General features: G+C 47.6%; 1 protein-coding gene across 2 annotated transcripts; it reads right to left on the minus strand.

Moving 5' to 3' along the window:
- Positions 1-13,033: 13,033 nt before the first annotated feature.
- Positions 13,034-51,939, minus strand: LOC144799438 (cold-inducible RNA-binding protein-like). Of its 2 annotated transcripts, none has more exons than XM_078670739.1 (7): positions 51,869-51,939; positions 49,212-49,322; positions 48,827-48,933; positions 48,096-48,219; positions 47,253-47,340; positions 21,083-21,142; positions 13,034-13,547 (listed from the first exon to the last, which is right to left on the minus strand). In XM_078670739.1, the coding sequence occupies exons 2-6, from the start codon at positions 49,312-49,314 to the stop codon at positions 21,085-21,087; spliced, it is 480 nt and encodes a 159-aa protein (XP_078526865.1). In that variant the 5' UTR covers positions 49,315-49,322; positions 51,869-51,939; the 3' UTR covers positions 13,034-13,547; positions 21,083-21,084. The 2 variants fall into 2 exon arrangements, with proteins under 2 accessions (XP_078526865.1, XP_078526866.1); XM_078670740.1 differs by lacking the exon at positions 51,869-51,939 and adding an exon at positions 51,394-51,514.
- Positions 51,940-72,089: the final 20,150 nt, after the last annotated feature.

Genomic DNA, 72,089 nt, shown 5'->3' on the forward strand with positions numbered 1-72,089 from the left:
CTTTTCTCATAAATACACTTTAATGATCACCAATAAGAACATTAGAAGAATGACGTGAATTGTGTGTTACAATACTATAATAAAGCCCTGAAAAAGTCCCGGGTGGGATGAAACGCGTTGGTGACAAGCACTCCTGTCATGTTTTAATGAAGGGGAGAGGAGTTGGCCTAACGGCGAGGGCGCTCGACCTCAGACCTGGCGATCTGGGTTCGAGTCTCGGTAACGATGCCAAAACCTCCTGTGATTCTGGGCAAATCATGGGTGTCCTCATGTAACGTAACTGGTAATATGTAAAGCGCTCTGATACCTGATTCGGTTCGGTCTAGTTCGCGCTATATAAAACTCTGCCAAAAAAAAAAAAAATGAATTAATCCACAATCAAGTCTTTGAAATTGCTTATCCTTAAGAAGCCATTTTTTCAATAATGTGCTGGGCTCTGAAATTTATGATACAAAAATACTTCTATTTACTTCTGATATAAGTACTCTGGTGCTGGATCATCTTGTGTGTTATAGTTATTAGTGGTCTTTTGATCACTAAATTGGGGGTGTTTAAGGGTCAAATCCCAGATGCCGTGCACAGAGAATAGCGACAAACATACATGCCAAATATAGGAGTAGTTAAGAGTGCTGGTCATGTATAGCTCTGACCCTTGTATTAGTTTGCTTGTCAAAGCTCCATGCCTCCCTGCTCTGTTCATTCTCCTTCAGGGTTGCGTATTCCACATAAATCTGTCTATGGGGCTGTAGATCCTAACGGACATATTTTGTAGCTCCTCTGCAGTCTGTTCCTCAGCACAGCCCCCATCCCGCAAATCCAGGAAATTGAGCACAGTTCCCACCGGCTACTCTTAATGTAACACAGTAAACAGAGTGGCTTCTGTTGAGTTAATTTCTCAGGGGCAATGGACTGCAGTCTTCCACAGTTTGTAATTTAAGGTTTGGTACCAAGGGCTACAGGAAGAAATCCTTATCTGTTCCACCCTCACACCATATGGTGTGAGAGGGTAAGAGGTAATTACTTTTTCCATTCAATGAGGCTTACTGGAGGACTAGCCGAGATGCCTTCAGGTGAGGTTCTGTACATTCCTGAAGATCATGAACCATAAATACAGAATTGGTCATGAGTCCACAGAAAGGGTTCTCTTCTGTACAGTACTTTTACCTGAAGATTCCTTGGCACCTGCTCTTCTGCATCTTTCTTACACTATGGATACTTGTTTCTGACATGGCTTTTGAGCAAAGCAAGGCATTTCTAGGAATAAAACTTAACGAATATGCTACTTACCAGTATGCATCTGTTCTTGGCATGTAGGGCTGCTGAAATTCATATCTATTGTATAGATTGCCGCCTAGTGTTGGGTCCGGATGATTGCACATTTTTGTCCTGGAAGAGTCTTCGAAGTATCACGAGATAGGTGGCTCCTCCCCTGGACTACAGTGCGCATGGGCATCGACTCCATCCCCAGATTGTTTTTAGCCATTGTGGCAAAGATGGAGTGTAACACCGTGAGTGATGACCATGCTAAGAGTAATTGTAAGTGCTGCAGCCGCCACAGGCGCCGGGGAGGAGGGCGGGCGATATGAATGTCAGCAGCCCTACATGCCAAGAACAGATGCATACTGGTATGTAGCATATTCGGTTCGAGGCATGTGGGCTGCTGAATTCATATCTATTGCATAGAATACATAGCAGTCCCTCCATTAGCGGCGGCCGCCTGTGCCAGCTGAAGCAGTTTGAAAAAGTGTTTTTAGAACAGCCTGCCCTACAGCTGCTTGCTGTTTGGAGTGCACATCTACACAGTAGTGTTTTGTAAATGTGTGTGTTGTAGACCATGTGGCTGCTCTACAAATGTCTTCTAAAGGAATATTTCAAAGGAAAGCCATGGAGGCCCCCAACTTGCGGGTGGAGTGTGCCCTTGGGGGGATTGTTAAAGTGCGCTTTGCTTTTTGATAGCAAATTTGAATACACTTAACAATCCACCTGGCAATACCTGCTTTGGAAATGGGGTTGCCTTTGTGTTGTGCTGAAAAGGCAACAAAGAGTTGTTTCGTCTTCCTAAAATCTTTGGTCCTATCAATGTAATACATTAAAGCTCTTTTGAGTCAAGAGTGTGGAGCATTCTCTCCGCCACCGACTCAGGATTTTGGAAGAACACAGGCAGTTCAATAGTCTGATTGATATGGAACTGTGAAACCACCTTTGGAAGAAATTTAGGGTTAGTGCGCAGCACCACCCGGTTGGAGTGAAATTGTATGAATGGCGCTTGGATAGTTAGTGCCTGGAGTTCACTAACACGTCGCAGTGATGTAATCGCTATCAGGAAAGCCACTTTCCATGTTAAGAACTGAATCTCGCATGAATGTAGAGGCTCAAAAGGTGGACCCATCCGTCGGGTGAGGACCACATTATGGTTCCATTCAGGAGCTGGTGGGGTCCTGGGAGGAATGACTCGTTCGAGTCCTTCCAGAAAGGCTTTAATGGCAGGCACTCTGAAAAGTGAGAGATGCTGCCTGTTTTGGAGATAAGCCGCTATGGCGGATAAATGTATCCGAATGGAAGCATATGCCAGATTGCATTTGTAAAGATGTAACAGATAACAAATGATGTTGTGCGTAGACGCGTCAAGCGGGTTTATGTTGTGGTCCACGCAATAAATGACAAACCGCTTCCATTTTGCCGCATAGCATGCTCTGGTGGTGGGCTTTCTTGCCTCCCGTATGATATCCATGCAGTCGGGAGGCTAGTTGAGGTAGCCAAACTCTAAGACCTCAGGAGCCAGATCGCCAGGTTGAGCTGTTGCGGATCTGGGTGCTGAATGTCGCCATGGCTCTGCGTCAAAAGCCTGGGTGTGAGGGGCAGCCTTTGATGCGGTACCACAGAATGTTCTAGAAACGTGGTGTACCATGGTTGGCGTGCCCACGTTGGAGCAACCAGGATGAGCGTCATTGAGTGTTGCTTCAGCTTGCGTGCAACCAGCGGTATTAGAGGTGCTGGGGGAAAAGCGTACGCAAATTTGCCTGACCAGTTCATCCATATCGCATTGCCCTGCGACTATGGGTGCGGGAACCTGGCGGCAAAGCTTTGGCATTTGGCGTTTTCCCTTGTGGCGAACAGGTCTATCTCTGGATGACCCCACTGCTGGAAGTACGGGTGGAGTACTGATGGATGTATCTCCCACTCGTGCATTTGGCGGCTGTACCTGCTGAGCAGATCCGCCATCTGATTGTCCTTGCTTGGGAGGTGTTTCGCCATGAGGAAGATGTTCCTTTGAATCGCCCACTTCCACATGCTCTGAGCCAGATGAGACAACTGTGGAGAGTGTGTACCTCCTTGCTTCTGAATGTAGTACATTGCCGTCATGTTGTCCGTCCGGATCAACACGACCTTGTTGCACAGATGTACCTTGAATGCCTTCATTGCCATGATGATTGCCATCAGCTCTAGGTTGATGTGCATCTTCTTTTGCTGCGTTGTCCATAGTCCCTGCACCGTGTAGTGGAGTACATGAGCTCCCCATCCCTGGAGAGATGCGTCCGTTGTTAGGATGATTTGTGGCACAGGATCCTGGAACGGTCGTCCCTGGAAAAGGTTGTGTGGATTCCACCAATGCAGAGAGTTGTATACACGACCGGTTACCAACACTAGGTCTCTCAACTGTCCGTGAGCCCGAGTCCACTGATGTGCTAAGCACTCCTGAAGCGGACGCATATGTAGTCTCGCATGCGGGACTATGAAGATGCAGGAGGCCATCATGCCTATCAACTGCATGAACACTCGTGCTGGAAGCGAGTGTTGTGGTCTGAATTTTTGTATCAGCAATTGAATGCTGTTGATCCTCACTGAATTTGGCTGTGCTTTGGCTGCCAGAGTGTTTATTGCCGCGCCCAGATACTGCCCTACATGGGCGGGCTGAAGGTGTGATTTTGGGTAATTTAGTGAGAATCCCAGATCGTGAAGAAGGTGAATGGTGTGGGACATGTTGGCGGCGCACTGCTGGGCCGACTTTGCTTGGACAAGCCAGTCGTCCAGATAAGGGTAGACGTGAACATTTTGTCTCCTGAGGTGTGCAGCCACTGTCGCCAGGCACTTTGTGAACACCCTGGGCGCTGTAGTCACTCCGAAAGGGAGGACTTTGAATTGGTAATGCTGATTCTGAATGGTGAATCTGAGGTATTTTCTGTGTGACGGATGTATCGGAATGTGAAAATATGCATCCTTTAGATCTAATGTGGCGAGGAAATCCCCCTGATTGAGCAACGGAAGAACCTGCTGCAGTGTTAGCATGTGAAAGTGTTCTGATAGAATGTACTGGTTTAGGGGTCTGAGGTCCAGTATGGGTCTGAGGGACCCGTCCTTTTTCGGGATTAAGAAGTACAGGGAGTACACTCCTGTGCCTCTTTCTTCCACCGGTACGAGCTCGATTGCCCCTTTTTGCAGCATGACGAGTACCTCCTGCTGCAATAAGTGCAAATGCTCTGTGGACATAGGACGGTGTTTTGAGGGTATGTTGGGTGGAGTGGATGTTAACTCCAGACAATAACCGTACTGGATAAGCTTTCTGACCCACCTGTCTGTGGTGATGGATTTCCAGACCGGCAGGAACTGTTTGGAGTCTCCCCCCGACCAGTGTCGTATGGTCGGGGGGCAGTGACAAGGCGTCACTGTTTGTTGGCGGCGGAGGATCGGGAGCTGTTGTTTCCACGACCTCTGCCTTTGGCGCTGTTTCCGCGATAGCCACCTCTACTTTGTTTGTTGTACGTGGTTTGCGCGCCACCCTTATTGTACTGTGTTTGCTGGGACAGCTGGCCTCTGGAAACACCTCTATTGCCTGAGCGACGAAAAGAACCACCCCTGAACTGCTGCGACTGGAGAGCCCCCATAGACTTTGCAGTCTCAGTGTCCTTTTTAATTTTTTCCAGGGTGGTGTCCACCTCAGGTCCAAATAAGTGATCAGGGTTTACAGGCTGATTTAGGATGGTGGTTTGTATCTCCGGCTTGAACCCGGAGATTCTGAGCCAGGCCTGTCGCCGTAACATCACACTGGTGTTAATGGCCCTGGCAGCGGTGTCTGCTGCGTCCAGTGCACACTTAATAGAAGCATTTGAGATGAGTTTCCCTTCCTGTATGAGCATCTCTGCTGCCTCTTTATATTCATCTGGCAAGTGTTGTAACAGGGTCTCAAGTGTATCGTAATGTGCCCTGTCATATCTGGCTAAGAGTGCCCGAGTGTTTGAAATACGCCAGATATTGGCCGCTTGAGCCGCCACCCTTTTCCCTGATGCTTCTAGCACTTTAGATTCCTTGTCAGGGGGAGGAGCATCACCAGTAGTTTGTGAGTTTGCCCTCTTCCGGGCATTGGAAACAACTAGAGAGTCCAACGGCAACTGGCCCTTGATGTAGGTAGGGTCCCCAGGCGCCGGCTTGTACTTCTCAATTCTGGGGTTTATAACCCTGGCCCTTGTGGGTTCTTTAAAAATGTCTCCAGCATGTTTTAAGACATCCTTTAGCATTGGCAGAGTCTTTACGGTCCTCTCAGAGGTGGAAAAGGTGTCAAACAAAAAATCCACCTCAATAGGGTCAGCATGGAGCTGGACATCATGATTTTTGGCTGCCCTTTCAATAAGCGCATTAAATGCCGCTGAGTCCTCAGTAGGCGATGTTTTCACGTTATACACTTGAGTGTCTGGGGCAGTTTGTGGATCCCCTGGGTCAGCAGCATCTGCCCATGTGTCATGTTGATCCTCAGGATCAGTGTCGGCAGGGTAGTTGTACTCATCATAGTCACCTTCCCCAGCCTCCACTTCTGAGTAAGTGGGCGAGATAGGAGCAGTGTCCTGTCCATGTGGAGCCATCAGTTCGACAAGAACGGGTGAAGCCGTGGAATCCTTCTTCTTCTGTAATGGAATTGTGTAGGACTCCATAGGCTGTGCCGGGGCAATCTTTCGTTTGTAAATAGAAAGTTTACCCTTGTGGGCGTCGATGAATTGTTTTGACTGCTCTTCAAGCAGGGGTTGTCGATGCTTTGTGCGCACAACCTCAAGTGTAGGCTTCGGCCCGTGGACACCTTCATGGACGCCTCGACGACCGTTTTAGGTGCGAAGGCCTTCGGCACCACTTTTGGTGGCAGCGTAAACTGAATGGGCGCCGGCGACTTTTGAGGTTTGGTGGCAGTCTTCGGCGTGGAAGTATCCTTCGGTCCGACAGCGGAAGCTTTCTCATTAATGCGTTTCAATGATTCCGACACCTGCTTCGAGAAGGTGGCGGACGACTGCGTCGACTCGACAGGTTCCTTTGAGCCACCACCAGGTGCGGACTCGAGGGTTGTATTGCTTTTGGCCTTGTCCGGCCGACGCACAGGATCGATAACTTTTGTAGATACGAGTCCATTGTCTGTGTCGACGGCCCTCGGCGCCGATTTCTTCGGGTCGACGACCTTGACAAGTGCTTTCGGTGTCCCAGTCTTCGGCTCGACACCCTTGAGCGATCTCACCGGGTCGATAACCTTTTTAGGCTTTGTCGGCGCCGATAAGTCAGAAGACTTCGAGCCGACCAAGGCAACACGCACTTTCGGTTTCGATGGCGCCTCTAGTGCTTTCGGTTGTGTAGATACCGAAGCTTTCTCTTTCGGTTTCGATTTCACCATTTGTGGCTCGTTAGAAGTGTCCGAAGCCGGGCCCGGAGGCGAGGCTGTAGAACTTAGTGTAAGATCTTGGGTAAGGCCATGTGGCGATCCCTTGACCTGAGCCGTATGAATCGTTTCAACGGGGCATAGCTCCTCGCTTGAGCTATCTTCCATGACCCCACAGACCCATCGTCGTCTCCTACCTCGTCGACGACTTCTTCAGCATCGAGCATTTCTACATCAGCGTCGTAGTTGGAGTCGATCTCCGCTGCTGGATTGGACATCGGCTCTTGATCTTCCTGCTAGTCTGCCTCTTCTTCCTCGGTATCGAAAATGTTCACCGGGTCAGGTGCTGTCTGCTGGGCCTCCTGGCGCGCTGCGTGCCGAAGTCGAATCGTCTTCTTGGAGCGGAAACGAGAACAAACCATACAGTTGGCTTCATCGTGATCCGGCGACAGGCACTTGTTGCACACCGGGTGGACGTCGATGTGAGGATACTTAGAGTTGCACACGGGGAACCTTTTGAACGGGCTCCGTTCCATGATGTTTCGTCGAATAAGGCCTCTAGCGTCGACCGGGCCTTGAGTGCCGAAGAGCCACGCGACTCCTCCGGATGTCCGACTCGGGAAATGAGCTGGAACAGAACTGGGCACCGATCGCAAGACAATACCCACCATATAGTAAAGGCCTTTGGGCCAAAAAGAAAAGTTTCTATTGATTCCGAACTTGAGTGATCAAATATGCATCCGAACCCAATGGCGGAAAAAAACAATCTGGGGATGGAGTCGATGCCCATGCGCACTGTAGTCCAGGGGAGGAGCCACCCATCTCGTGATACTTCGAAGACTCTTCCAGGACAACAATGTGCAATCATCCGGACCCAACACTAGGCGGCAATCTATGCAATAGATATGAATTCAGCAGCCCACATGCCTCGAACAACATTAAAGGAGTAAGCATGTGCATTATATCCAGCACTTGAGCACGACTCTTGAGGTCGCCTGAATGGAGCAATGACATTCTCCTTTTCAAGAAGGGACGGAACGGTGGAAGAACATTCACTTGCGGTTTTGAAGGTTGAGATGGTGCTTTTGTTTGTGCTGCAGAGATAACTCCTCTTCCAGAAAGAGACCTGAACTCTGGCAAGTTTTCATGTGTTCGTATTGTGGGGCTCCTCTTCCTACCAGCACAGCACAGCACATCTCCCCTGCATGGACCCAAACAACGGCTCTGTCTCTTTATGCCAAAAGCATGGACCTGACCACTCCCCTACTGCTCACCTAGTGCACTGCTGATGTGTCTTGTTTTTGTGCACATTTGTATACGGTGATCAGTACTAACCTGCAAACTCAAAGTTCCACAAGAACGCAGCAATGCCTTTTCTTCCATTTCAGCTGTTTAATGACCAGGCGACCCGTGTGGGCACACATTCCAAGAAATCGGTCAGTTGCGACAATGGCCTGAGACTAATCCAACTGAAAGAGTCCTAATACAAGACTGATAGGCTATTCCCAATGTACCACGTTGCCGATCACAGGAACCCTAATGACATTCTGTCTACGTTCTCCCCATCTCCTTCCCTAAAAATAAAAACTCTTCTTTCACACATAACATCTGAGTCTCCAGATGATCCTTGTCCTCCCAGAGTGTTGCAACCTGCACCAGATCTTATTGTAGCATTCTTGGAGGTTTATAATCAGGCTCTCGAGTCTGGAGTCTTCCCTCAGTGCTCGAAAGAGGCAATTGTTATCCCCCTTAAAAAGAAACTGAACGGGGATCCTGGAGAATTAGGAACCCGTCGCCCGATTTGTTCCCTGGCCATGCTGGCAAAAATTCTTACGAAGTGCATCATTCAAGTATGAGCTCAGTTCCTTATGGCTCACGACCTTCTGGACTCTTCTCAGAATGGGTACCGGATCTGTAACTGCACAAAATCGGCACTGATCACTACGGCAGATTCTTTTTGCTGCTAGGTGGATCAGGGAGGCTCGTCTATCGTGCCTATGCTTGATCTGTCCGTAGCCTTGGATAAGATATCTCCATCCCGTTTGGTACACCGATCGTAACAGGCTGGGCTGAGGGGCTCTGCGTTAAATCTTTTGGGATCCTTTTTGGAGAAAAGGACCCAAACTGTCAGCTGGAGGGGCTACGGGGCTAAACCCTTGCAGCTCCCTTGTGGAGTCCTGAAGGTGTTCTCCCTCAGTCCCACTTGGTTTAATCTTTATGCTGCTCCATTGGCAAAATTGGTGAGATCCTTCGGGTTCCAGGTGTTGTCCTATACAGACGACACCCAAATCATTGTCTCTATGTCTGGCAACTGGGCAGTGTTGACAGACCAGTTTAAATCTTCTATAACAGAAATTAGTACCTGAATCAAGGAGAACTCGCTAAAATGAACGCTGAGAAGACTGAGATTGTGGTCTTTGGGGCGGATAACTCAGTGTGGTCTGAGCTCTGGTGGCCAGAGACATGCAGTCCTCTACCACCCCTGTTGCCGCCACTAAAAATCTTGGAGGGATTTTTGATAACTCCCTCACCTCCGACTCTCAGGTCAACAGGACGGTGAGCTCCTACTTCTTTATTATTAAGATCCTGAAAAAGATTTTTCCCTTCTTACCTGGGAAATAAAGAATATCGGTGGCCCTTGCTCCTATGATACCTCGCCTTGACTACTGTAACGCTGTATATTTAAACGCCAACCAGTACCCTCTTAAAAAACTTCAGGTCATCCAAAACGCAGCTGCACGGGTGGTCCTCGATGTTCCCAAACATCTTTTGGTTAGGGAGGGATTGTGTTCACTTTACTGGTTACCAGAGAGGAAAGGCGTGATCTTCAAAGCGCTTTGCATGGTCGATAAGGCTCTGCTCCAGCAGGGCCCATGGTTCCTGAGAACCAGTTTCAACCGGTGTTCTCCAAATAGCTTAGATCTGCAGCACTGAGGAAGGTGATCATTCCTCGGTTTTTTGAAGGCTAGATGGGCGGCTGGCATTCTCGGTTACAGCGGCCAGGTTATGGAACACGCTGCCTATACATATTGCGATTCTGAATTCTTACTCTTGTGTTTCACAGGCATCTTAAAACCCGATTATTCTTCCAACCTTAATGATGTCTTGCTGTCTCACCACGGCTGTTTACGACTGGAAATAGCTCTTTGATGCTTCAAGCTACTAACCCAAGCCTACAAATCCCTGCACAACATCGGACCCAAATACCTCAATGAAAGAGTCTCCTTCCTCGTACCCAAAATGAACCTCCGCTCCGCTGAACTTGCCCTAGCAGAAACCCCACGCATTTGTAGAACCAGAGCGGGCGGGTAGAGCCTTCTCCTATGTCGCAGCAAGGGCCTGCAACGAGCGAGCTCCCGGTCGACATCAGACGCGCCCCCATTCTCAACACCTTCAAGAAGAAACTCAAGACCTGGCTCTTCGACTGACTCGGAGCTGCACCCCCCGCGCCTTGAGACCCTCACGGGTTAGTAGCGCGCTTTATAAACCCCCTGATTGATGTCTTCTGGCTTAATGAACTCATAATATAAAATATAAGAAGAGTAGATATCATGTTCTGTAACGGAGCCCTGAAATGTTTATTTTGGAGTCCAAGAATCACTGAAGAGGTACCATTATCAGCCTTGCCTGTGGTACCAGAAGAACGCAAAATACAACTGGGCTCAGAAGAAGCTGGCCCTTGGTTGCATTCAAGCTTGCGTTCGGTTTAAAATAATTAGCACTCTTCTCTTGGGAGGAAAGGCTTACCCTCCTCTTAAGCCTCCAAGATAATGCCAATATAATATTGCCAGGCAATCACAGAGCTTTTCAGCAAGAAGCAGAGACTATAAAGATGGCCGCATGTTGTTTGCAGTTAGTTCAAAGCATTGGCAGGAAAAATTGGCCTTCATTACTGAGGTAAGAAAAATATAGGTCCCTTGTCCCCTAACATGGGATCAAGCCAGTTTGATCGGGAGAGATGTTAATTGTTGCCCCTTCCAACTACGAACCTAAAAGTACCTCCTCGGAGAGCAAGCATGGATCCTTGAAGTTTACAAAAACCCATCAGGTCTAAAGTTTCCCAGCTGAAGAATTTAGGCCAGCATCAACATTTGAAACATTTCCTACCTGCAGCTCTTGTTGAGAAAACAGGGTCCAAGATTGGATAAAAACTTCCTCCATGCATGAGGACCAAAAATGTTAGAGCACCAATCTACATCCCGCTGGTTGTGAAGTCCAAAACGCTTAGAACTTTCCCCGATATCTGGATGAATATAGACACCCACTATCCTAGCCCCCCCTAACATCCCTGCCCCACCCCATCACTCATACCTTCAAAAGCCACAAACCCCTCTCACTCTGAAAAGCTGAAAAAATAAGGCAGTAGCAGTGATGCAGAGGAGGGAGATGTTAAGGCTGCTGGCATATGGCAGCTCCTGAATTTCATGTACTGATAGTGATGTACCTCTGAGAGGCGACTGCCAAGCAAGCAGTGTCTCTGTTCCATGTAATCTGTGCAAGGAGGTCATAAAATGTCTCCTACAACATCCTCTTGGCATGCGTCCAGAAATGATGCTTGAGGATAACACCTATTATCGGTGGCCCACACTAAAGCATACAACTACGCTGGAAAGCCACCAAACTTGCCATCTTCCATGCTGGTTAGTAATATGAGGCCAGCAGGCATTATCTATTAATAGACCATTAATAATAAATTGCCTGATGCAAACATATTACAAGGCTGTCCAGCTTCTGCTCAGGTCAGGGTCCTCAATAAGCTGTAACCCAACAGGACTGGATGGTCAAGTTCTCTGGGATGGACACTTGAGAGCTTCAACACAAGGGGACCAGTGCGAGCTATCTAAGCACCAAAAGGCAAAGCGGCTTCTGCTGAGCTTTTAAAAAAGTGATCAAACCAGGACACCTTGAAAGGGAGTAATGCCTATGCCAAATGCCAGGAAGGAAAAAATATCTCTAGGTGCACATATTTTTAATTCCCTGTGGAAGGCAGAGAGGTTCAAAGTTTTCAAAGCTTAAAAAAACATAAAGGCCCCCAACCACCAAAGGTGTTCTTTGAATGCCCCTCCGGGGAAAGTAACTCCGCTGGCATTTATCAAATCATCAAAATTCACAGCACCCATCGGCCTGCAGAGTCACTGAACGGTAATCTGAGAAGTAAACATCTACAACTATAAAAACGGTGACAGCTATGTAAAGCATGCACTCATAACCATAGAATGTTAGTGTGGTGCCAGCAATTTACAGCAGTCTGCACCACTTTGAGGTTGGGTTCAGGCTTAAATAGGCAAAATAAACATCAATCGGGTTCAAGGGAAGATGTGGCGGGCACCAATCTGATATTATCATCAGCACAGAAGCCAAGACCACATTCATTCATCAAGGAGAGCAGAGCAAGTGACCACCCTAAAGCTTCCAGTGTTCAGAGCATGCCTCACAGGCTCCTGTCCCCTTCACAGAAGAGCCCAGGTAAAGCAGCCAAACACAGAAGTAAGACATCATGAGGAGTGAAGATGCCAAGAAGCAAAACTCAGAGTGTTAAAAAACACAAAACACACCACAAAGCAGAACGAGCCCATCCATTTAGAGTGTGTAATGCGTTCAGTCACAACATCACCTTTGTGGCAGGGTCCTTTGCTGCTCGTAGTTGCCTGCATGTTGTGTATTTGGATCTGTGGCTTTGACACTAAATCACTGCTGTAGAGGTCACTGGGCTCTAAAGGCAGCATAACACATTGTGCTATACGCAATCCTAGAGCCACCCACCCCAAACCTCTCACTCCAAACAGGCGCGGTACGGATTGCTCACAAGCCCTTACTAGCTGGGTAGAGAAGCTAGTGCTAGCAGTTTCAGCTAGTGCACCAAGTTCGATGAACCCCAGTTGGGATCAAGGTTTCGAGGAGAATTTAAGCGTATGGAAAATGAAGGGTAAAGCAAACTTCCAGGATTGGCCTCTAAGAAGGGCGAATGCTAAACCTGGTGTTGTAAGCAGCTTGACTGAGTCAAAGACATTAAGGCATCTGCCAAAACTTCCCAGTCAAGTACTTACTAAGTGCTTCCAGGCATGTTACTAGTAATCAGTTCCCCGCCAGAGGCAGGGCTGGTTAAGAATCCCCATGAAGAGGGGCACATTAAACAAACAGCACAGTTTCAAAGTTAAGAAAAAAAAGAAGGCATACAAGACTGCACACTGTGTCACCACCCGCAAACAAATCACATACTGAAGTCCAAAAAGCTGGTGAGGCAGAGCAACAAATGATACCAATGTTGCTGCCCTTAAGCCTACCAGCCAGCGTCTTCTTGAAATATATCACCGTACGGTGGTAACAAGGTGCGCTCCTGAGCTCCCCTCATCTTCATCCAAATACCTTGTAGGTGATATGCAACAAAGGCGTCAAACAGAGTTCATTTGAAACTTATTTTAATGAGGCTTCAGAAAATTAAGCAGTTTCTTTTTGTAAAAAACAAAAAGGGGAGAAAAAGTACAGGTTCCTTTCATCACTTCCAGTACAATTTGGTAATATACACCGATTTAAAAGGAAATGAGCATTGAAAAATAAAAATCTGTTTAGATATACCAAGGAGGTTGTCCTTTCTTATGTACAAGCACCCAGGACTACCTCCTGCCTTGTTACACTAAAGGAAGGTTATAAAATGCTTTAAAAATATTTTCCACTGAAAAGTAATGAGGCACAATGATTCTGGGAAACGATTAAGTGTTCAGCAATAAACAAAGTTGAACGCTACCTACTGCGAACAGGTCACATTGACACTAGAGGCCAGCCTGTTCTACAAGGCTTCACACAACCATGTTAAAAGTATTCGGTGGACTACTCGGCGCTGCTCCAAGAATCTTTCTAAATTCGGCCAGTGGAAGGATGATCTTGAGTCGAGAAGGACTGTAACACGTGAGGTGAGCTGAGGACAAGAAGCAGGCAACATATTGTAAAGGCACTTGAGAAAACAGATCGGTCAAGCATTCAGTCCTAATATGTCGTCGGGTAGAATACCCCTGTTGGAAAGCTTTGCAGCGCAGCACTATTTAACAGCATTCACTCTTAGTAAGGTGTAAAACAGAGGGCTGTACGGTGCATCATTGTCCAATGGCATTCACTCCTATTAGGGTGTTGGGCAGAAGGCCCACAGGACATTAGGTGTTGGCTGCACCAATAGCATTCACTCCTAGTAAGGCAAGAGTAGAAGGCCCTCAGTGTACTGGCAGAGAGGTGCACCAGTATCATTCACTCCTAGTAAGGGGAGGGGCAATAGGCCACCAGTGCTCTGGTTGTACAGCACACCATTCTCCGATATCATTCGCTTCAAGTAAGGCGTAGGTCAGAAAGCTCACAATGCGCTGGCTGTACGGTGCACCAATATCCAATGGCATTCACCCCTAGTAAGGTGTACGGCAGAAGGCTCATAGTGCCCTCATTTACAGTGCATGAGTATCAACGGCTTCACGTAAAGCATAGGACAAAAGGACCACAGTGCACCGTCTGTTCACCAGCATTCACTCTTGGTAATGCGCAAGGCCCTCTATGAGCCAGGCTAAGCGAACCACTATCTATTAGCATTCAATCGTGGTAAAGTGTAAAGCAAAAGGCCTACTGTACACTGCACAGTGCACCAGTACATAGCACTCACTTCCAGTAAGGTGTAGGGCAATAACTACCGCATGCAGGTTGTACCCTGAAGCAATACCCCATTAGCGTTTAATGCTTGTAAACTGTAGGGCAGAAAGCCAAGAGTTTGCAGGTTTTCGTGCCCACCAATAGCATTTATCTATGGTATGGCTTTAGCATGCATATTTTAGGGTGCACTAAGGGTTGGAAGGTTTCACTTCTGGTTAGAGGAAGGTGGAAAGCACACAGTATGTGGGTTGTGCATAGCACCAAAACGATTCACACAGAGTACGGTGCAGGCAAGACCAACAGTACTCCGGTTGTGAAGAGCCCCAAAACCAAATCGTTTTTGGCTCAAGTGAGGGGCAAGGTTGGAGCTGGAGGCCTACTGTACCAGTTTGTGTGCAGCACTAAGGAAAATGCTACTTACCAGTATGCATCTGTTCTTGGCATGTAGAGCTGCAGAGTTGTACACTTAGTAATAGATCGCCACCTGGTGTTGGGCTCGGATGATTGCAGGTTGTTGTGGTCTTGGAAGAAGTCTTTGTAGTCACGAGATAGGGGACTCCTCCCTTGGCCAATACTGCGCATGGGCATCGGCTCCATCCTTAGATTGTTTTTCGCCATGATGGGAAATGATGGAGTTAGTATAAGTAAAGAAAAAAGGATGTGCATGCGTGTGCATCTAAGTAAGATGAAAACTGGAACGGATACAAGTCCCGGGGAGGCGGGAGGGCGTGTACAACTCTGCAGCTCGACATGCCAAGAACAGATGCATACTGGTAAGTAGCATTTTCCGTTCGAGGCATATGAGCTGCAGATTGTACACTTAGCATTGATTGTATAGCAGTGTCTCCCCTAGCGGTGGTCGCTGGTATCCGTTGCAGTGGTTTTAAAGAGAGTTTTAAGGACAGCTTGGCCTACTGGAGCTTGCTGCTTGGCTTGCACGTCAACACAATAGTGTTTAGTGAAGGTGTGTGGTGTAGACCATATTGCTGCCTTGCATATGTCCTCTAGAGGTATGTTTCCTAAGAAAGCCATAGAGGCTCCTAGCTTCCGAGTGGAGTGCGCTCTAGGAGGAACTGTTAATGTACGTTTAGCCTTTAGGTAGCATATTTGTATACACTTTACAATCCACCTTGCGATCCCACCTTTAGAGATGGGATTGCCTTTGTGTGGAGGAGAGAAAGATACACACAGTTGTTTTGTTTTTCTAAAAGATTTAGTTCTATCTATATAGTATAGAAGAGCTCTTTTAACATCCAGAGTGTGTAAAGCCCTTTCCGCTACAAAGTCTGGGTTTTGGAAAAACACAGGTAACTCTACGGATTGATTTAAGTGAAAAGGAGTGATGACCTTTGGAAGAAATTTTGGATTAGATCTAAGAACCACTTTGTGAGGATGTATTTGGAAAAATGGTTCTTGTATAGTGAAAGCTTGTATCTCACTTACTCTTCTAAGACAGGTAATAGCAACAAGGAAAGCTGTTTTCCATGTTAGGAATTGCAGTTCACATTTATGTAGAGGCTCGAAAGGGGGTCCCATGAGTCTCGTAAGGACAAGATTCAGGATCCACAGAGGAGAAGGTGGCAACCTGGGGGGGATTATTCTTTTAAATCCTTCCATGAATGCTTTGATTGCAGGCACTCTGAAGAGACAGATGTTGTCTGTTTTGTAAATACGCTGCAAGGTGCAGGCGTATGGAAGAATATGCTAAATTAGACCTTTGTAGATGTAAAAGGTAACAAATGATATTCTGGATGGAAGCATCCAGGGGAATCAATTTGATTGTTTCTGCAATATATTGCGAAGCTTTTCGATTTAGCGGCATAACATGCTCTGGTAGTGGGTTTCCTAGCCTCTTTAATGATGTTCATACAGTCTGGAGGTAGGTTTAGATAACCAAACTCTAAGACTTAAGGAGCCAGATCGCTAAATTCAGTTCTTTTGGGTCTGGGTGTCTGATTTCACCATGGTTCTGTGTTAACAGGGAGGGTGTGAGCTGTAACTTTTGATGTGGAACCAGAAAGAGATCCAGCAGTGTGCTGAACCACGGTTGGCGTGCCCATGTGGGAGCTACCAGGATCAGTTTGAGAGACTGTTGTCTGAGCTTGCTCACTACTAATGGTATCAGTGGGAGAGGCTGAAAAGCGTATGCAAATCTGCCTGACCAGTTTATCCATATCGCATTGCCCTTGGACAATGGGTGTGGAAACCTGGCGGCGAAGGTTGGGCATTTTGCATTTTCGTGGGTGGCAATCAGATCTATGTGTGGGTGACCCCACCTTTTGAAGAATGGCAGAAGAACTTGTGGATGTAGTTCCCATTCGTGAATCTGTTGCGACTGCCGACTTAACAGATCTGCTATCTGATTGTGAACTCCTGGAAGGTGTTCTGCCAGCAGATGTATATTTTGAGGAATGGCCCATCTCCAAATGTTCTGTGCGAGCTGGGACAGTTGCAGAGAGTGTGTCCCCCCTGTTTTTGTATATAGGACATGGCTGTCATATTGTCAGTCCGGTTTAAGACAGCTTTGTTTTGTACTTGTAGTTGAAAAGTCTTGAGTGCTAAGAATATGGCTAGCAGCTCTAGATGGTTGATATGGAACAGTTTTTGTTGATTGTTCCATTGCCCTTGAGTTGTATGATGTAGGAGATGGGCTCCCCATCCTGTGAGAGATGAGTCTGTTGTGAGCACTAACTGTGGAACAGGTTCGAGGAACGGCCGCCCCTTTGTCAAGTTTTTGATGTTCTACCACTGCAGAGAGCGACGCGTGCGGCTGTCCACCAACACCAGGTCTGTTATTTGACCTTGAGCCTGGTTCCACTGTTGTGCTAGGCACTCTTGTAACGGGTGCATTTGCAATCTTGCATGTAGTACTATGAAGATGCAAGATGCCATCATGCCCATTAGTCTCATGAACACTCTGGCTTGCAGAGATTGTTGTTGTTGGAAAGCTGTGACTAAGGCTTGAATGCTCTGTATCCTCGCTGGACTGGGATACGCTAGAGCTGTAGATGTGTCTATTGTAGCCTCTAGATACTGGTGTACATGAGAAGGCTGCAGGTACGACTTGGTGTAGTTGATGGTGAACCCCAAGTTGTGCAACGTTTGAATTGTTTGATGTGTGTGTTAGACACATTGATTGAATGACTTGGCTTTTATGAGTTAATCGTCCAGATAAGGGAAGACATGTATTTGCTGCCTTCTGAGATGTGCTGCTACTACTGCTAAGCACTTTGTGAACACGCGTGGTGCTGTTGTTACCTCAAATGGAAGAACTTTGAATTGATAGTGTTGTCCTTGTATTACAAACCTTAGGTACTTCCTGTGAGCAGGGTGAATAGGAATGTGTCTAGTGTTGAAAGGAAATCGCCTTGTTGAAGTAGTGGGAGCACTTGTTGCAGAGTGATCATATGAAAATGATCTGATTGTATGTACTGACTGAGGGGCCTGAGGTCGAGAATTGGCCTTAGTGTCCCGTCCTTTTTGGGAATTAGAAAATACAGCGAGTAAACCCCTGTTCCCTGTTCTTCTAAAGGAACTAATTGAATGGCATCCTTTTGTACAAATGACAGAACTTCTTGTTGGAGCAGAGTCAGGTGGTCTGTAGACATTGGACGCTGCTTGGGAGGTGTGTAGGGAGGGGTTGCTGTAAGTTATAGGCAGTAGCCATGTTGGATAATCTGTCTCACCCACTTGTCTGTTGTAATGGAGTTCCAGACAGGCAGGAACTGTGTTAATCTGCCCCTTACAGGAGTGGAATGCTGTTGGGGGAGCAGAGGGAACTCACGGTCTTCTGGCGGAAGAGGATCGATTGCTGTTGTTACTGCGACCTCTTCCTTTGTTATTATTGCCTCTGTATCCTCCTCTAAAATATCCCTGGTTAGAAGATGTTTGTGTGTGAGATTTGAAAGATGTTGTAGGGTCTGCTCCAGTTTGTTTGGAGCCTCCTCTGTAGAAGGAGCGACGAAAGGAACCTCTAGCTGGTGTGGACTATAAAGCCCCCATAGACGGGGCGGTGTCCGTATCTTTCTTCATCTTTTCGAGTGCAGTGTCCACTTCTGGGCCAAATAATTGGTTCTGATTAAATGGTTGGTTTAAAATGGTAGTTTGCACTTCCTGTTTAAACCCGGAAATGCGTAGCCACGCACGTCTCCTAAGTATGACACTGGTATTCACAGCTCTAGATGCGGTGTCTGCAGCATCTAGTGCACGTTTTATTGAGGCATTTGAAATTAACTTGCCTTCCTGTATGAGGTCAGTTGCCTGAGCTTTATACTGATCTGGTAGGTGCTCAAGTCGTTTTTCGAATTGATCATAATGAGCCCTATCGTAACGAGAGAGGAGGGCTTGTGTATTAGCTATACGGCATGTTAGTGGCTTGTGCAGCTATTCTTTTACCTGACGCATCAATTCATTTGGATTCTTCGTCAGGTGGGGGTGCTTCGCCAGAAGATTGAGAATTTGCCCTTTTCCTAGCATTGGACACAACTAAAGAATCTAATGGTAGTTGTCCTTTAATGTAGACTGGGTCTGTGGGTGCAGGCCTATATTTTTTCTTAATTCTGGGGTTCAAAATTCTAGTGCGTACAGGGTCTTTAAATACCTCTGGATAACCCCTTTAATCATGGAAAGAATTTGAACAGACCGTTGATACTGTTCAAAGCTATCTAAGAGAAAATCCTCCTCAGCCTCATCAGAATGCATAGTGACTTTGTGGTAAGCAGCAGCTCTGTTTAATAAATGACCAAAAACAATTTTATCCTCTGGAGGGGAAGGTTTTGAAGGGTATAACTGCGGGTCAGGAATATCAGGTGCATTTTGTGGGTTTGGCAAGTCCCATATAAAGTCATCCATGTGGTATGGGAAAAGGCTCATCTATATCATCCCCTCCACCCAGACTATTTTCATCATCATCATGTTGAGGTGAATGTGATGATAAAAATGGAGAATGTGCAGGAGAGATCTTTAGGTGATATGTGAAGAGGAACAGGAGGAGGAGGAGGAGGTATAGGAAAGGAAAATTGCATAGGGGATGTTGCACAGGCTTTTTTCTTGGCAGGAACCACAGGTGTGGGCGGTGCATCTGCTGATCTCTTTTTGTGAGGTGTAGCTTCTACGTGGCCTGTTTTTAGGTCGATGTAGATCTTCTTTTGTCGAGGATCTGGAAAGAAAAGTTCCTCCTCATGTACAACCTTCTTGGGCGCCGATTTTTTCGGTTCCAGCCGAGGTTGTTTTGTGTCTTTAGCCTTGGGAGGTGTTGAAACGTCCTTTGGCATAGTTTTTGGTGCCGAAGGTGTTGTTTTCAGCTTGGTAGGCAGGTTCGAGGGCTCGGGCATCGGGCATCGGAATCAGGCCTTGTAGGCTTCGGCACTGAAGAAGGTATTTTCAGTGTGGGAGCTGGTGTTGTCGGCTTCGAGGCGTCGGACGATGGCTTCACACTTTTAGGTTTAGAAGTGGACGGCTTCGGAGCCGGTACTTCTTTCGGTTTCGGTGCCGATATTTCTTTAGGCTTCGGTGCAGAAAGGTCTTTCTGTTTCGGTGTCAAGCCATCGTGTTCTGGCGATAGTGATTACCACGAGGTCTGCAACCTCCGTCTATGTGGAAACTTTGCTCGACATACCGGGCATCTTTTGAACGGAGCTCTGTCCATGAGGTGTAGGCCGCACGGCGTCGATAGGCCCAACGGCCCGCGTCGATGACCGGAATGGAACTGATGGCGTCTAAACTATTGTAGTCGATGTTGAAGGTAGTTTTTAGCAGTTTGAGGAAGTTTTGCGCTTTGAGATGCTTGAAAAAGTGTTTTTCTAGCCGAAGCGGAGAAACTTTCATCCGAACCCAGTGGCGGAAAAAAACAATCCAAGGATGGAGCCGATGCCCATGCGCAGTATTGTCCAAGGGAGGAGTCACCTATCTCGTGACTACAAAGACTTCTTCCAAGACAACAACAACCTGCAATCATCCGAGCCCAACACCAGGTGGCGATCTAATGCTAAGTGTACAATCTGCAGCTCATATGCCTCGAACCATCCATTTACTTCATTTATTTTATTTATAAAGTTTTAGTGTTCACTGTACAGAGAATCAGTACCCTTCTAATAAGGTATACAGCAAAGGCCGCGATGTGTACAGCGCATGAATAGCATTAATTCCTGGTGAGGTTTAGAGCAGAATACCCACAATATGCACTTGGTATCATGCACTAACTTCCAATGGAACAGGTCAGTGGGACAACACATTTTGCTGGTGGAAGGGCCTTTGCTTTACTCTAATAGTCACCAAGACAGGTCCACCCCCCTCCCGTTCGTGGTCCAAGCGTTATTACTTAAGTGGCTTTAGAAAAAAGAAGAAAAACAACCTTTTGATTAAGGGAGTCATCCAGTTACTTGAAGGATGATCAGAATTTCAGATTAAAAAAGCTTCAATACGCTTTTAGAGCTACAACTAGGAAACAAAGGGATGAATGGGGTTTATTGAACACCAGAACAGGAGTGACAACAGTGTCGGAAGAAAATACAAGACACCACTGGAAGGCATTGCATCCACAAATAGGGCCCCCTCAGTCCCCCCCAGAAGGGCCCTGCCTACACTGATCAGGTCTATGTCCAGCACGGGGGCTCTCTCAGTTCGCTCCAGGGAGGACAAACATACTGTGAAGGAGATCACTTAATCTCCATGAGGAGCGCCCTACATACACGGACCTGGGTCTCTTGGACAACAAAGATGGCGCTCCCTGCACACACATTTGGAAGAATGTATGGACTTCATGTTAATAGGTCTGATCTCATCTTACATTCGCAATAAGCAGACAATAAAGATTTAATTTACCATTAGTTGTAACTGTCTCTGTAGGATCCTCCTGACTGCCCGTAGCCCCCACTCCGGCCACTGAAAAAAAGAAATACATAAGTCTTGTGATGTAGACAAGCAGAGCAATATCAGCCAGACCCCCTCCCAACCCCACCACCACCAACACGCAAGACCAGCTTCAACAAGGACGCTCTACCATGTGCATCGACACTTAGGGTCCCAGACAATGTTCCCTCTAATTGTTTCCTCTGTGTGCAGCAATGAAGGGCCTCTGTGCACTGCAGCCAAGGCTTTGTGTCCAGCTCACCATGCAAGCGAGTCCTTTCCTCAAATGCATGATATTCAAAAGGAGCAAGGAGCCCCCAGAGAGTACAACTGTAGGGAGTAAGGCACCTTGTTTCAGTGTGCTGTCAACTGAGGGGCGAATCCATTAAGATTTATATTAAACAGACCCTCCAGGATTACGCGGTTTGCCGCGAAATCGGCACTTTTGTAAAAATGCCTCGATTTTTACAAAAGTGCCCGCAAAATCGGCAGTTTTGTAAAAATGCCGTCATTTTTACAAAAGTGCTAGCGAAATCCAGATGTCCATTGCTGCATCTGTGCTGCCTGTGACTTTGGACCCTTTCCATGAACATGGTGGTTTCTTTTTCATTAAATAATACATCTGGGTCCCCCGAGATTTAATCTACATGGGATATATATGGGTAAATGCTTATTTTTTAACATTCAATAGGTCATTGCGGGAAACACAGAATCTCTGCATTTTTCTACACATTGATTCTCATGTCTTCTTGTAAAAATACAACTGCTTCTTTTTGTTGTGTCTAATTTCACCCTACAGATTCTACATGTATTCGCCAAGTATGCAAATATACTCTGTCTTTCACATGAAAGAGTAAGCACCAAGATTTCAAGAGGTTTGTGGGAAGGGTGATGGCATAATACCCAATGCAATAGTATAAAAGGATATTGAAAGTCACTTAGGAGTTCCAAAACTTTATAAAGGAGCTCAGCCTTCTGCGTTGTTCGTCTGTATGATAATAGAACTCCTTGGCGACTTGCCTTATAATGTATGTATGTATGAGGATAACTTATTGCATGTATTGCTTACCAAGTAGTCATAAATCAATTGTTCCACACTAATTTCATTTTGAATGTACACAAAACAAATATGTATTTTGTTGAAACACACGAGCACAGCTAATATAGCAAACACTTTGCAAATATGGCGATTGTTTTTTAATCAGTGAACAGTAAAATATGGGCAATATTAATCAAATGTCAAACTCTGAGACAGAAGCACGGGTTTCTCAGCTGGAATGCTTTATGCCTATTCACGATGAAGGCACATAGAAGACGATCTAAACACCTGTGACACCCAGAGCTCCACTTCCTCCACCTAGAAGGGATATCGGTGGCCTGTAAAATTTATTTTTCCATGATTCTACAGTCTCAGGCCACCGGAGGAAGACTTGAAGGAACCCTTTCCAACTGATCACTAACAGGAAATGTCGACGTTCGTGCTAAAGTGCTCTCTGAAAATTGGTTTAGATCGCACGTGTACCATTGACTTATACAGATCTTACAAGTTCAAGCTGAAGCCAGCAGAGTTATCCCTAGAGTCCACAGACCTAACTGGCGCAGAGCTCTGCCAGCAAAACTAACCTTCGAGTCACATAGACAGTAAAGGCTGCAGCATTAAACGCCAGAGCTATCTCTTGGGTTACAAGAGAACTGGTGGAATAGTGTGGTGTATTCCCAATTACGCCCATGCAAAAGCAATTCTATCTACATATATGTAGTGAAAAATCGTGCTTGTGAAAATGCCTTCAGATTAAGTGGACTTTTTTACTTTTTTCTCCATGTGGAAAACAGGTGAGGAAAAAAAACCCTTGTTGCGCTGTGATATATTATGAGTATTAGCTGGGCTTTAAGTGGGCTGAAAATAGGGGGGTCTCTCAAAGGGGCGTGGCCGATGTAATTAAGGGCGTGGCTTTAAAATACTTGCGCTAAAAATCTGTGCTTAGCATGGTGTGCCGCCCGACTTGTATTTTGCTGTTTCTGTCATTGCAACCAGATACGTGATACAACAAGTAACATCATACCTACAACAAGTCAGGACTATTGGCTTTGTCAATTCTCCCCACAACGCTCACCTGGCATGACGTCAGTAACTTCTCCACTAGTCAGACCCTCCAGGATTTTGCGATTTCACGGTTTGCCGCGAAATCAGCACTTTTGTAAATGCCGCAATTTTTACAAAAGCGCCCACTAAGATATTGGTGTTTGCTGTAGGAAAAACTGCAAAATAAAATAGGGCAAAGTTGCCGCTAAATTTCCATATTTGTGCCGCTAAATTTCCATTTTTCTGCCGCAAAATTTGCTAATCCATGCCGCTATATCCTGGGGGGTCTGAATAAAGAGCGACAAAGACACTTAAGCAAGTACTCTGGTGATTTTTAAATAGTTCAAGATGAACAATTAGAAAACTTGTGGCCAAGTAGCTCTCCATTCAGATCAACTCTGTATGGTTATGTTGAACGTTCTGGATACAGTAAAAAACTGTTTTAGAGTTTTATTGATCTGTTAATAGCACCTCTTAAAATTACCCAACGCAGTGGTGCTCATTCTATTAACCTTGAATGGATGAGGGTTTGAGGGGGTCTCGGCAGTATTTAACCCTCTTGTTTGTAGGTTAAATTCAGATTTCAGTAGAGGGACATACTTCTCCAGTCAACTGAAGGCAATAGAGTCTCAGGTGATGCATCACATCCCTTCGGTGGACTGGTTTTCACCAGCCAAAGAGCTCTAATCTAAGTGAGCAGATGATGCAGTTGCTTGCCCTGTTAACAGAGGTCCCTTTCTTCCACCACTCAGAAGTAGCTGAAGGAGAAAAGCCAGAAAGTCCCGGACAGGGTTCCGGTGTTCCTGCAGATCCTCATAGTCTGTTAGTCTTTCACATTAGATGGAGATTACAAGAGACACGTATTTGACCACTGCCCTGTGTGCTCTACAAAGAGGCATAGGATTGGATGATCAAGTCTTGTGGGCACCACGATCTACTCACATGCACAGTGAGACACTTGTATTGTATTCAGCCTTAACTACAGGTTGCGCATACCCAGACACGTAGAATGCACTCCGTGCAGAGTATGCCCTATACAAGAGCTGTATGTATGTTGCATAAAAAAAAGGTACAGAAAAACATCTGGAATAACAAGTTCTCCTATGGAATACAAGATGAAATAAAACATGAAACGTGAAATGTAAACTGGAAAACATCGCTGATATGACAGGAACTGACCCCGATAACACAGTGGGAATCCCCCATTTCTTGCAACGCTATTTTAAAAATTTGTTTGAGAGGGAAATCACAAACACAGCGCCATTTGTGTGTGTGTGCCAGTCAGGCTTTTGTTTCCACACAAGCCATTTAACAGAAGAACAAATAAAAGTTACATTAAAAAACAGTCAATTCTTTTCACACTCGTACACTTTTTCCAGTGCCTTTCCAGTTTCTACAAAGTGACTTGTGAAAGTGCGCTGGATCAATAAATAATAGAGGTGGATGAGCCACTTAATGCTCGAGACCGGCTCTTGAGCCAGACGATGGGCTCTGGCTCAAATCGAGTTCCTCTTGGAACCTCAAGCTCAAAACGAGTTGAGGTTTCATGCGATTTTTTCTGCCACCCTTGCTCTACCCTTGTGCACAAACATAAAAACAAAGCTTTAGGGCCACATGCATCAACGTAAATACCGGTCGCAAAGGGGCAGATGCCCCTTGCAATCAGTATTTTTGCACTTGGGATTAAGTAATCGCTAAATATGCGATTACTTAAATTGCAATTGCATTTAAGAAATTGCAATGCTTGAACCAAAAAATAATTGCTAATTCGCAATTATGAAACGCAAATTACCGTCAAATCAAAGTTGATGGTAATTTGCAAGAAGTTCCATGTTGCACACATACATGCCCTTGGGGCATGCGTGTGTGCAACATGTCATAACAATGCAATTTCAGGGGTGCATCAGGGTGTCCTTTTGGGAGCCTTGAAATTGCATACGCAATTTGTGAGTACCTATTTAACATAATAGGAATGAATAGAAAGACATTCCTTAATTAGGACTAAGGAATGTGTAGGAATCACACTTTTGAGATTCCTACATGCATAGGCAATTGCGATTCCATAATTACGACTCCTTAATAATTGCAACTAAGGAATCGCATTTGCGTAGTTTGATGCATGTGCACCTAAAATTTTACGCAAATACAAGAGTCAAATAAAAACCTAGTTAGTGGCTGATTTGTACAAAGTGAAACCACAAAACCTGTGATTAATCCAGGCTACCCAGCTTAACCAAACTGTCTGATTTTAGGAAAATATTTTGTTTCACCAATCCACCCCTTTCATGATGTTGCTCCATCTATAAGCCTGTGGTTAAAATACACGGTGCACATGACAACTGACTTGCCTGTTAGTTCACTAAAGGCATTTTTGCCAAGACAGGGGTAGGAATGGTTCCAACTTTATATTTCAAAACAATTGCTTTTAATAATGACCTTTAAGTGAGCGTATAATATAACCTGTTAGTGTCAAATCTGCCTCATGTGAAAGAAATATGCCCCTTGTTTTATTCTGAATTTTTTTATTATATTTTAAATAATACTTGTTGCTCGATTAAAATGGCTAACATTCCCAGGGCTCTACTCATGCAAGTGCTCTTACAGCTAAGACATACTTGGCTTGGCTTTAGCTCTGCTTAACCTGTTAATTTGTCTTGCCCACTTCTAATAAATAAGCACATTCAGTTCTGTTTCAAAGTTTTTTTCCAGCAAGGCGCCTCTTAACATGTCGCATATATCCCACATGAATGTAAGAGCTGCTCTGTGCTACTTTGTACAGAAGCTGTAGACCCTCACCAGTTGAACTAATCATACAGTGTCGGAATCACAGGTCGAAAGGTGCAGCAACACTTCATAATGTATATACTGCACTAACGAGAGTAAGAGTCATTCTCAAAGCCTGGTCCCACCGAGTGCTAATGAAATATGAAAAAGAAACCTCTTTCTTTAAAACGGGGTACAAGTCAAATGATCATTCCAACTGATGATGATGCTATTGTACACTTAATGTTGGTCCCACTGACAACGGGTCCTACTATAGTCCTGATGATGAACTACAGAAAGTGAGAAGGAGGCAGGTTGAAACGTGTCAGAAATTTAATTTTTATAACCGAGACAGACTCACATCACCCCCTCCCCCCAAAAAAATTTCAATGTACATGTTGCACATTTATAAGTGTTTCGAAAACAAAAGTATTTCAACACTTATTTATAGTCACTGGTGATGGGGCGCCCTGCTTTGATGTATGGGGGAATACAAAATCTGTGACAGACATCCCCAAACCCAACATAACATAGCATGTTTAGCAACTTGTGAATGTTGTCAACATTGTTGATTGTTGATTGTTATTACCTTATAGCACAAATGTGAAGTTATTGGTCTTCACCTGCACTGTCTCATGTATGGCTTTCATATTTTTTGCTGTAAATACAGTCAAAACACACGGTTGATAGTTTCCCCCAAAAACACAGAAAGTTTGTGAATCTCAAAATTCACAAGGTAACTTAATACAGACGGACAGCCACCACTTAGTGGAGTACCAATGTGTACTTAATGCAAAGTAACGATTAATTACTGGCTGGGCCCGTAGCTGGTTCTACATGTAGATTTCAAATTCAAACAAAATATAACATGTTGAGAATCTTATTGGAGAGTCCTGAAACTGTTTCCTGGGGCGTTAAGTGGTTCTACCATTTACTTTTCTTGTGTGTGGGACATTAAAATGTTTAATTTACATCTCATGGCCTTCCGTTTGCTATGCCTGCGCTAGGATTCCATTCTAAAATGTAAAGCAAGGTGCACCACTGTTACAAGGATGGAGGCTTCAGCTATTTAACGGGATGGACAAATGGTTTGACCACCAACTAAAAACCCAACACCTGGAGCTACGCCAGCTGGAGCGCAAGTGGAGAAGAACTTACTGCTCCACGAGCAGAGACATTTACGTGACTGCTCGTAACAAATACAAAAAAGCCATTGCTATGGCCAAAACAGCCTATGTTTCTAACAAGATCCTATCTGCCCCCTGCAAATCCAAGGAGATTTTCAGAGTGCTTGAAGAATTTTCTTCCGACCCCAGGACGCTCCCTATCCAGGCCCCGACACAGGAGTCTTGCAATGCCCTTAGTACGTTTTTTCTGGAGAAAATTGTTATGATCAAGGACACTATTCCGGCTACCCTTCCTGGCGCTGACCTTGTCTGCCCCCCTCCTAATGCCCTTGCCCTCACACTCTTCCCTCCTCTAGATTCTAAATCTCTGGCCATACTGGCCGCCCGGGTTAAATCCGGTTCTCCGGACGACTGCTGTCCACCCTCCATACTACGGGACATCTGTCTCCATCTTCCTGATAATATTCTTCCTCTGCTGAATTCCTCTCTTTCTTCTGGCTCCGTGCCCAACTCCTTCAAGGCAGCCGTCCTAGTGCCTTTACTGAAGAAACCGGGAGTGGACCCCGCGGTTCTGGCGAATTATCGGCCTATCTCCCTCCTGCCCTACTTCGCCAAAATCTTGGAAGCCCACGTCACCGCCTGTCTCTCTCAGTTCATCGAGAGCTCCAACTTTCTCGAAGCCAACCAGGCCGGTTTTAGACCCGGCCACTCTACGGAGGTAGTGATCTTGGCCGTAGTGGATGCTCTTCGAGTTGGCGTCGACAGGGGCACCCCTCAGGCCCTGGTTCTTCTAGATCTGTCGGCCGCCTTCGACACGGTGGATCATAACATCCTTCTCCACCGTGTCGAGCAGGCCGGCATCCAGGGCCTGGCGCTGACCTGGGTCAAATCCTTCCTGACTGGGAGGTCTCAGACTCTTAGCCAGGGTACTTTCAGGGCACCTAGGGAGCGCTCACTTTGCGGGGTCCCTCAGGGCTCTTCCTTATCTCCTCTTCTTTTCAATCTTTATCTTCAACCTCTTCTCTTCTCTCTGAGGCAGTGGGACGTCACCGTATTTAACTACGCTGACGACCTGCAACTCATCTTTTCTCTTGACTCCTCTTCTGCTATTTCTAACTTCCAGGCGGCTATGACCCACATTCTCCAGTGGATGAGCCAGAACCAGCTCAAATTAAACCCCGGGAAGACGGAGCTCCTTCTCCCCGGTAAAAGCTCTACACACTGGGGCCCGCACTTTTGGCCGGTAGACCTCGGCCCCCCCCCCCCCCACCCCCGTGGCCTCAGTAAAGAGTCTCGGGGTCATCATTGACTCCGAGCTATCTCTCAAACCCCAAATAGGGTCGGTGGTCTCCTCCTGCATGTACCAGCTGCGCAGGATTAGAAAGGTGGCTTACCTCCTGACGCCCGAAGCCCTGATTCTAGTCATCATGGCCCTTGTCCTCTCCCGCTTGGATTTCTCGAACTCACTCTATCATGGTCTGCCCAAGGTCCTTCTTTCTAGACTTCTGATCGTACAGAACCAAGCGGCGAGACTCGCCTGCGGGATTCCGAAATGGCAATCTGCCAAACCTTTCCTCACCAAACTCCACTGGCTTCCTATCTCTTCGAGGGCAGCCTTCAAGATCGGCTGCCTCACCTTCAAATCCCTTACCGGCACCTGTCCTGCCTTCCTGAAATCCCTCATCAGTCCTTATTGCCCCTCACGTAATCTCAGATCCTCTACCCTTCGCCTTCTGTTCGTTCCCTCTTTTAAACTCTGCAGAATGGGTGGCCGGAGATTTGCTATCCTTGCCCCCACATTCTGGAATTCTCTTCCTTCCTCACTCAAATTTTCTAACTCGCTCATCCAATTCCGTAAATCTTTAAAAACGTGGCTTTTTCCACAATCCGGTTAACTCTCTCTCCTTTCCTCAGTGTCAGACCAGCGCCAGGAAACCCACGGTGACAGAGCGCTTTAAAAGCTCCCCTTAACATAACATAACATAACATAACCATTACGCGAATGAAAATATACTGGAATAGATTTGATTCTACTGTTATACAGAGGTGTACCACAGTTACTAGATGCACAGCCGAAGGTTATATCCAAGTAACAATGGTGCAACTCGATGTATGTGTAGAAATAAATAAATTCCAGTACACAGCCGAAGGTTATATCCAAGTAACAATGGCGCAACTCGATGTATGTGTAGAATCAAATCCATTGCAGTACACAGCTGAAGGTTATATCTAAGTAACGAGGGTGCACATCGATGTATGTGTAGAATTAAATCAATTCCAGTACACAGCCAAAGGTTATATCCAAGTAACGATTATGCACCACGATGTACGTGTAGAATTAAATCAATTCCAGTACACACCGGAAGGTTATATCCAAGTAACGATGATGCACCGCGATGTACGAGTAGAATTAAATCAATTCCAGTACACACCGGAAGGTTTTATCCCAGTAACGACTCCCCTGAGCGCCCCTGAGCCATACTATCGCTGGATAAGCTAGCAGCCATCTTGGAGTGGCTTATTTATCAGCTATTTACAACATACCATGCCCCTAATTTCATTCTACGACTACATAAACCACAAAGGCATTGGTGATATTGCTACAAAACTGGGCAACCATGATCTATGACCATAAAGATTTATTCTGCCCTATATGCCACTTGAGACTGATCTATTTTGTCTGATGCCCGATGGAGCTACCTGGTTTAGCTATAGGGGAGATGGGCCATGGATTCCCTCCTTGGTCGTCACCTACCCAGTCGGTCTTTAGACAGACTTCCTTTCGCCTCTACGGTTGTCTCTTTCCTTGTCCTCACTCTCTCTCCTCTCCTCCCCCCACTACTTTCTCTCTCTTTTCTCACCTCCCCTAATGTATTGCTGACTGTTTTATTTAATGTTTACTTGTTCTTTTTCTAGTATATTGTTGAACCACATCGTTGCACTTCCTTCCGTCTCTCCTGTCGTCTCCTCCGCATCCTCCCTCTATTTATATCTCTCCTTCTCTCCTTCCCACCTCTCTTAATGTATCGAGACCGAACTATTTTGTCTGATGCCCAATGGAGCTACCTGGTTTAGCTATAGGGGAGATGGGCCGTGGATTCCCTCCTTGGTCGTCACCTACCCAGTCGGTCTTTAGACAGACTTCCTTTCGTCTCTACGGTTTTCTCTTCCCTTATCCTCACTTTCCCTCCTCCCCTACGCCCCACTACTTTCTCTCTCTTTTCTCTCCTCCCCTAATTGTATTGCTGATTGTTTGATTTAATGTTTACTTGTTGATCTTCTTCTAGTATATTGTTGAACCACATTGTTGCACTTCCTGTCGTCTCCTACTGCATCCTCCCTCTATTTATGTCTCTCCCTCCCTCCTCTCTCAATGTTTTGAGACTGAACTATTTTGTCTGTTGCCCAATGGAGCTACTTAGTTTAGCTATAGGGGAGATGGGCCGTGGATTCCCTCCTTGGTCGTCACCTACCCAGTCGGTCTTTAGACAGAATTCTTTTCGTCTCTCCTTATTGTCTCTTCCCTAGCTCCTATCCTCTCTCCCGTGAATCTCTCCCCTTACCTGCTACTCTGCCTACCCCCTGTCCTTTGTGCTCTTTGACTAAGCACTCCTTCTCCCCTTGTTGGGGAAAGATCCAATATTTATACTCTGGAGTCTCAGCGAACCTTCTGAGTGAGTCCACTGCGCCAAGGGAGCCACTCACACTTGAGGTATGGTATGGCACCCCTTGCCAAAGCACTCCCTCTCCCCTTTTTGGAGAAGGATCCAGTATGTAGGCCTTGGAGTCTCAGAGACCCCTCTGAGAGAGTCCACTGCGTAAAGGGAACCTCTCGCAATAGAGATAGGGAAGGGATACCACTTCCCCTGGGTTCACAGCTTACTGCACTTTGGACGTTGCCTTGACTCGTCTACCGGTTTGTGTCCCCGTCACCTTTCCCCTCCTCTCCCCATGCTGTGTCTCTCGCCCTCCCCTCTTCTTTCCACCTTCATTATCTATATACTTCCCCTACTCCAACCCCCTCCCCTGAATCTCTCACCTTGCCTTCTTTTCCCCTTACGTATTTGTGCTTATTGTTTATCTCGACCTTACAAGTAACTATGTTGCCATGCTCTAAGAACTGTGTAACCTTTGTAACGATGTAACCTGTAACTATGATCTGATGCTCATGTAAAGCGCTCTGATACCTCTGGGTCTAGCCAGCGCAATATAAAACTTTTTAAATAAATTTTTTTTAAAATGCACCGTGATGTACTTGTAGAATCGAATTCATTCGAGTACACACCTGAAGGTTTTATGCAAGTAACGATGATGCACCTCGATGTATGTGTAGAATTAAATCCATTCCAGTACACACCTGAAGGTTTTATCCCAATAACAGTGATGCACTTTGATGTACGTGTAGAATTTAATTCGTTCCAGTAAACACCTGCAGGTTTTCTCCCAGTAATTTATTTTATTTTGACAGTTTTGTATAGCGCGAACAAGACCCTTGCGGGTATCAGAGCGCTTTCAAAGGCACATAAAGGTGATTTGACAAATACATACGAGTAAAAGGACTTAAGCAAATGCATTCCTGGTACAAGTTAACGACTAACACATATCAAAATGGTGGTGCAATTCGATGTACGTGTAAAACTGAATATGTTCCAGTAAACACCTGCAGGCTTTCTCCCAGTAACGGTGAAGCACTTTGATGTACGTGCAGAATTGAATCCGTTCCAGTACACACCTGAAGATTTTCTCCCAGTAACGGTGAAGCACTTTGATATACGTGTAGAACTGAATCCGTTCCAGTGCACACTTGAACGTTTCATCCCAGTAACGGTGCTAAACCTCAATGTTACTGTAGAATTTAATCCATTCCAGTGCACACCTGAAGGTTTTGTCCCAGTAACAGTGGTAAACCTCAATGTTACTGTAGCATTTAATCTATTCCAGTGTATACCTGAAGGTTTTATCCCTGTAACAGTGTTGCACTTTGATGTAAATGTAGAATTTAATCCACTCCAGTACACACCTAAATGTTTTATTCCAGTAACGATGAAGCACTTCAATGTACGTGTAGAATCAAATCCAATCCAGTACACAGCTGAAGGTTTTCTCCCAGGACGGTGGTGCACTTCGATGTACGTGTAGAATCAAATCAATTCCAGTGCACACATGAGGGTTTTATCTCAGTAACAATGATGCACCTTGATGTACGTGTAGAATTGAATCCATCCAGGGCGCAGCTGAAGGTTTCATCCAACTCACGGTGATGCACTTCTATGTTCGTGTAGAATTGAATCCATTCCAGTACACACATGCAGATTTTCTCCCAGTAACAGTGAAGCACTTTGATGTACGTGTAGAATTTAATCCGTTCCAGTACACACCTGCAGGTTTTCTCCCAGTAACTGTGGTGCTCCTTGCTGCACCATTTGATTTGTATCCTTTCTGGTTCATCGCTACAGGTTCTAAGCCTGTAACTGTGATGCACCTCGATGTACACGAAGATTGGATTCTGCACGCACATCGAGGTGCAACCATCCTTGCCAGTTTGGCAGCAAATCGTCGGCAATAGACTGGATAGTATTTGAGAAATACAATCAGACGCACCACTATTACCAGGATGTAACTTGCAGCTATCTAATGGCATGAATCCCATTCCAGGGGTACGCTGAGGTGCACCACGGTCGATGGGGTGAAAGGATAAGAAACCTGCAGCTGTAGACTAGAAATGGCAGGATTTAACTAGTAGCCTTTGGCCTGCCAAGTGAAAATTGGGCTCACTCATAAGAAAGACAAGATAAAGACTTCCGATAAACTTTTCCTTTGACGTAAAACATGACTTAACTGTAACCCTCTCTTTTCAGTTTTCACTAGTACATTCAAGTGCTGTGCACTACAATTCGGTAGTTTTCAGCTCACAATATTGTACATTTGCTTTTTATTTTTTGCAGATTGTCTCCAGGTGGGACTTGAAGGACTCATCCATGCACCACTCTGAAGCCCACAATGAATATGGACAGACTCCATAGAGACTTATTTCCACCTATTGTTTACTGGTTCTGCAAAGACTGCCTTTGACCCAGGGATGCAGGTGTCTTCTGGGGTTTAAAGGAAAAAAAGCTTGTGTTGAGCATCACCAAGAAAGACCTTGGTGATCTCTTGAGGTTTATTTATTCATACGACCTATGGGGCAATAAATGTTGGATATCAGTGGGAAGGTTTAGCAACTGGAATTCAAAATGAATGCAGAAAAGCTCAATAATGAACCATGGTATGAGAGACGCTGATCAAGATTAGACAGACTTTCCATTCCTGAACTACTGAATCTATCTTACTAACATGGAAAGCGACAGAGATGGGAATCAGTTTTAATTTTCTCCACTGAAAGCCATCCAACTTGCTGAGCAGGACTTGCGAGTTAGATAAAATAAGAGTACATGCGGCCCCTGTGGCTACCCTCCTTCCGGTCTTGCATTCCTCTCAGCTGGGGCAGATCATCAGTTGTGTGGAATGACGAATCACTTCCCAGCTTTCAGAACCATCGCACCATTTTATGGCTCTACATTACCCCTACTGTTTGAAATCTTGCAAAGCGGTCTTGTAATTGCATTCTATCTACCACACACCAGCATGAGTCTGCAGAGAGTTTGACATTTCTGTGGCTTGTTTCAAGACCACCTTTTAACACTGAAGCTGGCTGCTTCCATCAGTCCAAGATGAAGTCTCAATGTGCAAATTGTTGTCCTCTTCTTATATCTGCAGGAAGGTTCTATGATGTCGGGCAGCGGGGTGGAGCATGGCATTCTATGTTGAGGTCTTACTTAGAGAACATGGGCTGATTGGATAAGAGTCAAAATGCTCTTCAGTATTAAACACTTCTGGTCACTGATTGGTAAATTAGGAATCAACAGCATGGAGGAAAAGCAAATGAAATGCTGAATGCTGTGTATGGTGCCTCCCGCACTGCAGTTCAGTGGTTGTGTAAATTGAGGGGTAACAAGGAATCGTTGTAACAATATGTAGCATTGTTCCCTGATCGTTATGATCCAGATTCTCATGCAAGCTCTTTGATGCAAAGTATTTCTCAAGATGTGGTGTTTTCTTTTTGGGGGAGGTGGGGGGTGGGCCTTTGGTAGCCAGCAGTCGTACCATATTTCTACCAGGGAATGTGAACCACTTCGAGACTTTGCCACAGCCAACGAGAGGATTGTTTTCCGGCGGCTTCATCCTTTTGACAGAGCTCAACACAGGCTGGAGGAGATGAGCAGGCAGCACATCCATTTGTACATTAGTGGCAGCAACCACACTTCTGGCCACACTCTTGGTGTTGTTTCTTCTCTCGGCCTTGGCTGGCCTGTATGAACTGGCTGGATTGGTTATCTGAAAACAAAGAGGCCATCTCTGTTCCATTGGGTTTTTGTGGATCTAAATCCAGCAATCAGCAACCTAGCAACAACCGTCTGTGAAGGACGGGGGAGGAAGAAGAACCCGCACAGGGGCATGCAGTGGGAGTGATGGAGACAGCTAGCTCCAGGCCTATGCTAACATTCAAACCTACCGTCTTCATGCTACACAGACAGGCGGGAGGCCATCAGTTTGTGGTCAAAACAATTGGTACATACTTGTGTGGCAATCAGGGGTAAGTGAGGGTTCTCCCTGACTGTAGACTACACCGAATAAGAAACCTGCACAGCCTGGGCTTCAGGTATAAAGGTCTGTACCTCAATTGCTATTAATCAGTTTCCACAAAGTAATTAAACAGGCCACAGTGTGTATTTTGGGATGGTAGGTCACTTTGGGTAATCCTGTCTTCAACAGAGTATGCTGCAAGAAACCTTTATGGCAGATCATGTGGTTAACCTGCCAGGGGACTGGTGACAGGAGACGCCAGTGCAGGGTTGTTATACTGTGAAGCAAGACTCACAGGCCTACTTAGGTGAGACTCTTGACCCCGTGGGACCTGTTTAAAAGCAGGCCCTTAACCACTAGCACTGGAGTATTAGCAGGCACAGGTTACTATATTCTAGGTTTCAAAAAAAGGAATGGTGGTAGTACAGCTCGTGTTGGGGTTTATTTGGAAGCTATCTAGTTAGTCCTTCGCTAGAAGTTAGAGGTCAGCCTGAGTTTCGTCATCTCTGGGTGTTGATTTTGACTGTCACCTCCAATGGTTCCTCTGGGGTTTTCTGTAAAACCCTGCAAACCTAAGCAACATGGCACAGTAAGCCCAACTGCATCCATCTTCGCAACTCAATCATGTTACAGCTTTTCACCTTGGATATACATGGGTTGCAAAGTCACAGCTGGTCTTTCCAAGGAAAGCATGCATCTCACAATGGGCAAATATGTTACCTCCCAACATTACAGGCCTTTCAAGGAAAACTCCAGAATATCTTCTGCAGCAATGTCTCTTCTTGATGGGTGCTCGTTCCAATTTCAAAATGGCTTTGTGTTCTTCCACACTATTGTCTTTGGAAATCTTAAGCACTTTCTGTGTTTCACTCGAGCAAAAAAGGCTACATGATGAGCCCAATGTGGATATATGGAATGTTTGTGTGCGAGGTTCCAGGTGCCTTGTGGGAGGCAGGGTAACATAAGGATGAAACAGTCTATTCATGCCCCGAGGCAGGGCCCAAAATAAATCTCACAACAGAAGCTGACAAAAGGAGCTTAAAATATTCAGAACATCGGAACTAAGCCCCTGAAACTTAAGGTCTGAACATGGTTACGGAAGGCAGGGCCACAGCCCAACTACTGACAGAAAAGGATGCATTTCTAAGCGGTTATGTCTCAACGCTTACTGCTGCGTTCTTGGATACATAAAAACAATACATCGCTTTCACCCCCTCTCAATTTCTAATCAATGTTTGAGTATCTTGTGATGCATAGTCAGTACACAAGGGAAGAACTCTGTAGACCAAAGCTTGAATGTTGGTTCTGGATATCTTGGGTTGTTGAACAAACAAAAAACATGCATCCCTGCGACCAGAAGTGTTTGACCGATGTAATTAATGGTAGATTCTTTTTGTGGGTTCGCCTCCAGCACAAAAGGTTACAGACGAAAACCTGGTTACCCATCCCCCCTCTCCCCCCACACACACCCTCCTCACTTGTATTCATTATTTTTGTAATTCAATGTTTATTCTCATTGGGACATTCTTGAACAATCTAGACAAATGACCCACTTGTGAATTTAGAATTTGGTCTACCTCTCAGTATAGATTTCTGGGAACTTACAAGATTTTAAATCTGTTTGTTTGCACTCATGTTTTTGGTTTTTCTATTATGTTATTAAACCTTTATAATACTGATATTTCTTATGTTTTTGAACCACTGTTGTTTTGACTAAACATATTTTCTCCAAGGCCCATTCGGATTTCAGAGTTACCCTTGTGCTTTGATGGATGGTTTCTTCTTAAAATCAGAAACAGCCCCCTCCAGAAAAGCACTGTGAGAAGATGGAACAGTCCACACAAAGAGAAAAAAAATAACCAGTGAGTGAGTACTGAAAGGGGAAGTACCAAGAATAGACCTACTCCCTCTCTTTGCAATCAGCACCCCCAGGATATTGTCTGATTGGTGGAGTGAGAGGGAAGGCAGGCAGAGCTAGGCTGCTCCTCCAGCTCAGCCACCTCCAGGAAAACTGATTTGTGCGGATGGTCGTTGCTTCAGAGGAGCTCGAGGCAACAATATCTGCCCAGAGTCTATTGCTTAGTCCTACTCACTGGGCCGGCCCTAGGAAAGGACCTTGAGCGGGCTAAGGAATCGATATTGGTTGTTCCAATATGCTTGTGAAGTCACCCTTCAAAAAAAAGTCACATAGTAAGGCAGCGCAGAAGTTAGCACTGGGCTGCTTCCTTAGACGTTTGTCTGGGCCTAAAAGAGAAGGTGCACCAGCAAACCCCTGGCAACAAAAGGGGATTGTTCCCGACTGGGTTTTGGGACTGGGATGGGGATGAAGGTAAAATAACCCATGACAGATGGCACATGCCATAAGGACATCTTGGGAGACACATTTTCATCACTTTTATAAGTGTCCTACGGGGAGCAGAGGGGTTGTATGGATTTAGTGTTCATGATCGGAATGTTAAGATGTATTATATCCGTCAGACAAATTGTTGCAAAATATACATGATTAGTTACATTTCAAAGAAAGTATGCATAAGCTAATGGAGTGTCTTAGTTAACACATCTTTATGAGGTGGTTGGTCAAAGGAAAAACATCTGTATGTGACAAACATGCATGATAATAAAATTATATTTACGATAAAACATGTAAGAAAACTGTAAGAAAAATGCCTCTTTTTATAAATTCACCCCCACATTTTTGCACTGATGCTGGTGGTTTTTCGACTCTGAGTGCACTCAGGCCTGCTAACCAGTCCTCAGTGCCAGTGTTCTAACCCTTCCAGAGTGTATGTCAAATTGGCTATCCCAATTGGCATAAGTTAACTTACTTATAAGTTCCTAGTATATGGTACCCTGAGTACCAAGGGCACTTGGTGTACTGATTTTAAACTGTACTTGTGTAATTTACTTACCTGCTGTGCTCGCTCACTCCCCGGTCCACCGCAGCTACCTGTGCTGTTTGTTGTGGAGGGAGGCAAGCGGCACAACTTCCTGGTTGCTCCATCGGAGGCGGCCATATTTGGTGGGTTGACGCGCTAGTCTCCCACTCCGCCTAACCTACTTAGCTCTCAATTACTCGCGCAGCGGTAGCGCCGTAGACGCGCCGGAGAGGCGCCAGAGAGAAGCCAGTCTGCGCCAGTCCGCGTCCAGACGCTCCGGCGGACCGGTAGGTAGATTGGTCTGCTATGGCTCTACCCACACTCACTTATGATGTCTCCTCATTGCTCGCCCTACGCCCTCCCTTACGCTCTCATTGTGCCCATCTGTGTCACCCGTCCGATATCAATTACCTTTGTAGGAATTGTAACTGGAACCCCTCTATTCCAAATATAGGTACTTCACATCCTTCCCCAGCCCTGGAATGGAGATTGTATCTCCTTAATTGCAGGTCCGTATGTAAACACCACACGGAATTACATACAATGATTGAAGAGCTCAACCCCCACGCACTTTTCCTAACGGAAACATGGCTTCACTTAGACAACGATCCAGCGATTGGGTGGGCCATTCCCCAGGGCTTTACACTCAAGAGGCTAGATCGTCAGACCGGGAGGGGCGGGGGACTGGCTATTGTCTATCGAGACAACTATAAATGCCGTATTACCCCTACCACCTCACCTACCTGCGAAAGTGTTCATTTTTCGTTAGAATTCTCCCCTACTACCACTTTTTCAGGAATATTAGCCTATCGCCCTCCTGGTGCTTTAAAAAACTCCATCGCTCAAATAACGGATCTTGCTGCTAGCATTGTGTTGTCCTCACCCAACTTCACTCTACTGGGGGACCTTAATCTGCATCTTGATGACCCTCACAATACAGCAGCCAATATGCTCCGTTCTAACCTTTCAGCACTGGATCTTCATCAAAAAGGATTTCATATAACCCACAATAGAGGCCATCTCCTGGATCACATTTATAGCAACAGCGACGATCTTACAGTGCTAACTCCGATTCCGTTACCATGGACCGACCACTTTTTGGTTCCTTTTATCTGGCATACATATTCTCCCATCCCCACTTGTCATCTTACTAAACAGCGAGGTAGGAAGTGGTCCTCACTCCCCCTCCCTGAATGGGAAACGGCCCTGGCCAGAGACCCCCCGAGGAAAGCATCGAACGCTAATACTGCAGCCAATAATTTCGATAGCTGGATCTCCTCCACTCTGGACATGGTCCTCCCTGTGCGAGCTACCAATGCCACAAAAAGACTTAGACCTGCTCCTTGGATCACTCCTAACCTCAAATCTAGGAAACTACTCTGTCGTAAATATGAAAGAGCCTGGAGACAAGATTACTCCCAAGACAGGAAGGCTAGTTATAGAGCGGCTATTAGGCTCTATAAACAGGAGCAAAAAACAGCACAAGCCTCCTATTACGGCAGCAAAATTGAGGCCGCCGCTAATGCCCCAAGGGAAATTTTTAAAATCGTTAAAACCCTTATCTCTCCCCCAACGGAATGCCCCTCCGTGGAGGGTGCCCAGGATCGCTGCAACAACTTGGCGAACTTTTTCTCCCAAAAGATTCAGACTATATACTGTTCTTTTGGAGAAGCTGACAGCACCCCGGACCCCTCTTCCCCTCCTTTCCTGTCCACTGTTACTCCTTGCCAGCTAAATACCATTCCTCTCTTAGATATGCCTACTCTGGACAGACTTATCCCTCAAATCACCTCTGGCTCACCTAGTGACTCAGCATCCCCCCAGACCCTTCTTAAGGTAGTGGACATAATTCGCCCGGTCATACTGGACGTCCTCAACACCTCCATCACCACAAAATCCGTACCCCCGTCATGGAAGTGCACAATGGTGAGGGCTCTGTTGAAGAAGCCCAACCTGGACCAGGACAACCTGGCGAACTATCGCCCTATCTCTTTGCTCCCTTGGCTGAGTAAACTATTGGAGAGGCACGTAAACAACATCCTGATGAGCCATTTGGAATCAAATGGTCTCCTGCGTGCCTCCCAAACAGGGTTTCGCCCTCGACATGGAACTGAAACCGCTCTCCTAGCGGTAACGGAGGAAGCTAGAACTGTGTTGGACAAGGGTGGAAAGGTCGCCATTATTTTATTAGATCTAAGCGCTGCGTTCGACACAGTTAACCATGTCACGCTCTTACAACGCCTGGCGGACATGGGTGTGTCGGGCGCAGCCCTAGAATGGCTGACATCCTTCCTGGCTGACCGCTTCTTTCAGGTCTTCGAGGGCGAGGTGACATCCCCTAAACACCCTCTCAGATGTGGGGTTCCTCAGGGCTCCTCCCTGAGCCCCACTCTGTTTAATGTCTACATGGAGCCCCTAGACAGGATAGTCCATCCCTTTGGTGTGCGTATTGTCACCTACGCAGACGACACCCAACTGGTGGTCTCCTTAGACCACCAGGAGGGATCGTCTAGCACCTTCGGCTCCTGTCTGGAGGCGGTCTCCAGATGGATGCAATCCTCATGTTTAAAACTCAACGGGGAGAAGACAGACGTCATTCTGCTGGGCAATCCCTCCCTCTCGGGCTTTGCATCCTCCTGGCCTCCATGTCTAGGCCCACCCCCTACGCCCAAACCTCAAATAAAAAGCCTGGGGATTTGGCTTGATACCGACCTGAACTTTTCGGCACAAGCTACGAAGACTGCGGCTACCTGTTTTGGGTTGATGAGGATGCTACGGAGGGTGCTCCCTCTGCTCCCATTTCAGGCAAGGAGGATCCTGGTCCAGGCCCTTATACTATCTCGCCTGGACTACGGGAATGTCCTCTATATGGGAGCTCCTGCCTATACCATCCAGAGGCTCCAAGTCACCCAAAACAGTGCAGCCCGTCTACTCTACAACCTTCCCCGATGGCAGTCAGCGAGGAATGCTTTGAGGGAACTTCACTGGCTTCCTATAGCTGGAAGAATACAATTTAAGGCCATGTGTATTTTACACAAGGCCTTCCATCGCACTGGCCCTGCAATTCTTCAGTCCCTGGTCACTCCCTATGCTCCATCTCGTCCTCTTCGTTCCAGCTCCTCCCAGCTGGCTACTCCCATCAGAGTCAAGAAGGCTCGATGGGGTGGCCGCTCCTTCTCACACACTGCGGCAAAACTCTGGAACACTCTTCCTCTGCCTTTGCGGGAAACTTTAAACCATCTCTCTTTTAGGAAAACTCTAAAAACACACTTGTATGCTACATTCTGTTGACCTGCCCTGAGCCCTTGCTAACTAAGTTTCTGTCATAAGCGCTACGAGGCCTCCGGGTAGTTAGCGCTATACAAGTGCTGCTTCAATTCAATTCAATTCAATTCAATTCAATTCATGTAAGGCAGAGAGTCCACCCAAGGCTGCAACACGGATTGTGCAACCCTTTGTGTGAAAAAGTAAACAATGGCTCCCAGCCTGCCCCTGTAGACGGGAAGGGAAGTGTTTAAACTGCCAGTTCAACTTTGCCATACAAACCATTGGCAATGACACCACTTCCCTTAACAATATATGTAGGTCTCCCCTAAAGAAGGCCTACAGACCCCCAAGGCAGCAAGCTGTATGTTAAGTGGGACATGTATGTCTATTTATGTCCTTGCAGCAAACCCCTTCAAGTTGTCGTTTTGTTGAGGAAAAGTTAATAGCCTCATCGGCTAATACAGGATTACAGGCTGGCACCCCAGCCTGGCTACATCTGAATTGGAATACCTAACTGTAGGTAGCAAATTATTTGTACCATTAGAGCCGTCCTGACGCTCAGGTTGAATTTAATGGGAAGAGGTGTGGCGCAGCGGCCAGGGCGACTGACGCCGGACGCTGGGGATCACGGTTCGATCCCCGCACAGACGGCAGGGGTCTGCCCAGCACCATGTGACTCTGGGCAATAGCTCGCTTAATCTTTCCCGACGGCCCCCAGCGCCGAGATGCCTACAAGTAGCTGTGCGCTTTACAAATACTGGATTTACATAATGGAACTATTAAAGTAAATCAACTTTTAGAAAGTTGCCCCTCTGACCTAGTTGGTCCCGTAGCCTTAAACAGACAGCATTCTGCTCGCCTGGGGAGTGGTGTAAACAACTCCCAGGCCTGAAAACAACAGAAGCAAGCTGCAAGAAGAGGTGTCTCCTCCCCCTTGAGGGAAGTCACTTGAGGTGTTAGCCCAAAAGGCGAGCTTTGGTGGACAAATGGCTTTAACACTCCTGAGTGGCTGCCCTTTGTGGCAGACAAGCTGGGAACAGGACCAGAGAGGGAAGACCAGTGCCAAAACCGGTTTTCCAGTGGGAGAGTAGCCCACAGATAGCCAAGTCTCTAGGGTGGGCTACCAAGCTCCTAACAGCAGAGAGGAAGTATGCAGACATCTTGGGAGTGGGCAGAATAGTGCACTCTGGGATTGTTAGGTGCCACAAATTGCTGGAAAGTTGTCACCAGAAGGGAGGGACCTGGTAGCCCGTTGGCTAGTGACTGAGTAGCCCTTTGGGGCACTTTCCTGGGATAAATGTGGCACCCCTGACCCTCAGATCACATTGGCATTGGAACCAGTACTGAAGGACTGCTGTGCTGCCCCTGGACTGCAGAAAGAAGCTGCACCATCTGCTGGACTGCACCTACTGCACTTTAGGACTAGCGAAATTAGGACTGTGTCTGTGGCTCCTGGCATGGGGGGTAAAGTCATGCCCAGCCCCAGACCAAAGAAGTAGCTCCAAGGATCTGTTGGCTGATCCCCTAGAATCAGTTCTAGGGACAAAAGAACGAAGAAACCCAAACCGATAAGTTGGTTGCCAAATCCACAAACTCACTGATGATTGCCGCTGGCCTCTCCAAGAGACCGATCCTTGAAGGGCAAAAGTTGCACATGAGTCGGCTATGCCTGTGATTGGTCACCCAAAAGGGACACTAGCCTCTGATTCTTCTTTAACTTCTGTGCTTGGAGACCAGTAGCCCAGCCACAGCTGGCCTTCCACTGTCTTGAAGAGGAGTTTGTGGGACCCCAGACCTCTGTGGACAAAGTTGCCCCACATCACCTGTGCACAGAGAAATCATCGACAGCACAGCAAATAGAGCATCTTTTTATCTAGTACCCCTAGCATCAGGAGCACTAAATTAAAGTATATAGCGTTTGTGCTGAAAAGTTTGGAACTGGACTGGAAAACGCTCTGGTGGTTGTCCAAATCTACCCTATTGGCCCAACAGACCTTCATCCTGTCGGATTTGGTCACCCAAGCCGTAGCCGGAGTAGTCGAACTAACTTTTACAAACTTTTCAAAAGTTTCCAAAATATTTGTTGACAAATGCTTGTTTGCGGTTGAAATTAAAAGTGATAAAGCCTATAAAAATCTGCATCACCGGAATGCTGCGATGAATTTGGTTCATCAAGGACTCTAAAAATGTATTAAAATATAATCTATTTTATAACTGGGGGTCGTGTTTCATTCATGTAGTGTGGCTTTCTTATTTCATTGTTTGGTACTATTAAATGCTTTACACTAAGTTTAATTTTATTTATTTTGACAGTTTTGTATAGCGCGAACAAGACCCTTGCGGGTATCAGAGCGCTTTCCAAGGAACATAAAGGTGATTTGACTAATAAATACGAGTAAAATGACTTAAGCAAATACATTCCTGGTACAAGTTAACGACTAGCGCATATCAACAACTATATATATCTAAGAAAGTTCAGGTGAATCTAAGCTAAGAGGGTCGCTTTCACTTCTTTTTTTAAGAAAGCAGCGGACGGAATCAGTCTTGTTTCTGTGGGTGAGGCATTCCAAATCCTGGGGGCCATTCCTGAGAAGGTACGGTTGTAGTTTTTTTTCTTAGAGAAACATTGTAGTTTAAGTAGAAGATTATCAGAACTCCTAGTTGTTCTGCTACCACCCGATAGTACTAGTTTCTCTGCAAGGTATCTTGGTATTTTTTGGTGCAATGCTTTAGGAGTTATACAGGATCTCCTGGTGGAAATTTCGTGCACTCCTGCTCTGGAATGTTCACTCCAAGTTGAGCCTATTATGCCTAAAGCTGATAACCCTTTGCAAACCATCCCCTTGATTACGAAGGAGATGTTAGCCAGCTTGATAGGGAGGGTAAAATCAGGCTCTCAGGCGGATCCTTGTCCCCCTAGCGTCTTCAAACTAGCCATGCCAGGGATGGAGGAGGATATTCTCTACCTGCTCAACAAGTCCCTTGAAATTGGACTAGTCCCGGTCATGTTTAAGGAGGCCCGGCTGATCCCATTGTTAAAAAAGCCAGGGGCAGACACAAAAAATTTAAAAAACTTCAGACCCATCTCCCAATTACCTTTCTTGGCAAAGGTCTTGGAACAACATGTGCTGTCACATCTCACCAAGCATTTGGAGACATATGACCTGCTAGAGCAAAATCAGGCTGGCTTTCGGGTGCATCACAGCACGGAGTTGGTGATGGTGTCTATTTTAGACGAATTAAGGTGCAGAGCTGATAAGAGGATCCCTGGTGCCCTTGTGCTACTCGATCTCTCCGCGGCTTTTGACACGGTGTGTCATAGTCAACTGCTGTCGCGTCTGAGAGACATGGGCATCAGGGGGCACGCGCTAGGTTGGCTCACCTCCTTTCTGCAGGATAGATCACAGAGGGTGCAGCTGTCCGACCTAGTCTCAACATCAGCGGCCATTACCTGTGGAGTGCCACAAGGCTCTGCCCTCTCACCACTCCTTTTTAACTTCTACCTGCAGCCACTAATTTCAGCTCTAAATCAGATGGATTGTCAGATTTTTAACTACGCTGATGACACGCAGATCATTATCCAAATTGAAGACTCTCCTGGCGCTCAAACCAGGTTGCATAATATCTTAAGGTTCACAGTAAATTGGATGACTGCCAACTCCCTAAAAATCAATCCGGATAAAACCGAGGTGCTGCCCATAGCCATCCAGGGCAGTCCGTGGAATGATGGCTTTTGGCCTAGGGAGTTGGGCAAGACACCGGAACCAGCAACCGCGGTGAAGAGCCTGGGAATCCACATTGACAACATGCTGTCCATGAGTAAACAGGTGTCTGTAGTGGTAGGAACATGCGTCGGTCTTCTGAGACAGATTCGCAAGATCTCTCATTTGCTGTCTTTTTCCACCTTAAGAAGCGTTGTGTCTGCCATGATCTTGGGACGCCTGGACTACGGCAATGCGCTGTACATAGGGCTTCCCCAGCAACTACTGACGCGGCTGCAGACGGTTATGAACGATGCAGCGAGACTGATTTTTAAGAAGCCTAGGACAACACGTGCTTCACCGCTCCTGCATCAGTTACATTGGCTCCCTGTCAGACAGAGGGCACTGTTCAAGGGTCTGTGTATCTCACACAAGGCACTCTACGGTAATGCACCCAGCTATATTAAAATCAGACTGGCCGGATACATCCCGGGCAGGGCATTACGATCCTCAGAAGCCACTCTTCTGGCTAACCCACGTTTTCGCCTGTCCACAGTTGGTGGACGTGCTTTCTCCACTCTGCTTCCTGCAGCATGGAATAAACTCCCAACCAACCTTCGGAAGGAGCCCAATCTTCTGCTCTTTCGCCGAATGTTAAAAACAATACTTTTCCGGGAAGCATGGGGTGTGTTGTAAGTCTGACATTTGTTATTGGTGGAACTGGCCTTCCTTTGTACAAGCGCTTAGAGACCCTGGGGTGATAATGCGCTATATAAATGGAAATAAATAAATAAATAAATAAATAAATAAATAAATGGATTCTGGCCTCAAACGGTAACCAGTTGAGGGCACGAAGGTCGGGGGAAATGTGGCAGTTTCTTCTAGTGCCTGTGATGAGTCTAGCGGCTGTATTGATTGCTGCTCTTAGCGGAGCGGTTGTTGATCTGGGAAGGCCGCAGAGAGCGACACTTCCATAATCCACTCTGGGAATTACTTGGGCTTGGACTGCCTGTTTAAAGTCATTCGGGGGGTATGAATGGTTTCAGTTTTCTCAGGGTGTTCATCTGAAAATTGGCTCATTTAGTTGCAGCGCTGATATGTTTCTGCATGTTTAGATTATTGTCCAGAATTATTCCTAGGGATTTTGCGGAATCAATAATGCGAGGTTGACCATCGAGTGCAGTTAGGTGCTGCATTCAATCGCGGATCGTGTCTGTTTGTTGGGGGGGAGCGATGAGGAGGAATGTAGTTTTAAGTGTTTAAAGTTTTAGAGCAGAGCTTTCCAAACTGTGTGTCGCCTGCAAGTGGTGGGTGTGTCGCGGGATGAGCGCTCTTAGCACATAACTGCTGCTAATTAAGAGCAACTTAAGCTACTTTGAAATTGTAAGATTAATCAGGTGCGCTGGCTGGCAGCTTTATGGTTCTTCTCTGTTGTGGCAGTTTTACCAACATGAGTATAGAGCAACTTGAGTCAGCTTTAAATAATTAGTTGCACTAGCTGGAGCCATGGCCCACAAGGAGCTTTATGTTTCTTTATTGTGGCAGGTTTTACAGCACCGAGATAACAGGGCCTCGCCACCTTACAATCACACATGCTGCTGCAGACTAATGAACGCCTTCCGACATTTGGTTAACTTTTTACTTTACTGGTTTCTTATTGAAATGGTACTACATGCTGTTTAAGACTGATTGACGCTTTAGAGCACCGTGAGCCCAGACATCATAGTACCTGCCTCACTGTCGGCTTTGAATTTAGAAAGACACGGCACATAGAGTACCGAAAATACAGTGCCTATCACCAATTACGTCGCAGTCTCCAGGTTATCACTCTGTTTTTTAACTGCGTGTTTGAATTCTTTTCACTCAGCTTGGTTGCAGTTGACTTTCACTTTTCACTGCATTGATGAGCGGACAGAGGGAGGGAGAGAGGGAGTGAGAGAGGGAGGGAGGGAGGGATAAAGAGAGAGGGAGAGAGGGAGACAGAGAGGAAGGGAGAGATAGAGAGGGAGACAGAGCGAGGGAGACAGAGGGATAGGGGGAGGGAGAGAGAGAGGGAGGGCGGGAGCGAGAGAGAGAGAGGGGGGGAGGGAGGGATAAAGAGAGAGGGAGACAGAGAGGAAGGGAGAGATAAAGAGAGAGAGGGAGAGAGAGGAAGGGAGAGATAAAGAGAGAGGGAGACAGTGAGAGAGGGAGACAGAGAGGGAGGGAGAAAGGGGAAGGGAGGTAGACAGAGAGAGGGATGGAAGCGGAGAGAGAGGGACAGAGGGGGGTGGGAGGGAGCGAGAGAGAGGGAGGGAGAGAGAGGAAGGGAGAGATAAAGAGAGGGAGGAAGACAGAGAGAGACAAAATGTGTGTATGACGGGTCTCATGGTTACAGTTTTTTATGTTCTAGCCCTGCCCCTTCCCCACTGACCCCACCCCCACTGGTGCAGCCCTCGGCCACAAACCACACTGTCTACACTGCCTTACTGTGTCCCAAAATGATGCATCTCCAAAAAGTGTGTCACTAACATGAAATGTTTGGAAAGCTGTGTTTTAGAGGGTTGTTTGCCAGACAAATCTGTGTCTTTTGGAGCATTGAGTTAAGGGATATTTGTTCAGGCCTTGCAGCTCAAAAGTCAAAGCTACCCAGAGTTCAGCTTACAAAAATGTAACCGAATTTGGCTGCAATTCCACAACCAATTAATTTCCCACCCTGCTTACCTGCCGTAAGAATCCCTGGATCCATATCCACCGCCACCATATCCACCGCCACCATATCCTCCAGTCCTGGACTCATATCTATCACCACCTGAAAGAAAGGTATAGCACATGCAGGTCAGTGATTCAGCAAGCATGTGCAGAGACTCAGCTAGTACAATTTCCACACTTAGAAGTAATCCATGCATGTTAACCCCTAAGATGCTAACAGCAGTTACCACAAGTCCTGCACTCATACTTCCAACCAGGGCCGGTTCTAGGATTTTTGGGGCCCTCAGCCAAAAGGGAATGTGCAAGGCCCCTCTAATTTGCCTACATTACATATTCACAGCTACAGAGCTGCTTTATTCAGACTCCTCCTGGGCCGCAGCTCCTCCTCTCAGCCACCTACAAGCACCTCTTTTACAGCTCCTATCGGGCTGAAGGTGTGAAAATTGCTTGGGGGCTGAAAGTTATAGTTGTGGGGCGCTAAACTGCTGACAATGGCCGTACCGCAGTGTCTCTGAATGGGCAGACAGGCAGGAGGCCTAACCACAGGGCAAACCAACAAATCGCGTCTCCTTGCAACTGGGACACCATCCCTAAGAGGCCCAAGGAGGGGGTCCCTCTCATGGACCCAACTGCAAACAGACAGCTTTCTTTCAATTGCCTGGCAGGAGTACAAGAGGGCTAGTGGTGTGTCGAACTGCTGCAGGCACCATGCTGGTGGGCTGAGTGCGAGGCCATGCCCATGCCTAGCGTTGGCCCTGCTTCCAACCAATAAGAAACACTATTCAGCCGCTGTAGAAGGCCATCCACACATCTTCCTGTCGCAGTACATGGGTATCCCAAATGTAAAAGACTTGCCTCGTCCTCCTCTGCCCCCACGTGAGTACCCTCTGCCGCCACCAGATCCTCCTCCGTAGGACCCTCGGCTTCTGTCTGTAGATTTGCCTGCGTTGTCAACTCGGATCTGGCGCCCATCAATAGTCTGTGGAAGATCAAACGCAGTGCACATGAGAAAAGCAGCAACCTTCATTACCCTCCAACAAGGCCTCTGCACAACGCAAACATTAAGCAGTATGTGGAGGAAACATTACAGAGAAGCCTTAGCTTGGTCCATAATTTGGTCAAGCTTCACTGAGAGTGAAGCTGTTCTTCAACACCCCAAACCCATGAAGCGCAAAGGAATACTCATGCAGATTCAACTGGGCAGATCTGTAAAAAAAAAAGGCCAATCGGCATCCTTAAAGTAAAAATCTTACTCTGAGAGATTCCTTAGTGTTAATCTACACAACTGTGTGAGGCACAATATACCCCAATTTACATGAAAGAGAGTAGGTGCGCAGCTATGGCAATCTAGTCTAAACTCTACCTGGTCTCGAGACACAAGACCATCTCAGCTGTCAGCTGATAGGTTTCAGTAAATCTGTTCCTCAAACCTTTAGACTTTCATTGTACAACTAGATTTGGCTGATCCACTGTTTCTAAACACCAGTGAGTGGCAGCCAGTTCCACTGCTGGCAGCTTATTATTTGCAAGCACTATCAGAACATTACAACCTTTCGCTTTATTCAAAAGAGTATAAAAGCACTCACCTTCCCATTCATGGCATTTAAGGCATCCTTGGCATCTTCTGCACACTCAAAGGTGACAAAACCAAACCCTCTGGACCTATCGGTCTCTCGATCCTTCACGACCACAACTACAGGGTGGAAAACAAGGGCGTTAATGGAACTCTTGCTACTCTCAGTCACTGGCAGAACCTCCATTGTCTAAAGAAATGGTGTTCATTTTCAAGGAGGATAAAAAGGATGAATCACCCACCCTTCATGATTCATACTTGTGACACTTTTACATACAGCAACCATGTTTTTCCAGTATCAAAGTCCTACACTGAGTCCTACACACCTCTTGCACACATACTTCGGTCTAGTCATGTATGACATTAGGCAGAACATTATGCATGCCTGGAACACTCACCTGCTGTAATCACCCCATAAGGGCTAAATGAGTTTTCCAAGCACTGCTCATCTGTATCGTAACTGAGGCCGCCAACAAAAAGTTTCCCTTCATCGGAAGCCATGGTGAACACTGAAAAAAAGCCAAATCTCAGTTAGCTCAGGAACCATCACGTCCATGCAGAGACAACCACAAAATGGCAACAAACAACCCGCAGCCACATCGATCAGCCATGGTTGCAGAGCACGGTAAACCCATTCAAAGCTTTTTCTTTGAGTCTTGGATCAATTAAGTTACACAGCAATATGTGAGATGGGCTCTAAAATTTATTACATAAAATAAGAACAGATATAGACTTGTAGTCACTTAAAATGATGACACCCACTAAAGACCACTAAGTCCTAGCACCGTCGGGACCTGAATTAAGGTCTAAATACCATTATAGCGCCTACTCGTTGAGGTGCCACAAAGGAGATGACAGACTCCTATTAGTGGGAAAATCAGAAGGCTTTGGGTGCTCCTGGCAACACATGCAAAAACCACAGGGCACCATATATTTCTGAATCTGCTGCTGGCAAAACTCACAGGTCAGGCCAGAAAAGGAACACGGGTGGGATGGCAGTTAATTTTTGGTCCTTAACCTCACATTCGCTATCAGTCAACGGACAAACCCCAAGCCGTGAATAACCAAACATGGCTTTGGATTCCACACACCGGCAACCCAATAAGACCACTCCATAAAAAGAAAACAAAAAACTTGTATTCCTCTCTAAAATCTGGTCCATGCTGTTACTGTGCTAATGTTCGATTTCTGCTCTTTGTGAAACTCTCTATTATACATTTGGCTACGTCCGCTCTACACAAATAGGTTTAACCCCTTCGCTGCTGGCCCGTTTCCGCCGCTGTGCGGTAAACAAACGAACAGGGCGGGCCGTGACGAACCCCAGCCGTCATCAGCACACAAGCACCGCGGAGCGTGACGGCAGGGGTTCGTCACCAGCATGCAAGGGGTTAATAAATACATTCCTTCACCCATTAAATTAGTACTAGGCCTATCTCCCCCAGGGTTCCATTACAAATGGTTGCTTTCTAAGATCCCCCGGGATTGTGACTGGATCCTCCTCAACCTGTTCTTTATATTGTTCATCTGGAGACCAAATTGACAAACGTAATGGTTTAATGATGAAATGGCCTGTCACAGGTAGGGCACACTTCATATGTGTCAAGCAGGCCTTCTATTGCCAGCCAGCAAACCTTTACCACCATCAAGAGGAGGCCAGGGCCAGAGCCTGGATGGCTTTTTAAACATTTTACTTGTTTATTTAGTTGCCTATTCTTCTATAGCACCATAAAGTATTTGAGCAATTTACAAAGAACTGTAGTTAAATAGGCAAGACATGTTTACAGAAAGTATTTTAAATTAGGCAACAACCAAAGAGGGGGTTAAAGCAGCAGGCTAGAAAAGGAGGAAAGAAGTGGCAAGATATGTGGATCAATAATCAGAATGGAAAGCGGATTAAGAAGTGTGAGAAGCACAGGGATGGTGGCAAGAACAAGAGATTTACAACAAAGGGGGCAAACAACAAATGACTAAACAGCAGATGATCCCAAAAATTAAAGTCGGGCATCCGTCAGGTCTCTTGCGGGGACCATGCTCTCCTCTCGCCTATACCGCCTCTGGGACTTGGTACCAGGTGACAACCTGCTCACCACTGTGTCCTATGCTACCCACTCAAACACACTGGTGTGATTCTGTTTTGTGGAATTGCATACATGCCAATAGACCCGATTCAGGCGGGAGAATCACGCAAATAAAAAAATGGCTTTCTTTTTAGCTATCTCCCGCCTGAAATAGCATTTTCTGCAATAGAAATCAATGGGGAAATGGCATTCTCCCGATTTCTATTTTTAAATCTCCCACTTCACTGGCCTGGTATGTTGGCATGTCTGTCTCTGTTGTGTTCCAACTCTGGCCCTTGTGATCTGTTTACTCTTAAGGGAACAGCTGTCAAGCTAACATTTGTATCAGACCTCATGTACCCAGCCTGAAAGCAAAGTGCTACAGCCCCTTTGGGTAAGGGTTGCCCTACATAATAATGGATCAATAAGTACCCACCGGTGCAGGAACACCCCTTCCTCACCCATTTACTTACAGCCCGGGGTGCCTGAGGAGATAAACCTGGGAATTTCACGTTTCCGTTACCTTTCAGGGGTCATATACGTCGTTATTAAACGGTTTACATCGTGACTCGCGCCAGTCACCGAACGTTTCGGCCTGGACGCCTCTGGAATCCGCGTCACGCATGGCGGGTCTGGAAGCAGGCGTGAGAGGGGGCGACGTCACGCTTCCCGCGGCGCCGCTCCAGCGCTCTAAGACACCTGTCACGCATGGAGGGTCTCGAAGCAGGCGTGAGAGGGGCGAGGTCACGCTAAACGCAGCAGCGCCTCTCCGCTCCGGCGCCCCTAAAATGGCCGCCGGCCGCAGCCATTTTAGGAGCTGCGAAAGGACGACCCCCACGTCTCGGAGGGGTAACAGCAATATGACGTCACTAGGTCCGCGAGCCCACCGCGCTCCCTCTGATGTCATAAAAGCTCGCCCACCGCGGACAGCGGCCCGCGCGCCGAACCTTCCAGAGCGGCGGCGGCGACGCTGCTTCCTCTGTCTCGACGTCCCTTACCTGTCAGCAGACGGCACAGCCTCGCGACTCTCGGGCACCCAGCGCGCGCTCTAGTTTATACCTCGCCTCCCCTCATAAATATTAATAGCGTGACCTCACAATGAGACAGCACGCTCGTGCTCCTGACGTCAGAGTCAGGCAAGCAGCTATGCTCCCAAAGTCCGTGTAGGCGTGGTGACGATGCCTGATCCTAAGATGGCTGCACGTGAGCGCGTGCGCTCCTAGGAGGCGGCAGGAGGGGGCGCTGCTCCCCAGCATTAGAGGAGGCCACGAAATATGCAACTCAGTGGGTTCTTGTGTGGTTCCAGCAGGGGGCCCGAAGTAACACAGAAGTAAAAATACATGCCAACATTTTAGAGCAAGCAAGTGGAAGAATTAATAAAAATAAATAGGAGAATGTAATTTCCCCATTCACTTGGAAGCAGAGGCAATCTGCCTGAGCTGGATCTATTGGCATGTATGGTGACAATCAGGTTTTCATTTTTTGCAGTTTATAATTTATCGCAAGCAAAAACAGAGTTCCAAACCCAGTTTTTGTATGCAATATATAAAACTGCCAAAAATAGACATTTTCAATGCAATAGGTCTCGCATTTGGGAATATTTAAGCTACTGGCATTGTAATGACAATGTCTTTTAAGTATGTGATTTCAAAAGGAACACATTTACAAAAGGCATTGTTATTTTTAATGCCAAGAGCTCAAACTATAATAATTTGATCTGACTTTGAATGTTTTTGCATAACTATCCATATACAAAAATATACAGGCATACAATATAAAGTTGAATCTAAACATTTGGATCCAACAAATATATATATACACATATACATACATGCAAAGTGCTCCAATACCTTTGGGTCGATTTTGTGCTATATAAAACCAACACAAAAATCTAGATTCTAGGTGGTCTCACCAGTTGTATGTGTAACCCAATGTGTCACCCACCCCAAAATTCACTTCTAGAGATTCCACTGAGCACCTCAGGACGTGATGCTGCTATCGTTGCGACCTTATTTTGCTGGCCTTCATAGAAAAGGTAGCCAGACCGATAAAAACCAGGTGAGGCTGCAACTGTAGGTGCTGCCATAAGCATACATGCTTACATATGGGAACACACCGTGCCCCACTAGGAAGCCTTTAAGTGAATGAAGATTCTGCCCAGCAAGGAACACGTGTGCTTTCAGTATATAATATATAAATAATGTCTTAAGAAATTCAAAGCATGTGCGTTAACAACTAAGCTTTAGTAATACCTGCATATTTGATCATTCCACTAAGCGTTTTTGCATTGTGAGAGGCTCCAGTTCTGGTATCTCCTGAGCCCTTCATTGCGCACATCTGTTTATCTATGGCACACCCTAACATCCTAAAACAATGCTACATACCTACTGTTTACAGAGTCGCAGCCAATTTAAGCCAGACGGTACATGCCCGCACCCAGTAGGTGGATAAAGGGAGGATCCCCGCTGTTACGGATCTTACCACAGAACCGGTCTGACAAGATCCCTTTCGGCGTCTGCACCCTCCCATTGCCACCCCAACCTGGCAAATGGCCCATTCTATTGGCACACTTGTCCCAACACAAGGCTGCATGCCTGCAGAATACACAGAAGACTGAATGCAAAACACACCTTCCAACTCACCCTCATATTGCGTAGAGACCTAGTCTCGAACCAAGACAGTTTGCCTGGTGGCTACTTTAAAAATGCCACTTCCTAGGGTGACCAACTGGCATGGGTGCAAATTCAGGTCAATGAGTGTAAAAATTCAGGACAAAGGTTCAAAATTCAGGACAGAAGGTCAGAATTCAGGACAAAAATTCGGGACCAAGGGTACGTTTTGAAGACACATCAGAGGAGGTCGCGCAATAATACATAAGTAAATAGACAACCAACACAAGCACAAGTCAAAAAAAAGTTTATATTAGGTTGAGAGAACTTTGCACTGCATCTGTTGTGTGTGCGAGTGAAACTTAAACACCTGCGTTTGCATATTGTGGAGAAGTGTGGCTCAATGGTTAGAGCGGCAGACCCTGATGCAGAGGTCTAGCCCGGGACCAGGGTTCAATTCCCTCCCTCGGCGGGTCTTGGGCTAAAAAACTTCCACGGACCTGATAATTCTCGCCTCGGTGCTGATTCTAATCACGGGTCCCACTCTGCAACTCTGGGCAATAGATTGCTTAATCTCCACAATGGCCCCCACAACGCTAAGGATGCCCGGCCTCCACCTTGGGGGTGCCCAGGAGTGGACACCTCACAGGGAAAGCCAGGATGGGTTCCACAGCGGTATTTGTACAAGCGCCTTGAGACCTTTGCGGGTGAGTAGTGCGCTATGCAAGTATCAATTTTATTAAAACAAAAAAAATGATAAAATTATCAAAGCTGAAGGCTTCTCAGATCTTACATGCCCCCTCTCCCCTACTGAAAAAAAAACACCTGATCTGGTCAATCTTCCCAAGGGGCTGTGATGTGTAAACGCTAAAGGGGCTCGGAGGGCCGGGATAAACATGAAAATAATAAAAGCAGAAACTTTGAAGTATTGGAGAAAAATAAATTTAAAAAAAGGACAATGGTATTTGTACCATTATCACTGCTTGTGTGACAGTTTAAGAGGCTAACAGTGGATGCACCTGGGTAACACGTGCCAAAATAAAACCTCAGCCTCCCCAGAGCATGGCCCCTAGTGAGGTGACAGGAGCCCATGAACAAAATCAGTTTGCCATGCCCTGGGCTCTGGAAGGAGGAGGCCCAGCAAATGCTGTCACTGATTTGGCTCGCACAATACGTGCACACTCTGATCACAATGTTTCCCCCTTTCCAGGGTGTCCAACCTCATACCAGCGCCAGCCTTCTGCGGCCCCACAAAGATGCTTGTACCAACAGATGCCACCGGGACTGTTTAGCATGTGTGATCTTGGGCAACAGGCGCTCACGATCCCAGGCTGGTTCTCTCCACGGTCAGGCAGATTCATTGTAGTGTTTCCGAGCTGCGAGATAACAATGTCCTCCCAAACAACCAGCCCTGTCAAGTAACCTCTGACCTTCCGCTCATCTCTGTAGGAGCAGGCCCGGCTCCAAAATTCTAACTCTGGGAGGGCCATGAAGAAACATGGTTGGCCAAGATGATGGATGTGGTGGAGGCAAAAAATAAAAGCATTCAGGAAGATTTTGAGCATTGGGGAGAGAATGTGGCCAAACGGTTAGGACGGGCGACCACTGAGCTGGGGAACCGGGTTCGAGTCTCAGCAGGGACGCTCAACATTCTGTGATTCTGGGCAAATCACTTAATCTCCCTGTGCCTAACAAAAATGAATGTGTCCATCTGTAACGTAACTGGGGCTCATGTAAAGCGCTCTGATACCTAAACTTCACAAAAAAAGATTTGCTGTTTTAGACACAGACAATATAGGCCCACTTTCCACAAGTTTGCGAAGTGAAAGATGCATATGTTTACTAATGTTTGGCCAAATTGAACAGAACATTGGCCCTTCTCAGTACCCAGATTGTACTGTTTGCAGCGGTACTGGGCATAAGGCATGGCTGCAAACCATGCCCCCTGAGCACTGCTGCAGGAAGTTCCAGTTTGGATGCTCATGGCACTTGTTAGAGGGCAAGGGTAGTGACCGTGCTCAAGGTCAACTTAGCATAGCCAACCCTAGACATAATAGTAGGGAAGACATTTTTGGCTACAGTGCATGACTAAAATGTATGGGTTGCGAAGGTGGAGGTGCTCTTTTACCATAACTGACCATACTCTTTGTGAAAGGCAATGTTTTTTGGGTGTGGATCATTAGTTGAATATCCTTTTAGCAACAATTTCAAAACTCATATTTCACAGGAATAATGTCATACTGATTATTTCTTTTTATTATCTATATTATTATTTATTACAGTATCAACCAATAATAAGACCAGAAATTAGTGTAATGTAGTTTCGCAAGGTGGTGAAATGTAGTGTTTTCAAGGCATATTTTAATGTTTCAAAAACACGTGATGTAAAACGTATATAACGTAAAGTTATAGAGTTCTAGTGAGATTTACAAATCACTCTTTCATAGTTGAATATCAAGGTAGTCTGTATAGAAATGCGGCAATACAAATTATGATCTTGCCGTATCTTTTGTATCACACCCATCCTTTGGCCGAAGACGTGCAGGACATCCAACTGCAGGGAACTGTTTTTCCTGCTGCCATTAAGTGCTGAGAGCCAGCAGGGAAATGAATAGCATATCTCACCTTGACTTCCACGTCACGGCAAGGCCTGCCCTGGACCACCAGTACTGGAGAAAGGGAAGTAAGCATCTCATCAGAAAAGTAAGATAGGGTTGCCTAATGATGTGATTACGGCCCGTACAACAAAGGAATCATTTTGAAATGGTTTGTCAGCTTCATACTTCACAAATCTTGAGAGGTTTAAAAAACATATATGCAAAGGACTGATATTTCCAACTCTGTGGATCTCATTATAGAACCATAATACCTAATTGTCGAATATTTATCCTCTGTATATAAACTTATAGGGCTGTATTCTCATAAGATAAATTCTTTCATAAACATCGGTTTATGACTAAATGTACCTTTTTAGGTCTCGGCCTAGAGACACGCGAAGCGCGTTCTCGGCAGAGAACTATTGTAATCATGTCAGCCGCCAAAGCCGACAAAAGGAGACAAGAGCTGGGCACGCGCCTAGCAATCCTAATGGGAGAGGGAGCGACAAGTGCTGGCCACGCGCGAATTCAGTCACGCGCACGCTCACGGCGTTAGCGTCCCCGCCGCACGCCGATCACTGCTCTCTTCCTGGCCGACATCGAGAAGTTTCGCAAGGCAGTGAGGGCACTGAGAGGTAGGTGCTTGTTCAGAATGTTATGTCCTCTAATTGCATGGACTTGAGTGAGTGGTGAGTGCAGAGTGGTGAGTGCAGAGTGGTGAGTAGTGAGTGCAGAGTAGTGAGTAGTGAGTGCAGAGTGGTGAGTGCAGAGTGGTGAGTAGTGAGTAGTGAGTGCAGAGTAGTGAGTGCAGAGTAGTGAGTGCAGAGTAGTGAGTGCAGAGTAGTGAGTAGTGAGTGCAGAGTAGTGAGTGCAGAGTAGTGAGTGCAGAGTAGTGAGTAGTGAGTAGTGAGTGCAGAGTAGTGAGTGCAGAGTAGTGAGTAGTGAGTAGTGAGTGCAGAGTGGTGAGTGCAGAGTGGTGAGTGCAGAGTGGTGAGTAGTGAGTAGTGAGTGCAGAGTAGTGAGTGCAGAGTAGTGAGTGCAGAGTAGTGAGTGCAGAGTAGTGAGTAGTGAGTGCAGAGTAGTGAGTGCAGAGTAGTGAGTGCAGAGTAGTGAGAGCAGAGTAGTGAGTAGTGAGTAGTGAGTGCAGAGTGGTGAGTGCAGAGTGGTGAGTAGTGAGTAGTGAGTGCAGAGTAGGGAGTGCAGAGTAGTGAGTGCAGAGTAGGGAGTGCAGAGTAGGGTGTGCAGAGTAGGGAGTGCAGAGTAGTGAGTGCAGAGTAGTGAGTAGTGAGTAGTGAGTAGTGAGTGCAGAGTAGTGAGTGCAGAGTAGTGAGTGCAGAGTAGTGAGTGCAGAGTAGTGAGTGCAGAGTAGTGAGTGTGCAGAGTGAGTGCGCAGAGTGAGTGCGCAGAGTGAGTGCGCAGAGTGAGTGCACAGAGTGAGTGAGCAGAGTGAGTGTGCAGAGTGAGTGTGCAGAGTGAGTGTGCAGAGTGAGTGTGCAGAGTGCGAGTGCAGAGTGCGAGTGCAGAGTTGTGAGTGCAGAGTGTGAAGTGTGTGAGTGTGTAGGGTGAGCAGTGTGTGAGCGTGCAGGGTGAACATTGTGTGAGCGTGCAGGGTGAGCAGTGTGTGAGCGTACAGGGTGAGCAGTGTGTGAGCGTGCAGGGTGAACAGTCTGTGAGCGTGCAGGGTCAACAGTTTGTGAGAGTGCAAGGTGAACAGTTTTTGAGTGTGCAGGATGAACAATTCCAATCCAAACCACATAATTCCATTACACACCACATGCATACACTCCATAACACATGGCTAAAAGACATTGCCATATACAATGCCATTAGCTCTAACTCAAATAAATCCGAGACCTATTGCATTTCCAATGCTTGTTTGTGTGTTGCAGTTTACATTCCATTTTTAACTTCAACTCACACTGAAACCTCTATTTTTTATTGAAAAAATATACAAATGTGTCTGATAGTGCTTGGTATAATATATTCCTTCATAAAATACATTTAACCACATTGTACCGTTATTAAGAATTCTAAATAGCAAGAATATGCATTTGTCTATCCAGTGACTTCCATTTCATCAACTTCAGAAGGATGAAATGCTGAGAAGTCCATGTTGGTGTTCAAAACAGAGTGCTGCAGGTTACACACGACTCCAACAAAAGTCACAAAACTCCACTTATAACTATCTAAATTCACACGCATATTATGTGAACTAAGAGGAATAGTCCATAAAATGTTCTTTTTTTAACTTTCACAACACAACATTTTTCTCATTTAAGAAAGGCCCTACTGTAGAAAGAAAAGAAAACAAACCACTACTAAAATATATATTCTCTAAGTGTTCTCCCTGAGAGAGAGAGTGTGTGTTCGTGTGTGTATACACATGTGACATTTCGCTGCCTGATTCTCAATTGCTATGGGTGCTTGCCATCACTGTAGTTTGCTGTAGTGGGAGTGTCGGACACCCTGGGGTCTTTTGTGTGTCGGAGACATCATCATCCATGCCTGCTGACTTTCACACCTATACATGCAGATACTTTTGGGAGCCTAACTCAACATCATACAAGTGAGGTGATTAAACATAGTGTAAGGGCACGCAGACATTCGAAAAAACAAATGAACACTATTTGCTTGATGTTAGTAAGGCGATCCCAGGGGAGACAGAAGATGTCTGACTGCCGCCCCGAAACCCATCTCTCCGCATGGAATTGGCCGAGCGCCGTCGAGAGGCCTCCTTGGCGAGGCTCCTCTCCTACTATCGTACCAGCCGAGCAATCACACCACCACAGAGAGACACCACATGAGAGTAGATGTAAGAGTCTTTATATGAAGAATAAAGGCAAGTTTCTGCAGCAATATGTACAGGGGGATCGTGAGATCCTCAAAACAAGTCTCAGTATCAGGGGAAGGGGGTAGCGGGACAGTCTTGGTACCCACTGGTACTAGGATACCCTGCGCACAGCTCTCAATCCTCGAGCTGGGGGGTGCAAGGAGCCGCGACGTCGTCAGCCGGGCTCGGAGGATGGTTCAGCCTGGTCGGGCCGCAACAGCGTCAGCAGGGCTCCGAAGGTGGTTCCGCTTGGTCGAGCCGCGACAGCGTCAGCAGGGCTCAGAGGATGGTTCAGCTTGGTGGAGCCGCGACAGCGTCAGCAGGGCTCAGAGGATGGTTCAGCTTGGTGGAGCCGCGACAGCGTCAGCAGGACTCAGAAGTTCCAGGTTCCAGAGTTCTTATCAGGATCAGCCGCGACGAGGTCAGCAGGGCTTCGACTCCCAGATACAACTGACTTCCTGATCCAGGGCTGGCCCAGATATAGGACTGGAGTCCCTTGATGTCCGGACCCTCGCGCCTGGGGGTCAGAGGGGCCGGGATGAAGGTGTCCAGACACCCAGCAGGGGGGTGGAGCCAGCGCTCAGGGAGGCCGGAGGGCGATCGATACCAGGCGTCCGGGGATGGCTGGAGGCCATCGAAACTCCTCTCCTCCTGGATCCGTCAAGTGGCCACTTTACCACCTGGGTTGATCTTGGTGCCCCGATGTCGGGGCTTCGCTGGGGCCGCGGCCGGGGTCGGGCCGAGGCCACGTGCTCGGGAGGCGATGGGCCCAAGATGGAGTCGGGCCTGAGAGGGTGGCCCGGGGTGGTGACCGGACCTGCAGAGTTGGGGCGAGCCGGGTTCGCCGGGTTCCAGGGGGGAGAGCCGGGGGTTGCCAGGGGGGCGGCTCTCGTCGAGAGTTCGTTGAGGGTGGTGTCCGGGGGGCGACAGCGGGTCGATGGAGGGCCGATGTCGTCCAGGGCCCGCCATGCGGGAGGGGTAGGACCACGCCACGAGGCCGGGTCCCCTCGAGGGAGGGACAGGTCTTCTGTTCCTGTCGGAATTGTTCTCGGGTGGGACCACCTTCCTGGCGCCATTGGCCTAGTTCAGGGATGTCGCCGAGCTCGGCGATGTCTTCGCGGTTGGGCTCCGGTGGCCCGGACTCAAGGCCGGTTTCTTCATCGATGGTGGGCGGAGGAGGCGCGGGCCATTCCTGTTCTTCGATCGGGGCGGCCTCAGTCGGCGCCGGGGCCCGGGCTGCCATGGATCGGGTTGTCGCGCAAACCCACTCGGGTAGTCCCAGCATCCCCAGATGCTCTCTCCGCTCGACTTGGGCCCAGGGAGAACTCTCGAGGTCGTTTCCGAGGAGGCTGTCCACGGGGGCGTCGTCCCGGACGGTCACCTTTAGCATGCCCGACACCCCTCCCCACTCGAAGGGGATTCGGGCCATCTGGCACAGGGTCTCGGAATTGTCGGCGGCCAGCACGGGGCACAGCACATTTGGTAGGATCTGTTCGGGGGTTACCAGGTGGCAGCGGACGGCTGTCACACTGGCTCCAGTGTCACAGAGTGCTTCGGCCCGGCGCCCATTAATGTGGACCCACTGACGGTACTTTTGGGTGTTGCTCGGGAGTGGAGCCCGGGGGATCATGTCTCTCTCGCCCAAACAGACTAGGGCCATGGCGGCGGGCTCCCACTCGGTCTGGTCCTCGTTGTAGACCTCGTCTTCTTCTTCCTCCCCTCCTTCTCCCAGGGCTGCGGCAGCGATCTGGCGGGTCGGAGGTCCGGCGATGCCGGTACGCTGGTTCATTGGGCAGTGGGGGTCACTGGCGAAGTGACCTGGCCGCTGGCATCTGTGGCAGGTAACGTTCGGGCGGGGCCCCGGCCGTGCTGGGGGGCCCCCTTCGGGTCAGGGACGGTGAAGTGTTGTTCTGGGGCGACCTCCGGGGTGGACTCCGGGGCGGCGCAGGCGGGAAGTCTCGGCTCCGGTTCTGGCCTCCTCTGCCGCCTCGCTGGCGGGGGTGTCCTTGCGTGTTCCGTCCGGACTCTCCTATCAGGGTCCGGGGGACCCGGGTGCTCACCCATCGATCGGCCTCGACGGCGAGTCTCCGTGGCTCGGTCAGTTTGCTGTCGAGTAGATGCTGTCTGAGCTCGACAAAGCAGTTGTTGGAGAGGTGCTCCCATACGATGAGGTCGAACAGCTGCTCGTAGGTGGTCACTTTGCTGCCCTTGATCCACCCTTCTAGCGCTCTGCTATAAAAGTTCACGTATTCCACCCATGTAGTACCGGGGATCTTTTTACAGTCTCTGAATCTCTGCCGGTACATCTCAGGGGTGAGTCCATACCGGGTGAGCAGGGCGTCCTTCATGTGATCATAGGAGGACATCACGTCGTCGGCCAGTTCCAGCAGGGTGTCTCTTCCTTCGCTGACGAATCTCCCCCATAAGCCGGCACCCCAATCTATTCGGGGTATGCGGTGCGCGGCCATGGCGACTTCGTAGGCCTTAAACCACTGCTGGATGTCGTCATTTTTGTAGTACTCCTTGACGACATCCTTGGGAATGTGGACCTTCGTGTCGGCAGGAGGCGGGGGGTTTCGGATCACAGCGGCGCCAGCTTCTCCGCTCTTGGCCTTGATCTCCAGTTCTTTGAGGCCACGCTCGTGCTCGAACGTGAGTTTCTTTTCTTCCAATTCGCTCTGCCTCCGTCTTTCCTCCAGGTCTCCTTGCAGCCGTAGTTGCTCAAGGGCGATTTTCTTTTCTGCTAACTGGAGTTCTCCGTCCAGCCGGAGTCGGGCGAGCTCCAACTCGTGGAGCCGGCTTCTCTCTCGTTCTCGGGCGTCTTCGTTGGAGAGGCCCGTGTCTCTGTTGGTGTTTCTTTCCTCTGCGGGGCTGCTGAGGTCTCCTGGTGCACGTCTGGGACCGTGTTACCTTCGGTCGGGGGTGGTGTCCCTCGGGCCTCCACCCATGTTTGCAGAGCTTCTTTAAAATCTTCCTTGGTACTTAGTCCGGTGGTAGATATACCTAAGTTTTTGCAGAACTGTTTGAGTTCTTTATGTGTGTACTCCTCCAATAGTTCCTTCTGGAACTCTGCGGTCGTTCCGGCTTCTTTATCGCTCATGGTGGCTGTGGGTCTCTGTTAGTAGTGGGCGAGTTTACTCGCTGTACGATATGCATCGGCTTGGATCCCGTCGCCTGCCACCAATGTTAGAAAGGCGATCCCAGGGGAGACAGAAGATGTCTGACTGCCGCCCCGAAACCCACCTCTCCGTATGGAATTGGCCGAGCGCCGTCGAGAGGCCTCCTTGGCGAGCTCCTCTCCTACTATCGTACCAGCCGAGCAATCACACCACCACAGAGAGACACCACACGAGAGTAGATGTAAGAGTCTTTATATGAAGAATAAAGGCAAGTTTCCGCAGCAATATGTACAGGGGGATCGTGAGATCCTCAAAACAAGTCTCAGTATCAGGGGAAGGGGGTAGCGGGACAGTCTTGGTACCCACTGGTACTAGGATACCCTGCGCACAGCTCTCAATCCTCGAGCTGGGGGGTGCAAGGAGCCGCGACGTCGACAGCAGGGCTCGGAGGATGGTTCAGCTTGGTCGGGCCGCGACAGCGTCAGCAGGGCTCCGAAGGTGGTTCCGCTTGGTCGAGCCGCGACAGCGTCAGCAGGGCTCAGAGGATGGTTCAGCTTGGTGGAGCCGCGACAGCGTCAGCAGGGCTCAGAGGATGGTTCAGCTTGGTGGAGCCGCGACAGCGTCAGCAGGGCTCAGAGGATGGTTCAGCTTGGTGGAGCCGCGACAGCGTCAGCAGGGCTCAGAGGTTCCAGGTTCCAGAGTTCTTATCAGGATCAGCCGCGACGAGGTCAGCAGGGCTTCGACTCCCAGATACAACTGACTTCCTGATCCAGGGCTGGCCGAGATATAGGACTGGAGTCCCTTGATGTCCGGACCCTCGCGCCTGGGGGTCAGAGGGGCCGGGATGAAGGTGTCCAGACACCCAGCAGGGGGGTGGAGCCAGCGCTCAGGGAGGCCGGAGGGCGATCGATACCAGGCGTCCGGGGATGGCTGGAGGCCATCGAAACTCCTCTCCTCCTGGATCCGTCAAGTGGCCACTTTACCACCTGGGTTGATCTTGGTGCCCCGATGTCGGGGCTTCGCTGGGGCCGCGGCCGGGGTCGGGCCGAGGCCACGTGCTCGGGAGGCGATGGGCCCAAGATGGAGTCGGGCCTGAGAGGGTGGCCCGGGGTGGTGACCGGACCTGCAGAGTTGGGGCGAGCCGGGTTCGCCGGGTTCCAGGGGGGAGAGCCGGGGGTTGCCAGGGGGGCGGCTCTCGTCGAGAGTTCGTTGAGGGTGGTGTCCGGGGGGCGACAGCGGGTCGATGGAGGGCCGATGTCGTCCAGGGCCCGCCATGCGGGAGGGGTAGGACCACGCCACGAGGCCGGGTCCAACACTTGAGTACAGACCTTGGGAGGGCCATGGGCTCTCTTGGGTGGGCCTGGCCGGCCCTCTCTCTCGAACCGGGCCTGTGTAGGAGCCCTCCAGCTGCGCAGTAACCAGCCCTTAGAAAGGTTTACAAACTCGCAAATCAAAAAAGGGACCCCCCCAAGGGGGCGTGGCTTAGCAAGTCAACATGGCGGACGTGTGCTAAGTGAGCTCCGCCCAGCCCACCGAATATCCGTCGGTTATCCTCACTCCCCCGACTTCTGGGATGCCATCGAGATGGCCCAGCAGTGCTGCATTGCCCCTATCTTCGCCCTGAGGGGTTTTTGGGAGCCCATGGCGATCTTTAGCGGTGCGATCGACCCACGCCTGGGGTGAGGCCTGGCTGCCTCTGGTGGAGCCGGGGGTCGCGCTGGTAGTCACCGGATGCGGCTGGAGGACGTGCGGCGAATTGGGCTCGCCCACCGGCGTGTGGACTAGATCCGAGAGCCCAGGTATCAGCAGAGGGCTCGGATAGCTGGCGGGGGCATTGAGCGCTGCTCCACTGCTCCGCAGCGAGGCCTGGGACTCGATCCGAGGAGGAGACCTAGCAGCCGAATCGGGCCGCGTAGGTGAGGCGAGGGCCGCGGCCCATGACTGGGCGCCCCTGGCGGTGCAGGCTGCCGGCGGAGGTGAAGGCTGGTGACAGTGGCTGCAGGCTTGGTGTCCACAGTGCCCCCCCCCTTCCTGGAATTGTATTGGGGATCGGTGGAACCACCGGACCGCGAGGAAGGTGGCTGGGAGGCCTGCCATCCACTCTGCTCATCCTCGCTGAGTTATCCCGGGGCCCTTGGGGTTCCCACATCGGCGGTCGGTCGGACAGCGTGGGGCTGCCCGGCTGCTTACGGTGCTCCCTCTTCCCAGTGGCCTAGTGAGGATTCTGCGACATAGTCGGGCCGCGGGGGTAGTGCCTCAGTGAGTCAGAGACTGCCTCCGTCCCTCCCCCATCTCAGGTTGCTGGGAGTGCCCGTGCTGCCGGTCGCCTAGATTGTGGATGTCTGACTTGCATCTCTTGGCGCTTCATCCCCCGTTTTGTGGTGTTGTAGTGGGGGACCGGCGGCGCAGTCGAGCCGTGGGGGGGGGGCTGAGAGGTCCGCTGTCCAGTTCTCAGCCCCTCCCCACCCTGGAGCTGACCCGGGATCATTGGGGCGCCCACACCGGCGGTCGGTCGGGCCGCGTGGGTCTGCATCGAGCCCCTGGGGCTAGTAGCTGCCACTGCTCGTGATGGGGCTGCAAGGTGTGAGTGAGTGCGGGTTTCTCCAGTTAATATACAGAGACATAGTCCTGGTGGACAGTCGGACTGCACGCACGTGACTGGGAGCCTCTGGTGAAGTGGGGCCCCTGAGAGGTCTTGTAGGCCCTGTGGTTTTGTGATGCCTTTTGGTCGGTGCCCACTCGGCGGTCTGGTCGGACCACAGGACCTGGTGGTTTCTGCACCTGTGCCCCACCCGGCTCTTCCTGGGATTGCATGGGGTCTTCAGGGGCGGACATGACGAGGGACAAAAGAGGCAGCGGCTCAACCAAGCAGGGCCCCATTGACAAGTTCACTGGTCCGGGGGCAGCAGCTGGAGCCTCCGGAGGCCAGTCGGGAGCCGTACCTGACAATGCGGCCCTCATGGCTGCTATCACCCAATCCAGGGACATGCTGGATGCAAACAATTGAAGCAGACCGGGTTAAAGAAATCCCAAATGCCACTACTTCTAGACGGGCTGTTGCTCTGCTATGTATTTGGACGCACCGCCAAGTGAATATTGACATAAATAAGTTAAAGAAACTGTTTATCGCCTCCAAGCCTCAAGGCCTTTTTGTCAAACTGGGGGACGGAACAGACAATGAGCAAATAACTAGTAGTGCATTGACTGAGGAGGAGATTTTGTTGCATACTGAGGAAGAAAGGCAAAGACAGAGAGTAGATGCAAATAGTGAATTTAATTCCTGGGTCTCAGATAGAGCCAGCAATGAGAACAGCCACCAAACATGGGGACAAAACATCCAGTCTGCAGGTCCCGTTTCTCCTGCACCTCAATTCTCTTCCCCTCCTCCAGCAACTTCAATTTACCCATCACTTTCAGGCACCTACATACAGTGTGAAAGACATAACACACCTGAGCAAGCACTGGCTTCACAACCAAGCTTAGCACGTGTACCTTATTTCCACATATCCCTGGAAGGTGATTTAACTAGGGGACCTGACATACCAGCTAGCCCCAGAGTGGGCAGTTTGAGAACACCAGTCCAGAATCTGCACTTATCCTTAGGAGAGGACATGCTACATGCTTTTGAATCCCCAGCCCAACCTTCCACTTTTGGTCTGAGGGAAGATTTAGGGCTGAGTGCAAAAGAGAGAAAAGATGAGGAGGAACATGAGCAGTTGACACACCTGAGGAAAGAGGCAGATGAGTTCCAAGAAGAAGTGAACACTGATAGGGAGGAAATACAACGCTCCATCAATAAACGACAGGATAAGCTAGAGAGGAGGGAACGGCTGATACATATACGGTCACGAACACAGACCCTAAAGGGAAATGGTGAGAACTCATATACTGATGACATACTATTGAACACTAAACTAACTGCACCAAAATTAGTGTTGGGGGGGGACAGCCATGCTAAAGCCATGGACCCCCTTGGAGGCAACCCAAATGACTAAGGACGCGCCTGACCCACTGACTGCCAGTGTAAAATATTATGAGTGGCTTCATAAAATATGTATTGCCTATACCCCCCGCCCTCGAGATGTAGAAATGCTATTAAAAATAGGATATGGGAGCAGATGGTCTTTAGTAAAAAGTGCATTCCAAATCCCGCAGGAAAGGGATTGGACCATACTGACTAATAATATGGATGTCACAGAAAATAGATTGATTCATTGGTTGGAGTCTATCAGGGACACAATTAATGGCCTAGCAGTTAAACATGGTGATTTTTCTGAAGTCACTGCCACGTTGCAGAAGCCAGGTGAGTCCGTGGCTGATTACATCTTAAGGTACAATGAAGCATGGGATAACAGTGCAGGGGTACCACGCACCACAGAGGCCTATAAGGTATTGGCTACGCAAACCCCTATGAATGGGTTGCTAGCTTCTGTGGCCCACAGTTGTAATCTGCGCCACCCGGATTGGGCCACTAAAGGATATAACGAGTTGTGCACGCTTCTCATAACTATGGAAAGAGATGGTATTTTTAAGGTAAGGAAGGACATCGCCAAAAATGACAAAGGAATGATGTTGCAGCAAATACAAAGAGAGGAGGAGCCAGAGGGAATGTACTATCAGGGGGCACAGCAAAGACAGGATAATGGACAAGGATACCAGAGGAGAGACAAGAGTAGGGATCGGTGCTATAATTGGCAGAGGTATGGGCACTGGGGACGCAATTGTAGAAATAATAGAGGTTGAAGGGACTGGAATGAGAAAGTGACCAGTATAATAGAAAGGATAGAAACAGGAATGAAAGGTTAGACAGAAATGAGACCCAGCCATCTGCACCACCCATGCCCGGAGACCTGAAGCAAACCCAGCACTCCCTCAGGAATCCTTTCCAGGAGCAACATGGATCAGCATAGGACAACGCGGAGAGAGAGATGGGACAAGCTGCAGCATCCAGAGCCCAGTGCTTTATGATGAAGGTATCAGAGACACCAGAGGAGAATCCCATGTTTCAAATTAAGGTAGGAGATAAAGAGATCGATTTCCTAATAGACAGTGGTACAACCCTATCCGCAGTAAGAAACAAGTTGGGTCCTGGTAGTGGTGAAACAGTCCCTACTATAGCAGTAAATGGAATGATGATGCATGAAGAATTGTCAGAACCCCTACCAGTTTCTGTTGATGACTTCACAATGACCCATCCGTTTCTGCTGTCACCAGATGCACCCATCAATTTGCTGGGGAGAGACCTCCTCTGTAAATTGCATGCAACTTTATATTTTTCACAAAATGGGATTTACTTACAAATACCTGAGGACAGGTTAGAATTGGCTTATAAAACACTTACTGCTTGCAAATTAAGTGAGGACTCGGTGTTATGTGCACCCCCGTCTTGCCTCTCTCTCCAACACGTTCCCAATGGACTCCATTACATAGAGATTTTTATGAAAACACGTTTCAAGAACTGTTTAAATACAGCTCTGACATTGAGAGTGAATTGGTCACTCATTTAGTGCAGTTGATGTTAATACCTGGGCATACACACTGTGCTGCAGCATTTTTCACAGGAGCAGTGCCTGAATGGTACGCCTACAGGGCAGACAAACATTTGGACTGGACAATGGAGTTGCTTGAGCACACATTATATGTCGGAAAAGAAGGGTGTGCAGTGAGGATTGAACTAGGACCGCAGGAAATGAGGTTATTTCAAGTGCCAGATTCTGAACCACATGTACCCATAGCTGTAGCACCAGGTTACTACCCTACAGATTTGGGCCCCATGGTCAAACGCCTTCAGGACTTACCTAGAACTAAGGATTTTACATTTCCTTGTGTATGAACAGAAAGGACAGGACTGCAGTTTTTGACAAACTTGAAAGGAATATGGCTTTACAGCTGACTAAAAACAAGGTCCTAGAGCAAGTCAACTCAGAGGTTTGGGCAAAACACAAAAATGAGGTAGGATTATTGAAAACACGCCCTCCCCATAAAGTGACACTTAAAGAGAATGCTGAATTACCTTATGTCCGTCAGTACAGGCTGTCACCTCAGGCAGAGGAGGGAATAAAACCTGTGATGGAATCTCTCTTGCAGCAAGGTATCATTAAAAAGACATCCAGCCCCTGTAATAGTCCTATCATTCCATTCCCCAAAGGGCAATACTGGGCAGTATAGGTTCATACAGTACTTACGACAGATAAACAACATTGTGGTTCCCTTAGCACCTGTTGTGCCTGACAACAATACTATATTATCTTCTATACCTGTAGAGGCAGAGTACTTTTCAGTCATTGATCTCTCCTCTGCGTTTTTCAGTATTAGAGTCCATCCAGAGAGCGAGTACCTTTTTGCTTTCACAGTGAAAGATTTCCAATATACTTTCAGAAGACTGTCACAAGGCTATACTGAGAGTCCCACGGTCTATGCGCAGGCACTAAAGAGAGACCTGGATAGCCTACACCTGGAAGGAGGTAGCATCATCTTGCAGTACGCTGATGATCTACTTGTGGCATCTCCATCCCTTGAAGCTTGTGAAAAAGACACTGTAGCGCTGCTGAATCACCCCCAGGAGAGAGGACACAAAGCGTCATTGTCAAAATTCCAGTGCTGCCAAAAAGAGGCGACTTACCTGGGTTATGTGGTACCCAAAGGTACACGCCGATTATCACCCGACAGGATCAAAATGATTCAGGGCATGCAGCCTCCGTCCACCAAGAAAGGTATGCGGTCATTCCTGGGGATGATGAACTACTGCCGCCAGTGGATCCCTGAGTACAGATCCTATGATGCCATCCTGCGACAATGTACACTACAAGATGCTCCCAACAACATTGTATGGACTAATGAACTTGCAAACTGTTTTAAGAAACTGGAAGAGACTTTGTGTACTGCGCCAGCCCTGGGGCTGCCTGATTACAAACTGCCCTTCCATCTCTATGTGTCAGTGCAAAACGGCATTGCAAATGGTGTGCTGACACGGCGGCATGGCTCAGGAAAAAGACCTGTGGCATACTACTCCGTGACTTTGCCTGCAGCAGTAACTCAGCATCCAGCTTGCTTGAGAGCAGTGGCATCAGCAGCTGTGATGGTAGAGAGGACGGCTCCCATTGGGTTGGACTACCCTTGTATTGTTTATGTGCCACATTCAGTAGACTTGTTGTTGTCATCAGCAGCAACACAACATTTGTCGGCGGCCAGGCAAACAGGTTATGAGGTCACTCTGCTGTCTAACACCAATATCACCATTAAAATATGCCCACCTGTTAATTTGGCAACATTATTACCTCCACTAGGTGATTCAGATGAGACCCCTGACCATAACTGTGTTGAAGTTGTAGAGACATGCACCACACCCAGACCAGACTTGCAGCAAACACCATTGGAAAAAACTGACTATGAGTGGTACACTGACGGTACCTCCAGCAGACTAACAGACACTGATTACAGAGCAGGGTATGCTATAACAACAGTAGACACCATAGTTGAAAGTGCAGCCCTCCCACCTGGCACATCTGCCCAGCAAGCCAAGCTGTACGCTGTAACAAGAGCATGCATCCTAGCTGAGGGGAAAAATGGTAATATTTACACTGATTCACGTTATGCCTTTGGAGTTGTCCATGATTTTGGCCAGCTGTGGCAGTATCGTGGTTTCATAACAGCAGCAGGATGCCCCATTCAAAATGGCCCCTTAGTAAAGAATTTGATACAGGCAATACTACTACCCAACAGAATAGCAGTAATAAAATGTGAGGCACATACAGGAGCTAATACTGAAATAGCCAGAGGTAACGCCATGGCTGACACAGCAGCAAAAGAGAGCATGTTACAGCCAGTACAGACGGGGCCTTCAATGGCAAAAAGTATTAAAAAATACAGCTGATTCAAAGACAATTGTTGCTAGCTGATGTGAAAGAAGCACAATGGTCTGCACCACCAGAGGAAGAAAGAGCGTGGAGTGATGCTGAATGTGAGTCGAATGATGAGGGATTGTGGGTCCACCAGGATGGGAGGCCTGTGGCCCCACACAGTATGTTCCTGCCCCTTACAAGGCTTGGACCTACTCACATGGCTCAAGGAGGGATGAATGCTTTGATTAGACAAGAATGGTTTGCACCAGGGATAACAGCTTTCACTGCACAATTCTGCTCCCAATGTCTTGTCTGTGCCCAACATGCTAAAGGTCGGTCCCCCGCTACCCATGATCACTTGCCAGTACCAGAGGGTCCCTTTACTAACATTCAAATAGACTTCGCCTGTATGCCCCCAGTGAATAGATTCAAATATTTGCTGGTATGTGTGGATCAATTTTCAAAATGGGTGGAGGCGTTTGCCACTAGGAAGAATGATGCAGCAACTGTTGTGCGATGCTTGATGAAATATTTAATACCTCGGTTCGGGGTCCCCCAGAGCATAAACAGTGACAGAGGGGGTGAATTTGTTGCTGCCATTGTGGAAAAGATGTGTGACTGTTTGGGAATACAGTGGAAACTGCATGCCACTTACCACCCACAAAGTTTAGGCAAGGTGGAGAGAATGAACGCCACAATAAAACATAAATTAGCCAAAACAACTGATGCAACAGGCATGAAATGGCCAGATGCGCTGCCTTTAGTGCTGCATGCCATAAGAGCAACATCATCTAGAACAACTATCTTGTCCCCCCATGAGGTATTGATGGGGCGGCCTATGTCGGTGGGGTTGAGGTTGCCTCTCACAGCATCCCAAGCAGCACTGCTGTGGACGGATGAGCAGATTTCGGACTATGCTGTACAATTGTCAGTGGTCTTGAGGCATCACCATCTCCAGGTGAAGGAAGCTTTGCCCCATCCTTCCTTAGAACAAACACACCCTTTTAAACCTGGAGACATGGTAATGGTGAGAAAAATAAAAAATATTTTTCTTATTTCTAGGTGGACTGGACCCCACGTTGTGCTCCTGGTTACCAGAACATCACTAAAGGTGCAGGGATGTCCCGAGTGGCTGAACGGAACACGATGCAGGGCTGCACCAACAACGCCTGAGGCAGAGGCACCTTTAACAGATGAGCAACGGCCACAAGTGAAGCAGCGCGAAACACAGGATAAGGGGGAGACAGACCAGACCTTTCCTAACAACAACGCTGAGGGTCCATCATCAAGTGTCCCAGGAATGGTGGCACCAACTGATGCTGTTGAGTGAAGCACGCAGGGCAGGTCCGTGAAACCGCCCCTGAACAAGACGACTACGGACCAGGAGGAGAAGCAGATGACAGCGCACCACAAGAACTTTCATTATTGACACTTACAGAAAGTACCCTGGAACTGAGACAGAAAGACACTGCCGAACAACATTTTAAATTCTGAAAGTGATATTTACCACTGTCAAGAAAATGCATTGCATTATGCTAACAATATTTTTTAGTACCTTAATTATGTGTGTGCTACCTGTACTGCAACAACCTGCCGACCATCCCTTCAATGCAGTACACGAGAAAGTTGCCCAGGCTTTAGATCTTCAAAATTGCTAGATTTGTAATGAATTATCCAGATACCCCAGCGACCCTATTGGCCTTTAAAAACCAGTGCCTATACAAAATTATGCGCAAGGAATAGGATGCCTCATAGCCAATGTAACCTGGGATTGTGGAGAAGGAAGGATTGGATGGTACCCAGGTTGTACCATACTGCCAAATATTGAAGCCCAATACCAAGTGTCTCCTACAGTAGAATACGAAGACAAGGAAAAAGCATTTCCTGTATGTTTAAAGCATCATGTTTCAGGATCTAACCCAGCTTCGCAATACTTAGGACATTTAAAAAGTGTCCAGTGTCCTAACATATTAGAATTTGATAATATCACAGGGAATTGGAACATAAAAGACAGCTAAGGAACTGGACAGCTAAGGTACAAGGAAAACAAGTAAACCATACTTTGCATTACTGGAGAGACACTATTAATAACACCTGATGGTCTTCTGTATGATCCATTCATTGAGCAAAAGAATAAAATATTAGAATACCCCTTTGGTCAGCTCGCTGCTCATACATGGCACCATGGGTAAATGTTACGCTTATAAATTCTTCGTGGATTGA

This window comes from Lissotriton helveticus, chromosome 12, assembly GCF_964261635.1.
Source record: "Lissotriton helveticus chromosome 12, aLisHel1.1, whole genome shotgun sequence".
Classification (NCBI taxonomy): Eukaryota; Metazoa; Chordata; class Amphibia; order Caudata; family Salamandridae; genus Lissotriton; species Lissotriton helveticus.

Excerpts from the sequence above, each read along its gene's own strand:
- LOC144799438 (XM_078670739.1), bottom strand. The coding sequence starts at position 49,314 with ATGGCTTCCGATGAAGGGAAACTTTTTGTTGGCGGCCTCAGTTACGAT. Across the intron at positions 48,220-48,826 it reads TAAATGCCATGAATGGGAAG|ACTATTGATGGGCGCCAGAT; the intron begins GTGAGTGCTTTT and ends GATCTTCCACAG. Across the intron at positions 21,143-47,252 it reads TCCAGGGATTCTTACGGCAG|TGGCCGGAGTGGGGGCTACG; the intron begins GTAAGCAGGGTG and ends TCTTTTTTTCAG.